This window comes from Centroberyx affinis, unplaced genomic scaffold, assembly GCF_046629955.1.
Source record: "Centroberyx affinis isolate AG114_WGS23_722 - 3 ecotype Tasmania unplaced genomic scaffold, CSIRO-AGI_Caff_v1 ptg000086l_1, whole genome shotgun sequence".
Classification (NCBI taxonomy): Eukaryota; Metazoa; Chordata; class Actinopteri; order Beryciformes; family Berycidae; genus Centroberyx; species Centroberyx affinis.
The window spans coordinates 95-72,183 of NW_027278794.1; the positions used below are offsets into that span (position 1 = coordinate 95).

General features: G+C 43.3%; 2 protein-coding genes and 2 pseudogenes across 2 annotated transcripts; all 4 read left to right on the forward strand.

Annotated features, from left to right (window-relative positions):
• Positions 1 to 6,545: 6,545 nt before the first annotated feature.
• ttbk1a (tau tubulin kinase 1a) lies at positions 6,546 to 54,652 on the forward strand. The gene is made up of 16 exons (XM_071522252.1): positions 6,546 to 6,585; positions 12,456 to 12,614; positions 15,826 to 15,973; positions 19,972 to 20,045; positions 20,593 to 20,733; positions 22,371 to 22,475; positions 28,958 to 29,023; positions 29,281 to 29,373; positions 29,697 to 29,822; positions 30,027 to 30,181; positions 30,652 to 30,862; positions 31,094 to 31,266; positions 33,262 to 33,602; positions 35,619 to 35,800; positions 52,491 to 53,989; positions 54,241 to 54,652. Exons 2-16 carry the CDS (start codon positions 12,507 to 12,509, stop codon positions 54,650 to 54,652), a joined length of 3,834 nt encoding a protein of 1,277 aa, XP_071378353.1. The 5' UTR covers positions 6,546 to 6,585; positions 12,456 to 12,506.
• Positions 54,653 to 60,064: 5,412 nt separating this feature from the next.
• Positions 60,065 to 63,801, forward strand: LOC139646256 (solute carrier family 22 member 7-like; annotated as a pseudogene).
• Positions 63,802 to 64,630: 829 nt separating this feature from the next.
• Positions 64,631 to 66,081, forward strand: LOC139646264 (E3 ubiquitin-protein ligase TRIM39-like). Its single transcript, XM_071522240.1, has 2 exons — positions 64,631 to 64,873; positions 64,916 to 66,081. Exons 1-2 carry the CDS (start codon positions 64,693 to 64,695, stop codon positions 66,070 to 66,072), a joined length of 1,338 nt encoding a protein of 445 aa, XP_071378341.1. The 5' UTR covers positions 64,631 to 64,692; the 3' UTR covers positions 66,073 to 66,081.
• A 4,284-nt stretch (positions 66,082 to 70,365) lies between these two features.
• Positions 70,366 to 72,089, forward strand: part of LOC139646280 (peroxisomal ATPase PEX6-like) — a 13,171-nt pseudogene continuing 11,447 nt past the window's right edge.

The following is a 72,089-nucleotide window of genomic DNA, read 5'->3' on the forward strand; positions in this document are numbered from 1 at the left end:
TTCTACCTGGTCAGAAAAACAAAGCAGAAGTGCCGTTTCCAGGGGATTGTGGGAGAATCCTGTTTCAAACTCAGAGCCAATCAGAGCTGCCTTTGGCTCAGTGAGATCTCATTATTTCACGTTTATGATGAAATTTCTCCAGACCCCCGTCGTCTGAGCCGGACGTGTCGCTACACCAGATAGACTGGACTGAACAGGGACCAGACTAGACTGGACTGAACAGAGACCGGATTAGACTAGACTGGGACTGAACAGAGACCAGACGAGACTAGACTGCACTGAACAGAGACCAGACTAGACTCGACTGGACTAAACAGAGACCAGACTAGACTGGACTGGGACTGAACAGAGACCAGATGAGACTAGACTGCACTGAACAGAGACCAGACTAGACTCGACTGGACTAAACAGAGACCAGACTAGACTGGACTGAACCGAGACCAGACTAGACAGGACTGAACAGATTCCAGACCAGACTAGACAGGACTGAACAGAGACCAGACTAGACTAGACTGGACTGAACAGAGACCAGACTAGACTGGACTGGACTGAACAGAGACCAGACCGGACTGGACTGGACTGAACAGAGACCAGACCGGACTGGACTGAACAGAGACCAGACTAGACTGGACTGAACAGATTCCAGACTAGACAGGACTGAACAGAGACCAGACTGGACTGAACAGAGACCAGACTGGACTGAACAGAGACCAGACTGGACTGAAGAAAGACCAGACTGGACTGAACAGAGACCAGACTGGACTGAACAGAGACCAGACTAGACTGAATAGAGACCAGACTGGACTGAACAGAGATCAGACCAGACTGGACTGAACAGAGACCAGACTGGACTGAACAGAGACCAGACTAGACTGGACTGAACAGCTGAATTTCTGTTTTCCTTAACGCGGCTCCACTGCTCACCACCGGCTTCACAGACGTCACTCACAAGTCTGCCAGGATCTTCTTCGTCCTCTTCCACATCGTGGTCGTCATCATCATCATCAAGTAAGACCAATGGCATCGCATCATCATCATCATCATCATCATCATCATCATCATCATCGTCATCGTCACTCATGGGAAACATCCCTACTGAACAGCCCATCTGGGGCAAATATATTTATGTATTTCCAAAATAATTCTGTTTGTTTTAACCTTCAGGGTGTGCCAGATGGGTGGAGTTTACTACATCAGGACAAATTGGATAATCCCAATCACAGAAAATCAGACTAATCTGGCTTTCAAATCCTGTCTTTGTCTGGACTTTCTCAAACTCATGGTAGTGGTGTGGTAAACTCCACCCATCTGGTACGCCTGGCAGGTTAAAACAAACAGTAGGAATCATTTTACAGATAAATTTTAGATTCTCATCATTTAGCTGAAGCTCCCTAAACTCCAGTGTCCAGACAGACTTCCAGTGAGCTCAACAGTAAAATACGTTTCAGTTCAGCTTCTAACTGTTTATTAGAAAAACTAAAAATATTTCTCAGCTGAAAGAAGAGAGGAGAGTTTTACTGGGAAACATAAAAAATGTCCGGCATCACAAACGGACCATAATGTATCTGTGGGTGGTTCACTGGGTTAACGATCAACACCAATGACTCAGCAATTACTTGGCTTTACGAGACTGAAGTCTGTAGTCTGTGCCCCTCGTCACATCCATCCCATAATGCTCTGCTTCCCCCCCGCCGCGCTGCAGTATCTTCGTGGCGTTCGTCCTGGAAGCGTTCTTCATGGAGTATTCGGTGGAGAAGAGCGACCTGCAGACTTCTCTGGAGAAGAAGATCGAGGAACTGGAGCTGGCTGTGGCTCAGTACGTTACCATGGCAACCAGCAGCTGTCACTCACCCTGGACATGATGACACACACACACACACAGAAATTAACCTACATACACACAGCTGTGTAATTGAAAACAATGGATTTGTTGAATGAATTAATTAAAAAATTTGTTAGGCACAATTTGAAATTTTATTTAACTTTTATCTTAAACTTCAAATTTGGTTTTCCCAATTCTCAGTTTTCTTAATTCAGATTCAGTTTCCTGAGACACACAGACTTTTATTCCCGACCGGAAGACTCCGCCTCCTCTTGGAATAAATGTGGAATTTCAATTTTAAGGATTTCCTTTAGATGTTTTAACATGCTATAATGTTCTTGACTGTGAGATGGAATTATACTGGCATCTGATTGGTCAGTGGGCTCTGAGGTAGCCATTTTGGATGCTACTGAACATATTTATTATTGTATGCGTGTCATCCTGTCAGACTAGATGATTTATTTGCATTCCTGTTGATGTTATTTTGTCAACCAGGGAACAGCTAGAGGAAAACCTGGTGGACGCCATGGAAACCAGCGACAACGACCTGGGAACCGGCCAATCAGCAAAGAAGAAACACACCCTGATGTTTAAAATCGCTTCAAAAAGTAAGAAACAGAACACGATGTTTAGTGTATGTACCGTCTTAGTATGTATAGTGTGCATATATAGTATTAATATATGGTGAAATATTAGCAGACGCGGGCCATAATATTCTACCAAAGTCAGATTTTGCTTAAGCATCTTATTGGTTTAGCTTGGACTCGAGTCCCAGTTTTAATTGCTTGAGACTTGACTTGCTGCATGAAGAGAAGACTTGAGACTTGACTTGACTTGGGTTCTGGTGACTTGGGACTTGACTCTGACTTGTACTCTGATGACTTGAAAAGGTTTCTAAAGTCTTGACTTGAGATCTTGTGTTTGTGTAAATGACTCAGATTGAAAGTGATGAGATTTGTTCCAGCAGACGACTGAATTTAAATTCTGTTTTCTGAATTTGTATGGAATGATTGAATTTATTGAAGTTGAAACTGATTATAGAAATCAAACTCATGATGCTCTTACCAAGTTTTTATCCTATTAAAACCATATTGCATTGAAAAGTCCTAGATATTTAGTTTTCTTTAAGATATTAAATTGATACCGGACTCTTGATTTGTTCTGACTTGACTTGCTGTTCTACATTTAGACTTGAGACTTGACATTAATGACTTGGACTTGACTTGGTAATCTACATTTAGACTTGAGACTTGACATTAATGACTTGGACTTGTGCTTCAAGACTTGAGACTGACTTGGGACTTGGGACTGAGTTTCAGTGATAAAACAGAGAAATAAGAGACAAGATGCTCTGCTGCAGTCAGCTGAGATAACCAGCTGGTAGAAACGGTCCCAGCTGTGATATTGATCTCAGTATTGGTATTAGTATTGATCATATCGGTGTGGTGTTTGGGCAGGATATCGGACGGTGGACGGTTTGTTACAGCGGATGTTCGAGGAGGATCTCAGTCCTGAAGACTTGGGTGAGGAGGAAGATCCAGACGCTTCAAACATGAACTTTTCAAACCCGATCTTCAGCCCGGCATAAAGGGAACAAGACCAATATCATTTTTTTTTTACATTTTTGTATCCAATATTATTTCATACCGCCAGATTAAAATGTCTATATCGCTGAAATTTGATGTTTATCCAGAGCAATGTTTAAACCATATGAACAGGTAATAATCCTAAAGTCATATCTATTATTCTATTTTTATATTTCTTAGCTTACAGCTCTGTATAAAAAGTCGTGAAATCAATATTTTTCAGATAAAGACTATTCTTGCTGAAATTTCATGGGTGGAAATTCTGTTTTAATCCATTTACTATGCAGAGCAGTCCAGACTGAGACAAAGGACCAAACCCTTTTAAGTCACTGTTCAACTAATGTTAGTAAACGCATTAGTTAACATTATTAACAAACATGTATAACTACATCAGTAACACTTTCTATGACGCCCATGTCTATAATGCATTATAAACATACTTATAATGCGTTATAATATGCTTATAGCACTGTATAATTATAGTTATAAGCACTCATAAATATTCATAATGCTTTATAACAATAATCATAACACATTATAAAGCATAAAGCATTTTATAATGACTTATAAGGTCAAGTATCATAATATTTCATAATTGCTGGTCACTCACAGCCTTTTTCTTTTTGCAAGGATCATAGTGTATTATAATTCACTGTTATAATACATTATAATGTGATTATAATGTATTATAAAATGATTGTAATGTATTGCAACTATGAGAATTATAATACACTATGATCCTTGCAAAAAAATGTCCATGAGAATTATGAAGTATTATGGTACTTGACCTTATAAGTCATTATAAAATGCTTTACAATGTGTTATGATTGTTGTTATAAAGCATTATGAATATTTATGAGTGCTTATAACTATACAGTGCTATAAGCATATTATAACGCATTATAAGTATGTCTATAATGCATTATAGACATGGGCATCACAACATCAATTACTGCAGTTTTAACATTAACTAATTAATGTTGTTATTCATGTTTAATTCATGTTAGTAAATGCATTCGTAACATTAGTGAATGAACACTTAATGTGAAATGTCTGAATCAGGTTTGGCTTCAGTTCACTTTGAATTCAGCAACTCAGGAAAAGGATTTTCTTCAAGATTTAAAAACAGAAAATATTTTACCACATACAGTTATTATATTTTTTATTTATAAGTAAGTCATTGAAAACTTTATGATGTTATCTGAGTTGTGCTGGAGCCGGATGCAATTTGGAAAAGGAAAAAAAAATATGAACAAACATATACAAAAATACACAATGCACAGGTGGTATAACAACAAAAACCTTAAGGGCTTTTAGTAAAACCACCCAACATACATACTTTATATAAATTCACATACATGTGTCATACATGTACAAACACATCCACATGTACACTTGCACACACACAAATCCATAACCTATACAAACAGAACAGTAGGAAATTAACAATAAATAATAAAACATCATTAACATTACACCAAATAATACAAAAATAATCAATAGTACTGTCCATAACTAATATAAAGAGGTCTATAATACATATGACACTGTAAGGAGTGAAGCGGATACAGGGAACGAGAGAGAGAGAGAAAGAGAGAGAGAGAGAGAGAGATCGCCCCCTGGTGGAGTGTGTGTGTTACTGCAGCTGCCCCAGGCTCAGGGTGGCTTCACACAGGTCCTCAGCTGTAGACTGAACTGGAGGTTCAGAGCAGAGAGACTGAGACTGAACTGAACTGCAGAAGAAACATCAACCAGAAGTTCAGGTTTCACCTCTGATCAGAATTCCTTCAATGCTATAATAATCATAATCATAATCATAATAAACATATAATTTATATATATAATAATAAACAACACATCCCTGCTAAAACACATCCAACCTATATGTTGGCTGCTCAAAATATATTTGTAATGAGTGTCATCTATGTGTATAAACACATTTTTATCTCATTTTTGACTTGTCTACAAACATATTATAAAGTGGTGGTACTCAACATGGGGTCCGGGGACCACCAGGGGTCCTTGAGGGGGTTCCAGGGGGTCCCCAGCAAACTGATAAATTGGCAAACTTTACAAGAAGTTAACACAATTAGAGAATATAGAAGACTGTTTTGATCATAGTTTCACTTTTATCTCTCCTGTACCTACAATACAGACAGTCACAGAGTTCTGGACAAAATCATATCTGACAATAAAAATAGTCTCAGATTTGGGTCCGAGAGACAAAATCTCATCAAATGGGGTCTGTGGCTCTTATGTCTGCTAAATTGGGGGTCCTTGATATTAAAAAAAGTTGAGAATCACTGTTATATAGGGTATATGAAATGTATTTTTTGTATGTCCAGTCCTGAACCTTCAGTGAGACCGGATGGTAAACAGGTTCAGCTCCTGCAGTGTGAAAGTCTCCCAGCTGTGAGGAAACTGAATGTGAACCGAATGTAAACGACAGGAATCAGAACTGAACTCCAAGAAATTCCATTAAATTTCTAAGAGAGTTTGTCTCGACTCTAAACATTATAGATCAAAACATTATGAATCAGATAAAAGACAAAATCATAATGTATGGATCACCATCACATGTTCTGCATCAAACAGCAGCTGAAAGGTTCCTTTAACATGTTATGATATTCAGTATTGATCATATAAAACACTATGTGGAATCTCAGATATGTGGGAAGAAAAAAGAAAAATACATGGAATTTCAGAATTTCACTGAATTAAATTCAACTTCTTGAAATTCCAATTCAATTCACATTCTGTTTCTTGTTTTGTTTTTTTTCCAATTCCAATTGAATTGATGAGTTCATTCATGAATTGATCCCAGTCTCGCAGTAGCCTACAGCAGCGCTCTGTTGTGAAGCTCCTGTCAGAAATATTAACAGTAAATATCTGAAACGGACCCGAGATGTTCAGAATAAACTCACTTTAGATTTACTGTGATGAAGAAAAGGCTCCGAGTCAGCAGGGGGCGGTGTGGAGTGAACCTCTGATGGAGGCGCAGAGGGTGTGTGTGTGTGTGTGTGTGTGTGTGTGTGTGTGTGTGTGTGTGTGTGTGTGTGTGTGTGTGTGTGTGTGTGTGTGTGTGTGTGTGTGTGTGTGTGGTGCTGATGCTGTAGAGATGGAGGAGAGGGAGTGGATCCTCGGCTCTCTGTCATCCGGACGGAACACAACATTCAGGTAGGAAATCAGAAATCACGTTAATAACGGCGACGATCTTCTTCATTCCGTTAATCTGCGGAGCGATGACGGAATATTCATCCAGACGGTGAATCTGCTGGAAGTAAATCTGTTGTGTGTGTGTGTGTGTGTGTGTGTGTGTGTGTGTGTGTGCGGCGGTCGGAGGCCAGAGGATGGAGATGGAGATTTGTGCAGCGCGAGCGGCGGCAGGCGCTTCATTCGGCCTGGAGAATAATATTTTATTTAATATTAAAAGAAGCCGCGGGCCGGAGCCGCCGGGTGGAAACCGGTTTATTGTGGACTGAAGCGGGTTTTGTTGTGAGCGGAGCGTCGGCCTGCGGCGCCAGCTGCTTCCTGTCGGGGATATTGATCTGTTATTGATGAGGCTGTGCGGGTCACTGGCTCCCTGCCGTCACTGTACCATCATAAAAAAACATTATAATAACGTTATACTAACATTATAATAACGTTATACTAACTGACATTATGATGAAGTGAGTGAGGCGGTCGGCCTGCCGCCGGACAGGCTGGGTGAGGTGGGACCAGCGGCTGAACAGCGCCGCCTGTCGTCCACAAGGAGGGTCAGCGCTCCAGCGTCAAGCTAGACAGAATGTAACTCGGCACGTCCGGTCAACATTGTCAAAATAAAAGCCTTCTCGAGGAACGCAGGCTGCAGTGTTTTCTGAGTGATACAAAGTGCCAAACAGAGAATGAAGAGAATATTTAAGGTGGAATCTGCAGTGATGAAAATGCAGTTGTTGTTATTTTAAATGTCCTAATCACAGGATGTATTCATACCTATAGTCGATATGTTTAGGGCTGCAGACTCAGATCACAGACACAGACACTGCCAGACAGTTTGAAAGGATGTCTGCCATCCTGGAAAAGCCCATTTAACCAGAGGCATGACAGATAAGACAAGATGACACTTTATTGATCTCTGTGGAGAAATTAGATCATTGCAGCAGCAAAAGTAGCCTAATAGAAATCAATAGAGAAAAAGACAAGTAGAGTAGCAGTACTAATAAAGCAGTAAAAATCTGTGAAAGACAATAAAACAATAAAGCACTAAAATGGAATGTAAATAATGTGCATAATGCACAAATGTGCATTAAACTCACATGAAGAGCCTGCAGAGGGCCAGGTGGACGGACAGGAAGTGTTGTGGCTTGCAGACTAACACAGTAAAGAAACTTTATGAAATACAGGCCTATTACAGAATGTGTCTTTCATTTAACCTATCCGTATTACCAGCTGCTTAATGTAACAAAGCTGCAGGATGGAGGGACTATTTACAGGAAAACTGCAGTGTGCAGAATGCATTAGCTTTATCATCTGTTCACTGTGTCACTATACTATAGAACAACAGTCAGGAAGTGTGTCATATGTGCTGTCTGATGTGCAGAGTGCAGATATATGCCGGAAAGTGTCCAGCTGCAGTCCAGAGTCTATCAATAAATTGTTCTGTACGCCCCAGTAATTAATAAGGATATTTTTTATGTTATGCTTTTATTTTGAAGGTAAAATTACCTAACTTCCGTTATTTTCCTGTCTGACTTGACACTGTTGATCTATGGAAGGCCGAACTGTGTCAAGTTACTACAGTTAGACAGAATAAGACTAGAAGTAGGGTGAGTTTGCTTTCAAAATAAAAGCATAAAATTTGCAGCGCACAGAACAGCACAAATGTTACAAATATTCATTGTAATCATTATATTGAATGTGGGGTGAATCCCCAGCTGTAAAAAAGATAGTAAAAATATTATATTGTGTCATGGTGTATCATATTTCCTCATGAGTTCCTTATGGTTGGGTAAATTCATGATCAAAAAATAAAACGATGAAAACAAAAAAACACAGATTCCTATTCAAATTTATTGCTTATTTGCACTTCTGTAGTTTGCGTTACTCCAGTACATAAAAGGTGGCAGCCCATGTGCGTGACAGAGAGATTTATTTTGAAAGTGCTGACAGGATGTTGTGTTAGTGGGTCGTGTTGATGCGCGCTTGACGCTGCTGGAGGCAGAGCTGCAGTGCGGACAAACAGGCTGGAGCTGGAGAACCTGACACCCAAAGGCGCTCACCGACACCCACCGACACCCACTGACAGCCGGTCCGGGTTTACCTGAGCGGGTTTTCGGGTGTCTGCTCGGCTGTCGGTTCTCCGCCCTGCTGTCAGGTTTTTATTCCAGGCGCGCTGCAGCAGATGATCTTCTGCATCGTCGCTCCCTGCAGTGGGATGCCGAGCAGGTGAAGTCAGATCATCTGGAGGACAGCGGCTGCATCTGACGGGATTTTAACGGCGTTGGACCCTGATGAGAAATTAAATAGCTGTCCTTTCCGCGCTCGATGCGTCCTTGTCCTGTAAAGCTGCCGGGCCTGTGCGTTTGAGAGCGGACGGCTGATCCCGGGTCGGTGCGGGACAGTTGAGAGGAGACGGACGGACCGATTTGATCCCGGGGGGTTTGAAGGGGAAATGGTGGCTTAGTCCCGGGAGTTTGAGGCCGCTTGGCCCGTTTCAGAGGAACGGTGGGTTTTCTGGCTCAGGACGTTTTGTGCCAAAATAAAATCCCAGATGAAGATTCCCAAAAGACGGAAAAGGAGCGGACTGTGCGCCAGGTAGGTCCGACCTGGACCACAGCCAGCATTTATTATCTCTAAAGAAATGAAATCCCCGTCAGTCAGAAGGTGGGAGTCCGCCACCGCGAGGCACGAAGGCTCAACTTGTTCAGCCTCGTTACACATGTAATGCGTCACTAAATAAATGTCTTAATGCAAATTTAAACGTAGAATGAATGCATATGTTTGATACATAATTCGGGTCAGTCTGGGCCAGATTTATTGATCAGGAGGATGTGAAACTGCGCATGCGTACAGAAGACCCATGACTGTGCACTGCAGAGTGCAGAGGAGAGATTCAGTAGCGCTGATACAGATGGAAGAGGATTTTATCTGCATCAGTAGATAACAGAACTGTGTAGTAGAACCATGTATTCATTTATTCATTAATTTATTCATTTATTCATTAATTTATTCATTTATTCATTCATTCATCTAGCCTATTCATTAATTTGTTAATCTATTCATTACTTTGTTAATCCATTCATCTATTGATTTATTAATCCATTCATTCATTCATTCATTCATTCATTCATTCATACATTCATACATTCATTCATCTATTCATTCATTCATTCATCTATTCATTCATTCATCTATTAATGACCCATTGACTGTGTTGGTTGCCCCTGTGTTGAGCTGTGTGTTAACAGTGTGTGCCTGTGTTTGGCCTGCAGGCTGACAGAGGAAGGGTTTTGTCCCGCTCAGGATTTGTTGTAAGCCGTCAGGTTTTCCAGCAGCTCAGAACTATGGTGAGCTCTCTCTGCTCCGCTCCGGCTGCAGCTGCTCTAAACTTCCATCAGAGAACAACTGGAATGCAACCCGGCTTCTGGCAGAGCACCCCCCCCCCCCCTCCCCCCCAAACCCCCCTGTCCCCCACTTTCCTGTTAAGAGATTAGTTGATTAACTACTAAACAACAGAGCAGAAGGACAGAAGGACACACTGAGGAGTAGAGGAAGATCTTTGTCAGGATGTCTCACTCTGATCTGCTGCTGAGACGCTTTGATCAGATTCAACTGCTGGAACCACAGCATCTCCCTCCAATATACATTCACTAAAACTATACTATCTATACTATACTATACTACATATTATACTATACTTTATACTACACTACACTACACTACACCATATACTATACTGTAATATTCTATACTATCCTAAACCATACTATACTATGCTGTACTAAACTATACTGTACTATGTACTACACTATACTACACTAAACCATACTATACTATACTATACTATACTATACTATGTACTACACTATACTATACTAAACCATACTATACTATACTATACTGTACTACACTATACTATACTAAACCATACTATACTATACTATACTATACTATACTATACTATACTATGTACTACACTATACTATACTAAACCATACTATACTAAACTATACTATACTATACTATGTACTACACTATACTACACTAAACCATACTATACTATACTATACTAAACCATACTATACTATACTATGATATACTATACTATGATATATACTGCAATATATTATATATTATACTATACTGTAATATACTATACTATACTAAACCATTCTATACCATACCATACCACACTATACTATACTATATTATACTATACTAAACCTTACTATACTATATTAGTCTTTATTATACTATATTATACTATACTATACTATACTACTGTACTATACTATACTAGTCTTTATTATACTATACTGTACTACACTATACTATATAGTACTATACTGTACTACATTATACTATACTGTACTATATTATACAATGCTATATAGTATTATACTATATTATCCTATACGATGAAACAATAAAACTATACTATACTATACTATACTATAATATACTAGGCTATACTATACTATGTACTGGACTATACAACATAATACTACACTATATGATTACTATACTATATTGTTTATGACTATTGTAGACAATATGGGGAAATGCTGTGGTCCCGCCCCTCTGCAGTGATTGGCGGCTCAGCGGCGTATTGACGACTGCACCAGGTTTCACTACATTTACAGTGTTCCAGTCTTCCAGACGCTGATCACACTGAGGCTGGTAGATGGATGCTGCTGTCTGACTGGCACAGTCTGTTTCACTGCAGATGTAGAGAAGCCTCCCCACCTTCCCGGTCTGGTTCGTCCCGTCAGAGCCGGTCTGACTGGAAACACAGCGGACAGACTCCATTACTCCCGGTCCAGCTGAGCTCTGCATGCACAACTGACGGCCCGTGGCATTGCATGCAGAATAGCATGGTTTGGGGACTGACATGCATCACTTTGAACCTAAAGTCTAACCCCACAAATCCACTGAAAACTGATAACCATTCATGGCAGATAGGACTGTATCGCTCTCAAACCACACAACCTGTTTCCTCCAGCTGTGAAACCAGTGAGTTCAGGTCTGACTGGAGCCATGATGGGACCAGTCAGTGCCACATGTAGGCTGCAGTTTAGACACAGTCATCTAGCTCAGTATGATGAATCAACACTGTTACAGCATCCTGCAGCACTATTCTGCTGTAGTGTTTCTATTCTGTCATATTTAGTATTGTACTATGTAATGTAGATGCTGATCTAGTTCAGACTGGTATATTATATTTATATTTATTATATTAAACATTTTGTTATGCCATGCAGATGGTTATCTAGTTCACACTGGTATATTATATTTAGCATTTTATTATATTTAGTATGTTCAGTATGTTATGATGCCAGGTTGGCTGTCTAGCTGACATCCCGACATCGAGCAGCGGTTCCCATCAGGATGAAACCAGAGAGGCGAGTCCAGCCCGCTTCCTGTCAACATGATATTTGCTACAGTTACTGCAAATACCATCAACTCCCCCCCCCCCCCACCCCCACCCCCTCCTGCCCCCCCGCCCCAAACACCGGCCCCACCGGCCCGTAGCCTGATCCAGCTAGCAGCTAGGAGAATGGCTTCTAATGGCGGCCAGCCATTTATAATGCCTGTTATTATTACTGCTACGACTGTCCCAGGGGCCACCGGTACAGACTGGCTGTACTGGGAAGCTCCCAGTGTGAATGTGAAGCAGGGCGGAGTTCAGTGAACCTTCCCTGCAGAAATAAAGCTTGCATAAAATGTCTGTTCGTTAAAACCAACTGCTGTCCTGTTGAACCCCCTTCCTTCCTTCCTTCCTTCCTTCCTTCCCTCCTCCCTTCCTCCCTTCCTCCCCTCCTCTCCTGCCTCCTCCCTCCTCACAGATAAATGGCTCGTTTAAGCTGGGAGCTGCTCGTGTTCTGTCAGGCTGGCAGATGCAGTGCCTAGTGCCGGGCCTCCAGGACAACGCCAACATGAACGGGACGGCCGAGCAGGCCGACATCCTGCCGCCCAACTGCATGGTCAAAGACCGCTGGAAAGTGGTGAGTCAGGACGCCTCCTCCGCCCCCCCACACACTTCACTGTGTTCTCACTGTGGTCGAGTGTTTGCACTTTTTAACAAGCTGCTGTTGGATAAAAGTCACACCTGCATTTTCTCAATGTGTTTTGGAAAAGCTACAGCGAGGTTTTAAAAGGGTTTAAGGTCCGAAAATTCATGAAACTTGGAAATGTCCCTCCTTCCTTCCTTCTTTCCATCCTTTCTTCCTTCCTTCCCTCCTTCCCCCCTTCCCATCTTCCTTCCTTCCCTCTTTTACACTTTCCCTCCCTCCTTTCTTCCATTTTCAGTTTTTAACAAGCATAACACTGCTGTTGGACAAGCGTCACACATCTACATTTTCTCACTGATTTGAAATGTTTCAGGGGCCCAACGGTCATGAAACTCACCCAAGAATCAATTTAGAAATGTGCAATTCCAGTAAGAAGAAGAAAAACATTTCTGCTGTGTGTTTTTCTCCACAGCGGTGATGTCTTGATAGCTTCTGACCTGTTTCTGCCTCTGCTGGCCGTTTGTGTTGCAAACAAACAAAATTACACAGAAAAATGTTTCAGGGTCTGTTGGTCTGTGTGATGGAAATCTGACTTTTGGGTTCGGGTTTCAGAAAGAGATTCAACTCATATGAGCAAATGTTCACACATAAATACAGTATTGCTTTACATGCTATTATTTGATTTTAAAGTCAGATTAGTTGGCATCATTCTTCATATTTTTCTGGTGAAATACCCCTTTAATTGCATCCCATGTGCCGTGGCAAGGCTTTGCTTTCCTGAAATAAGAACTTGCGTAACGCAGTTCCTCGGTCGCTCGGCCGGCCTGTCGCAGCCAATCAGACGGCAGCAGATCCCGGCGCAGCGCTGCATGTGAAACTGCAGGCTGTTTGCACTTGGCTGATCAATTTGTGTTCTCCGCTCGGTTGCCGTGGTTCCAGGCCACCGAGCCACAGAGCCACAGAGCCACAGAGCCACAGAGCCACAGGGCCACAGGGCCACAGGGCTACAGAGCCACAGAGCCACAGAGCCACAGGGCCACAGAGCCACAGGGCCACAGAGCCACAGAGCCACAGGGCCACAGGGCCACAGAGCCACAGGGCCACAGAGCCACAGAGCCACAGAGCCACAGGGCCACAGAGCCACAGAGCCACAGGGCCACAGGGCCACAGGGCCACAGAGCCACAGGGCCACAGAGCCACAGAGCCACAGGGCCACAGGGCCACAGAGCCACAGAGCCACAGAGCCACAGGGCCACAGGGCCACAGGGCCACAGAGCCACAGGGCCACAGGGCCACAGAGCCACAGAGCCACAGAGGGTGACCAAGGGCGGATATTTCATTTCACTGTTGGAGGGAAACAATAAACAGAAAAATTTCTCAAGAGCAATTCGTGAAGGGGACACCAAAGGTGCCGCCAAAAGTACTGTTGTATTAAATGTATATAGAGGAAACCCTTATTACTACTATATACAGTATACTGGATAATTGATAGGTAAATAACTTGAGGGTTGCATCAGCATGTTCAAATGTTTTAAATAATTATATTAATAGTAATTATAGAGTAATAATAGTTATACTGCCCCGTACCAATATGGCGGTCGCGTTAACGCACAAGATTCAGGTAATGGAGCGAACAAAATGTAGTCTGATTACAACTGGAAATGTGTTTTATTCTATTGAGTGGTAGAAGTAAAGAAAAATGTCTGACACATCCTTTGTTTTAAGTTAACCTTTGCAAAGTAGCTACTGACTGGAGGTCAGCCACCACTGACACACTTCCAGAGATCACTCCACAGACACTTATACTGAGGGCTGATGTGTGTGTGTGTGTGTGGGTTCATGTGTGTGTGGGTTCATGTGTGTGTGGGTTAATGTGTGTGTGGGGGTTCGTGTGTGTGGGTTCATGTGTGTGGGGGTTCATGTGTGTGTGGGTTCATGTGTGTGGGGGTTCATGTGTGTGGGGGTTCATGCGTGTGGGGGTTCACACGCATTGTTTTGCGTCTATAATTAGCACAAGTGATTTCAATGCATATTATTATATTATTTAAAATTATATAGTTATATTTACAACGATATATTGAGGGGGACAACTCTCTGTTTTTCCCAGGAAGGGGGGGTCAGGGGGGGTCCGGACACGATTTGGAATAATCAATGCTAATCAATGTTCTCTACTCTTAACTGCCGTAATTCCTCACTCACATGCCTCGCTTAAGCCCCAGTGGTAGGTTACAATTATTTCAAAGTTTCTCACAGAGATCACAGGGTTCACATCACTTAATTCAGGATTAATTTTAACATCCTGTTAATCACCTGTAAGGCCTTGAACAGTCTGGATCAGTGAGGTTTTGCCCCGACACAAAGCAGCAGGTCTCTTAGGTCTTCAGACTGAAGGCTTCTGGTCCAAACTTAAACAATAAACCCTTTTTGGAAAAGCTTCCCACTATGGATGGGACAAAATATTGAAATTCAATACATCACAATACAAAATGTGACGATCTGTATGTTGTGTCAGGAACATGAATGGTGATATCAGCTCCATGTTATTCTGCTGTCAGGAACATGAATGGTGATATCAGCTCCATGTTATTCTGCTGTCAGGAACATGAATGGTGATATCAGCTCCATGTTATTCTGCTGTATTAATCACCAATGAGACTCTTGACCATCACAGTTTCACAAGCTCTCCATCCAGATTATATTATTGTCACTTTGTAATGACATTTTTAAATTGTTGTTTACATTCTAGCAGCCAATGGCATCGCTAGAAAGATTTGAGTCTTAGAAATTCTGCACTGTCAGACTTTGTTGACACTAAACTTTTATTGATCACATCGCATCCTGGCTGTATTGAATCCTGAACCTCAGATCACGTATCGAATCGTATCAGGAGATAAACTGATTGTCCATCACTACTTCCCACTAATCTGAGATCAGCAAACCCAGCTGAATGTTTAAACAGCAAAAAACTAAAAACTAAAAACTTTAAAAACTAAAATCTTTTTATTTTTGTCTGTCATGCTGTTATTTCTTTCATTTCTGTTAAGTGTCTGTTATCTTGTTTTGTTTTATGAAGCACTTTGTGACCCCGGTTTTGAAAGGTGCTACATGAATCAAAATTTATTTACCCACTCAGTTACATCATCAGCTTTATGCTCAGCTAAATAACGCAGACTAACACCGTTTCCGTCATGCTTCCCCCGTCCAGCTGAAGAAGATCGGTGGGGGGGGTTTCGGGGAGATCTACGAGGCCTTGGACCTTCTGACCAGGGAGAACGTGGCGCTGAAGGTGGAGTCGGCCCAGCAGCCCAAACAGGTTCTGAAGATGGAGGTGGCGGTGCTGAAGAAGCTGCAGGGTGAGACTGAACACACACTGCAGAGTCCTGCTGCTAAAGCTGTAAACCTGCAGCGTCTTCTCAGGGTAAACAGGAAGTGATGCGGCAGCAGAGCAGAGCGTCTCACTGACTGTTTGTCCGAATTAAATTAAAAAGAGGGAAATCTAAAAGTGTCTCCTGAACAGCAGCAGAGAAAGACTCCCGAGGCAAAACAGGGTCAAAACTCAGTGCTTGTAACCTGGATGTCACATGAACAGACTTCAACTCTGAGCAACATCACACAGTTTGCTGCTCTGAATCTTTTATCACACATTCACAAAACTGTTTGCTCTGTCTGTGAGGTTTTTTTTGCAACCTCACATTTCACAAAATGTTGTTTACAACTACAAATCTTTTCTACACATTTACACATTATTTGTGTTTGCTTAAATCTTTTTTACACATTCACACATTCAAATACATTCATGCAAAATGTTTTCACATGTTCACAAATGCTGATATACAACTGCAAGTCTCAAATTATTTGCGAAAATCATTTCACAAGCTCAGAATCTTTTTTACAAGCTCAAAATCTTTTTGACTCTTTATTGAGCCCATAAAGAGAGAGGAGAGAAAAAAGATTCGATAAGAGATTGGTCAGACTCAAAGCTTAACGTATTTTACCAACTTGGAGCCGATTCCAAAATGGAACCAGCGAACGGAACTCAACCCTAGTCATGAAGTTTGAATTTTTCTTGCTGCCATTTGGAAAAGTTGTCTAGTCAGTGCAGCTTTAAGTCATTTAAGTCAAGTTTAATAAGAAGAGTTCTACCTGGAACCAGGTTGGAAAGGTTCTGCAGCCTGAAATGGAGAAACACCCAGATCATCATCTCAACGTCTGCTTGACCTTTAACCTCACTGTGCTGTTAAAACTCTGACTGTGTTTGGAGGAAGCAGAGTGAAACTAAACATCTAGTCAGGCATGATATCAAAGAATATGATGTGATTATCTTGCTGAATATTGCAAAAAACTGCAATACAGTTTACAGATACACATTTTTCAACATTTTAGATTTCTCAGACAAGAAACATTTTTAATCAAAAACTAAGATGTTGTTTCTTTAAAATTTGTTCTTTTTGAATACAATGATTTTTTTTAATATGTGTAATTTAATTTATAGGCCAGAAATTGCTCTCAGCAGCAGAATACAATGTTAGGACTCTGAGAAAATAATTGCAGCCTCTTGTGATTTGGAAATTGAAGTAGTTCATTTTGTGATTTTCAGTTTGTTTGTTTTTTTCGATTAATTGTGCAGCTCTAATATCTGTCTAGCTTAAGAGGAAAGAGGAGCAGAGAGGAGGAAAGCACACACACATGCTGACACACACACACACACACACACTGACACTCACACACACACACACACACAGATGTCATTGCGGACTTGTGAAGGTGTTTTCTGTGCAGGTCTTCCAAACTGAATCAGGTGATGATAGATGGTGGGACGTCTCCTCGTGTTTTAGCGTTATATAACCACAGAGCTAAAGCAGGGACGGTGTCACATGTCTGTGTGCCAGAACAACATGTGATTGGTCCGTTCGTTAATTAACAGAGCGGCTCCCATTGGCCGGCTGAGTCACCGCAGCTCTCGACTCCGGCTCTTTACTGACTGCTGACTGAGTAACGGCAGCAGGCAGGCGGAGGTCGGGCCGCAGCAGGCTGACTCATTAGACAGACTGTCAGCGATCAGAGTAACAGTAGATGATGTGTAATACTGAAGTGAACAGCCGTGTGACTCCTTAAAAGGAAATGTGTCCAGTTTAATGTCCTGGCTGATGTGTTCTGAACTTAATTAGTTTGGACTTTGGAATTTTTCTAGACATAAAGGATAAAATCATTGATTTTGTTCCTGTATATAATGAGTCTCTTCCTCCCTGTAGCACTTGGACCCACAGACAGTATTGGCTCCAGACTCAGCTGTCGGTTTAAACAGCGAGCTCCACTGCCTCTTGCTGCTAACACTGGCCCCCATGCAGTATCCTCGATTTATTCTCATTTTGTTAGTACCCATTGATTTCTGGGATTCACCAATGTTTTCTTATTTTTGCTCTTCTCTTAGGTAAGAGAAAATTTTACGAGTGGTCGAGAGCACTCTTACCAAGATAAGAAAAAAACATCTCGTTTTCACAGTCCACAAATTGTTTGTCCAACGCAAGGAAACATAAGTTTTAAATTTGAGGAACATAAAAAAACACATGAATATCATATAATCAAATTTAGATTATTATATGTTTTAGAGTAATTATAATGATTGGATTATTGAATTTGTGGGCTAAAGAAATACTATTGGTCCATTGATCCCAATTAAGACTATAAAAACCCTTGGATGATATTGCGTGCGTTCAGCTTCTGAACGGCTTACATGCTGCTCTGTGATGCTTTGTCCATCCAGGCCTTACAGAGAAAGAGTTTTTACAGATCACACAGATCTATTTGATGAGGCGGATGAACGGCTGCTGAGCCGGTTCAGATTGCCAAGAGCATCTCTCCAATTCTTGGCCATGTGCCACCATATTTGCACACGGCACAACACCCGCCCTTATATGGTGTTTAGGGGGCGTTACCTATGCTAATAATAAACAATCGGCCACGCGCCTCCAATTTATGATCAAGTGGGATTCATCATTCAGCACACCTGGGTAAGAGCAGATCTGGATGGTTAAGGACGTTTGGTGCATCTGGAGTTGACTTCTCTTATTTTTTTGCTTAACAGAAAATTAAGAGAAATTTAAGAGAATGTTGCTGCATGAGGCCCAATGAGTCCAAACAGGGTTTGTCAAAATATCTCCAAAAAAAGGCAGTCTGTGAAAACGATATGGCGACCACTGACTCTGGAGACAATATTGTCCAGGGTCCAAAAATTACAGGTGTGGAAGAGACAATATAGGTCTGAAATCGCTGAAATTATCCCTTAAGACTAGAGGTGAGTCTTTGCTGTTTGGGAAGTCTGAGCTGTGGAACGACTTTTTTATTCTTGCTGTTACCTAGGGCTTTTCAGCCATTTTTTCTTTTATGTTTGGTGTTTTTTATTTTATTGTATTTTATTTTTTATTTTATTGTATAGTTGATTGTTTTACTGTTGAATTGGGTTCTTTTATTGTGAAACACTGTGACTTCATTTTGAAAGGTGCTGTACAAATACAATTTATTAATTTATATTATTATTACTATTATTGTTATTGTTATTATTACTATAGCAATATGTGTTCCAGTGTGCAGAGCTGAGGACAAACGCAACAGAAACTAGGGCTGCACAATTAGAAATATAAAATATTAAAAAAATAAAAATATAAAATTGCAATATCAACTATCACAAGGGGCTGCAGCTATTTTCTCAGAGTGGCATTTCCTAACATGCTGTTCTGCTGCTGAGGTCAGTTTCTACCCTATATATCAAACCCCTATAAATCAAATACTTTCATTGTATTCAAACATAGCAACTATTAAGCAACAACATCTCAGTTTTTTAATAAAAATGTCTTTTTTGCTAAAAAATCTTCAACCTTCACACAAACAACTGTATGAATCTGATAGATGTTATGAAGCGGCAGTTATATACATATGAATCTTTTATACTACAGAATTATTTTTAATTAAGTCATTCATATTATATGAAACAAGAATACCAAGGTATTTAAAGCCATTGTTAGAATTTGGAAAGAGATGTCTGGAATATCAGACTCCCTGTATCTCCCCATCAGGAGGGCAACAGACTTTCCAAAATTAATCTTGTAAACTGAAATTGAGCTAAAGTTGCATGTCAGTTGTGTAAGGATCGGTACAGAAACATCTGGATTAGATAAGAACAACAAAACGTCATCTGCATACAATGCAATCTTATGACTGTAAGCATCCGTTTGAATGCCAATTATTTGGCATTGATCTAACCACACCCATATTAATGCAGAGTGAATGTTACCTGCCTCATACTGCAGGTAGGAACCTCTGCTGATTCTGTCTTCTTCTTCTCCTCTTCCAGGTAAAAACCATGTCTGTAAGTTTATTGGCTGCGGGAGAAACGACAAATTCAACTACGTGGTAATGCAGCTTCAGGTGAGTCTGCTGGTCACTGCTGTTGGATTTACCTTAAATTAGTTTTTAATCCTGTTGTTGTTGTTATTATTATTAGCATTAGCATTAGCATTATTATTAGCCTTATTATTATTGTCCTTTCCAGTGTTGTCGTCATTTCGGGGGTTTCAGATTCTGTCTGGATCCTTTTTTTCTACCGATGGCATAAATGAATGGAATTTTTGGATCCTGTTTGCCAACCATTCTGTTCTTAAAATGGGCGAAATAGTAGAAATTAGTAGAAATTACATATGATGAAGTTATTACATATATTGATAAAAAATATTTTGTTAACAACCATGGCGCGGATGTTGCGTTATCCTCACTTCACAGGTTCAAAACAGAAAGAGTCAATAATAGTGTTGGACGCAGTTAAAGGCTTTAACATCATTTTAAAACTCTATTCATTTTCACATTAGACCAAAAGGGGGCGGGGCCATAATCTCATATTTGGGCTGAAAAATTATGTCACACTTGAGTGGAGAATTAATTACTGTTATGTAATAAAGTGTGACTTGCTGTGTGTCAGGGCCGTAACCTGGCGGACCTGAGGCGGAGTCAGCCCAGAGGAACCTTCACCATGAGCACCACCCTGCGGCTGGGGAAGCAGATCCTGGAGTCCATCGAAGCGATCCACTCTGTGGGCTTCCTGCACCGCGACATCAAACCGGTACGACGCACACAGCAAGCTGAGAGCAGGAGGCTGAATGACCTGATCTAGTTTAGTTTAGTTTAGTTTATTTGTTTATTTGTAAGGGACAAGTATATAGAAACTTTGACAGTTGCAGAAGCAGTGTCCATACACATGTATATAGCCAAAGCTAATTTTCAACACCAGTCCCTTGATGGGCATTGATGGGTCAAGCAATCATTAAAATATCTAAATCTAATGTCTAAAGTCAGACTGGAGCCAGGCCTCCCAAAAAAATCACAACTGAATAAAATAGAATACTAGGAAGATAATAATATGAAAAGAAGAGAATAATAATAATAAGATAATGGAGCACTGTATACTACCTGCATACATTTGCATATTAAGAGGAAAATGTTCTTGAAACTACTACAACTTCTTAACAGAGATGTGACCAAGTCAACTTTGATCGAGTCCCAAGTCAGTCACAAGTCTTGAGGCACAAGTCTCAAGTAAAGTCTCAACTCTAAATGTAGATTACCAAGTCAAGTCCAAGTCATTAATGTCAAGTCTCAAGTCTAAATGTAGAACAGCAAGTCAAGTCAGAACAAATCAAGAGTCCAGTATCAATTTAATATCTTAAAGAAAACTAAATATCTAGGACTTTTCAATGCAATATGGTTTTAATAGGATAAAAACTTGGTAAGAGCATCATGAGTTTGATTTCTAGAATCAGTTTCAACTTCAATAAATTCAATCATTCCATACAAATTCAGAAAACAGAATTTAAATTCAGTCGTCTGCTGGAACAAATCTCATCACTTTCAATCTAAGTCATTCACACAAACACAAGATCTCAAGTCAAGACTTTAGAAACCTTTTCAAGTCATCAAAGTACAAGTCAGAGTCAAGTCCCAAGTCAGCAGAACCCAGGTCAAGTCAAGTGTCAAGTCTTCTCTTCATGCATCAAGTCAAGTCTCAAGCAGTTAAAACTGGGACTCGAGTCCCCACCTCTGCTTCTTAATGTTTTAAGATACAGAGTTCATGTTAATACTGCCAGTGTGTTACCTGAAGTCAAGTATGTAGACATAAACATTTGCAAATTAATGCATTAATTAGCTTAATTAATCACCCTCGTTAGCATAACGGGTTGTGTGTAATATATCATGGTGATTATGGCGGTGCCCCTCAGAGTGAATGATTTTCTCTAGTTTTTATGAAACTTTGTTGAATCAGTTAAGTCAGTCAGTAGAATTAAACTCAGTCTCCAGATCTGTAGAGGATTGTTGTCTTGTGATGTTTATTATTCTGATCTTGTTAAAAAAGCTGCGGATATGAGACTTGATTCAGACTTGATATGGTTTCAGTGCTGAGTTAAAATGGATTAAGTTGGTGAAGTTAAGTCTGTTCTGTTATGAATTCAGTTGATTTTATGTTTTATTTAACGTGTTCATGACAGTAAAATGTAGCAGCCTTTGTTCCTTTTATGGCAAACCAGTCACAAATTATTCATTCAAATGATTCAGCTGCAGTTGTGTTGGCGGTTTATTCCAGTTGATTTTTCCAGCTGTGTTGCAGATGTTGGTTTTGTCATCTCACCTGCAGGCTTCAGGTTTCTCTCTTCATGGTTTCAGTCTTGAAGCGAGCTGAAGTCTTGTTGTGTTTTTTTCCTGCAGTCGAACTTTGCGATGGGCCGGCTTCCCTCCACCTACAGGAAGTGCTACATGCTGGACTTCGGTCTGGCCCGGCAGTACACCAACACCACCGGAGAGGTCCGACCGGTAAGAAACTTTATGGCCAGCGTGCAGGCTGACAGAGCCACAGGGAGAGCCAGGTGTTTCTCAGCTGCCTCACTGTGGGGAAGAGGAACCAGAAGACTGTAAAAACTCAACAGACAGTTAATGAGCTGCATTTGACTGATTTTCTTCTGTGTATTGACTTATTTCCGAATGAAACAGAAAGTTAGGGCGGGAAGTGTCAGTGGGAGGGGCTTATTTGAATATTAATGAGATATGGAGGAAGTGGGCGGACAGCAGTCTGGACTCCGCCTCCGTCACCCATCTGGGAAAAGAGTTTTAGGTGAAGCAGCCAGAAACACTTCCTCGTCCGTGTTGCAGCTGAACTGAGCTGCATGCTGGGAAAAAATAAGAATAATTCCAACAGTTATCAATATTTCACTGGATTACATTATTGTATCTGTCTATCTATCAATCTATTTCTTTATTCTTATCTGTTATGTTTTGTAGTTCAGGTTCCTTCAACCTGCTAAACAAGAATAATAATAATAAACTACGCAGGCAGACAGACAGACAGACAGACAGACAGACAGACAGACAGACAGACAGACAGACAGAGACAGACAGGCAGACAGACAGACAGAGACAGACAGGCAGACAGAGACAGACAGGCAGACAGACAGGCAGACAGAGACAGACAGGCAGACAGACAGACAGAGACAGACAGACAGACAGAGACAGACAGGCAGACAGACAGGCAGACAGACAGGGCGGGTTTGCTGCATTGCAGTACATTAGTTCAATACATTAGTTGTAGATTGTGTCAGTCTGTACTGTACTGTTAGTCTGTTATATAGTATCATAGTGATCAATCAATTGTTACTGATAGGGACGGACTAGATATTATTATTTGGTCAGTGTGATAAAGTATTAGTCCGAGAGGAACGTCGGTCCTGATTTTTCCTTGATGGGATTTTTTAGATTTGGCTTCTAGATAAATTCCTGGTGTCTTCTGATCGTTTCTCTGCAGCAGAAAGATAAAAACTGTGAGATCAATCAGGTTTTGATTCTCCAGACAGAGATAAAGAGAGAGCCGCACCTCACTGCTCACTGCCTGCATTCAGCTTCATCTAATGCAATTATTTAGGCTTTAATTGAAAAGGCTAATGGTGATTTTTGAGTCTTTTATTGTGAAAAGTATTAAAACGCCGCCAGACATAATTATTCATCAGTCAGTAATCCTGGTCTTTGTAGTCCAGTTTCATGCTAATCAAAACCCAACTGGAACTAAGCTGCTGTTAGCATGAGCAACTCTCTCTCTCTCTCCTCTCCTCCTCTCCTCTCCTCTCCTCCTCTCCTCCTCCTCTCCTGCAGTAGTATTGCGTTGGATCTGAGTGCAGCAGTGAGATGAATATTTGATGCTCCTGCATGCGTCAGTGGGCGAGAGACTTCAGGCTCCCTCTCTCTCTCTCTCTCTGTCGCTCTCTCTCATTCCCCTCAACTCCTCCCTCCATCCTTTGTTTCCCTATGTCTCTCTCTCTCTCTCTCTCTCTCTCTCTCTCTGTCTCTCTCTTTCTCTCTCTCTCTGTACAGCTGAGTCAGCTTCAACCCATTGATCTGTGATGAACACCTCACTCTAGCTCTCTCTTTCTCTCTGTATGTCTCTCTCTTTCTCGTTTGCTCTGCGTCTTTTCCTCATTTGCCCCTCCCCCACTTTTCCCTCTGCATCTCTATTCTCTACCTCCTCTGTGCATTATCCTCTCTCCTCTCTCTCTCGCTCTCTCCCTCTCTCTCTCTCCCTCCCTCCCTCCCTCTCTCCTGTTTCGTCATGTTTATCTCTCAGCAGTACTGCAGCCATTAGTGTGTGTTGTTAACCAGTCAGACTGGTTTCTGCTCTGATATTCTCCTGTTATTAAACTGGATCTGGTCTGATATGATGGATATGATGCAGTTTGATTGATTACATATTTATTGTAGAATTGATCAATACTACACTGGTTGTTTATGGTTGTTTACATTTTAATCAGATTCCACACAAGTATGGATCTATGTTTTATTATTAGTATTATTATTAGTAGTAGTAATAGTAGTATTACTAGTAACACCAGCACGCATGATTATGAATTATTATTATTAGTAGCATTAGCATTATTATTTGGTGCTCGGGGATACCTCAATAAGAGCCGGGCTCTGTGTGTGTGTGGCTTGTTTGCATGTTGGCCCTGCTCAGTGTTTAGGTGAGTTAGGGTGTTCAGCCCTGCAGGAGGTAAATCCAGCGTGCGCCTGTACACCAGGCGCTACGGTAGAAGAAGTCAAACAAGCATCAACCAACATCCACAGACCAGGAAGTAGCTGCTGATTTAACTGTAGTGGTTAAGTCAGCATCAACACTGTGCTGCCACAGCACTTTGGTGTTAACAGGTTTAGCTTTAAAAAGGCAACGCAGTTTCACTCACTGCAGTCATGCCCCCCGTCCCCCGTCCCCCGTCCCCCGTCCCCCGTCCCCTCCCCACCTCCATCCGAGCACCTAGAAAGCACTAGCGCACTTATTTTTATAATCATTATCCTCGGTTTAAATGGAGAGTTTTAGTGTCCCTTGATGGTCAGAATGCTGTTTCAGAGGCTTTTCCACCCTGACAAGAATTCAATTCTGGGAGAAACACTGAATATTTGGAATCTTTTGGCAAATTTAAAGATCTACCAGCATCTTTAATCCAGCTATGTTGGTTTCAGCTTTCAGAAACCTGTATGGGTGTAACTCTGTTAGCGTGTTTTTGCTTTGAAGGATTCAGCTGATGAATAAATCATCAGGGTGGAATAAATAGCTTTGCTTCTATCCTGTCTTTGAGGGATGAATGGAAACATGGAGTCCACTGACATGAAGCCAGCGTGTTGATTTGAACACGCTAATGGTCCATTCTATGTTGTATACGTCCTATACTGTCACATACTATGAATACTATATACTGTGTATACTCCTGTGTCCTTTTAGTTTTATTTTCAAATCAGGATATGAATAGTATTCCTAGATACCAGAAATGTGAAAAATAATAATGTTCTCCTTAATGATATCACCACATATAATCAGTGTTTGATAATTGTTTCAAATTATGATAATTATGGAATTATGAAATTTTCCAGCTAAACTGACATTTACTGACATTTATCTGTGTATTTTATACCAGGGATTAATGCAGCACTTTGGTTTTATATCTGTTACCAACTCAATGAGAGTTTGCATGTATAGTATTTGAAATAATCACCAGTCATCAGTTATGTGCTTTTTTTAAATGTTGATTTTTGTCCTGTGATGTCTGTTTGATTTGGAGTTTAGCTGTTGACTTTGTTTTTTCATCCTTTTATGTTTCAGTGTTTTTTGTTTTTCTTACAGTTCCTTTGGACTTATGATTTTGACGTGCATGCCTCCCGTTTCTCCATCATCTCCATGGTTACCGAGGGATGTGAGTGGTCTTTATAGCAACAGAGGGGTCACAGCCGTGTCACCAGCCAACCTCAAACCTAAAGACTGGAGTTAACCTGAGACAACAAACTTACCCAAGATTAAAAAACAGTCGAATCATCAAACAGCAAATCATCCAAACATTGTGGCTCATTCTATACCATTATGTTGTTAACATTTATAACATTTTATGGCTTTGATAGAGAAAGTGAGTTCTATTATCCCTACAGCCATTTTCTAGCCACTTATACAGGTCAGGGTTGCAGCAGCAACAGAGCAGCAGAGTAGCCCAGATGCAGCCCAGATATCTGTTTCCCCAGCAAGCGCCTCCTGGGGGATCCTCAGGTGCTCCCAGGCATGCTGGGAGATCTTCCCTAGGGTCTCTTCCCAGTCAGTCGTGCCCAGTGCACCTCCAAAGGCAGGTGCCCATGGGGCATCCTTACAAGGTGCCCAAAACTGGCTCCATTCACTGTTGAGCAACAGTGGCTCAACTTCAAGGTCCTACCGGATTGCTGAAATCCACACCCCATCACAGAGAGTAAGGCCATCCTACAGAGAAACCTCATTTCAACTACTTGTATCCTTGATCTCATTCTTTCGGTCACCACCCAAAACTGTGATCATAGAGAGGGTCGTAAAGAAGACTGACTGGTAAATCGAGAGCTTTGCTTTGTGGCTTGGCTTTCTCTTCACCACCACGGCCCAAAACATTGCCCGCATCACTGCAGCAGCTGCACCTAACCGGCGGTCAATCTCACAATCTTTTTTTACCTTCACTGATGAATAAGACCTTGATATACCTGAATTCCTCCACTTGGGCCAGCTGAATGGGACAGGCCTCCTTTTTCCAGGAGAAAACCATGGTCTCAGATTTGGAAGTGCTGACCCTCATCCCAAACCACTCCAGTGGACATCAGAGATCATGGTCCAATGAAGCCAGAAGGACGACATCATCTGCAAACAGCAGACATGCCACCCTAACATAATTGAATTGGATGCTCTCCAGACCTCGGCTGTACCTTGATATCCTGTCCATTAATATTATCAACAGCAGAGGGGACAAGGAGCATCCTTGTCAGAGTCCAATGCTCACTTTGAACCAGCTTGACTTAATGCCAAGAATGCACAGCTCTTAGTCTGAGTGTCCAGGGACTGAATGGCTCACAGCAGTACCTCAAACAGGATACTTCGAGGAGTACAATCATAGGCCTTTTCCAGGATTAGCAAACTGACTCCCATACCCCTAAATTATCTGTGAGAGGGTAAAAAGGAGGTACACTGTTCTGTGACCGGGACAGAATCTGCATTGTTGCTCCTGAAACTGAGGTTCAACAATCGTCTAGAGTCTCCTTTTCAACACCTGGGTATAGGCTTTCCCAGGGGGGCTGAGCAGTGTGATTCTTTTGGAACAAACCCTGCGGTCCCCTGTTTTAAAGATGGGGAGGACCATCCTGTCTGCCAATCCAAAAGCACTGTTCCTAAAATCGGTACATTGACAGTGAATAGCTGTGTCAACCACGACACCCCAACAATATCCAGAGACTTCCGAATTTCAGGACTGATTTCGTCTAACCCTGATGCCTTGCCACAGAAGAGCTTTCTATCTACCCAGTGACCTCTGCCAAGGAGATTGTCTCTGACCCTACAGCATCTTTCAGCACTGCTTCCTGAACAGTCTGTCGGGTCCAGGATCCTCAAAGTGCTCCTTCCACCTTCCGACGATGTCCCCAGTCTAGGTCAGCATTTCCCCGCCTCTGCTGAGAACAGTCCATGCAATGTCTTGCCTTCCCTTCCTGAGTCGCCAAATGGATTTTCAGAATCTCGTATAGTCTGCCCAAAAGACATTCTCCATAGCCTCTCCAAACTCCTCCCATACCTGAAGTTATACTTCTGCAACTACCACAGCTGCAGCCTTTCTGACCTGCCGGTGCCTCTCTGCTGGGTCAGGGGTCCTTCATACCAGCCAGGCTTGGAAGCTTTTTCAGCTTGACAGCCCCCTTCACTGCTGGTGTTCATCAGCAGGTTCTTGGGTTGCTGCCACAACAGGCACCGACAATCTTCTGAGCACAGCTTCTAACAGCTGCCTCCATGATAGAGGCTTTGAACAGGGTCATTCCAACTCCACAGCCCCAACCTCCGCCAGGAAACAGGAAAAGCTCATTGCGATGTGAGAGTTAAAATAATCTTTCACCAGCAAACCCTCACTATACATTTGGGTTTACCAGGCCTGTTGACAGTTGACATCTTAACCCCTATTTCTAATCCAAGTATCCAGAACATTTGGCCTCGGGTCTGATAAAACAACCACAAAGTCAATCAGCAACCTATGGCCCAAGATGCACTAGTACCATGTACACTTATATACCTCGATCATGGTGGTTGGTATAGTCAAAAAAGAAGATAACGCATATCGCATTAAACTTTGGTGATTTTTAGGTGCTGGAGTGTAGTTGAACTAAAGTATAAGTATCAGGTGATAATATTATAGACAATCCATGTCTATATCCATCCACAGAAGTCCACTAACACACTTCCCAGGTTCAGATCAGTGGAGGCTGTTTAGATCCGATGTGACCCTCTGCTGATGTTTCTGTTTGTGTCATTATTTGATTATTTTGGGTGGTTTGGTCATAATTTGCTCTGTTTACATCAAAAGCATTAATCCCTCAGATTATCAAGACATCACGTTAAAAGGATTTAGTGTCTAAATGTTCTGTTACTGCACCTTCTACAATACACAACACAGGATTTATATAGATTTACTTTGGCAATAAGGCAAATAATTGGCTGAAATTTATCTGTGATGAATTATGTTTTTATATTATGAGTTTTTTGGAAAGGATTTTAGTTGAAAACCCTGTTACATGAGGAAAATATGGTGCCTAAGAGTTCGAAATGCTTTTTTGTAAACAGAGTGTAAATTATACAGAGTTTTATAATTTTGTTCTACTTTTTGTTGCACCAACACTGTGTAATGTAGAAATATAACCTGTAATAATGAGTTATTTATATTTGGGCACATTGTTGAATCAGCTGCTGACTAACCTTGGTCTTTTCTTCTGTTCAGCCGAGAACTGTGGCTGGTTTCAGAGGGACGGTCCGCTACGCCTCGGTCAATGCTCATAAAAACAAGGTCAGTCTCTCTGTTGTCTGATGAAACCAACATTAATGTCATCAGGCAAACAACGGCCTTTAAGTTAGGTGAAGCCTGTTTTCAGTCACAGAGGTTTTCTGGTTCAGTGCTGAGGACACAGAGTTGGTCAGCCAGATGGAAAACACTGATAGGCTTTACACGTCAGTTAATCAGTACAATAACCAGTAATCACTGTAATAATATTAATAATTATCCTAATAATCTGTATTTGTTCCGTTTGTGATCTGTTTTTCCAGGAAATGGGTCGCCATGATGACCTGTGGTCGTTGTTTTACATGTTGGTGGAGTTCGCCGTTGGACAGTTGCCATGGCGAAAGATCAAGGATAAGGTAGATAAGGTTTCCTATCAACAGGAAATAACCAGTAACTCTCTGTTATTATAATTTTGGAGGAAATCTTTTCAGTTGCAGTGATGCAAAGGTAGAAGGTAGTGGTTTGGTTTTGGTTTTTGCATTGTTTTGTCCACATTTTTTTTTTTTTTTTTTTTTACAGTAGTTGAAATCAAAATCACCAAGAGATTGTTTTAGTTGACGGAGTCATTAATGCCCAAAGACATTAACAGAACTGCAACTGTCAATATAATATCTGTATTAATCAGTATTAATTAAGATGAAGAATGCTGAGAGTGACTTTGCTGTTGGTTGTTGTCCAGGAACAAGTTGGTCAGATTAAAGAGCGTTATGACCATCGTATGCTGCTCAAACACATGCCTTCAGAGTTTCACGTCTTCCTGGACCATGTCCTGGCTCTGGACTACTACACCAAACCAGACTACCAGGTACTACCTCTACACTCTGGCTTCTACAGCTGTTAGTACAAGAATTGTTATATTGTTTTTCTTTGTTTTTTATTTTTGTATTATTGTGTGTCAGTATGTACTGTACTACTATGGTAGTTTTCAATGTGTCTCTGCTTCAGTGTTACCAGACTAATTCCTGACATTAGTTGGACTTGATGATTCTGTATTTTTTCTTCATCCCAGCTGCTGATGTCGGTGTTTGAGAACAGCATGAAGGAGCGAATCATCACGGAAAATGAACCATTTGATTGGGAGAAGGGTGGAAGTGATGTCACGTTGTCGACAAGTGCCTCCACCCAACCACAGCACAACACCCGACCCACTGCCGCCATGGTGGGGTAAGAAAACACCACAGACTAGAAGACCTGCTTACATCTCTAAAATCAAAATTCACCCTAAAACAGAATTCACATCTGCTGCACCTTTGGCTTCCAGGCTTCACTCTCTCTTAAATCTCAAACCAGAACATGTACACAAGATGGAAGAGGGCTAAGTTTGGTTAAGTTTTTCAACTTAACTTCAACGTTTTATCTTGGTGAACGACAGGTTTCTTCCCATCAGTAACACTGTAACATCCAAGGCTGCTGAATAATATACACTCCAATGCATATGCAATGCTTATTTTTCCTGAAACTCTACTGGGTGAAGAGTTTTTGTTCCAAAACAGAGTACGGGCCCCTTTAAAGTGTTTAAATTCAGTACATTGGTATCTGTTATATGAAGACTACCTCATGCAATTAACTGAAAATTGTTTAAAAAATATTGGTATCGGTATCAGCACTCCTGAAGCCCTGTTGTCTGTTCCCAGAGCCATCGTGACGCCGGTTCCTGGAGATCTTCAGAGGGAGAACACAGACGACGTTCTGCAGGACGAACATCTCAGCGACCAGGAGAACGCCCCCCCAGCCCCACCCAGCCGCCCCCCCGCGGAGCAGAGCACCCAGCACCCTGGGGAGCCAGGCGAAGCCTGGGAGGATACCGACGTCAACCGCAACAGACTCAGGATCAGCCTGAGCAAGGTCTGCACTGACAGACACAATACAGCATGGATGGATGGATGGATGAGAAGATATGAAGCATTTTATCTATTTATCTGTTGGCCTGTATGCTGACATAGTACCTAAGTAGATAGTAGTAACCATGGAAACACTTTCCTTCCACCACTCGTTTGGTTATGAATCTTCAACTTCCAGCTCCATGCTGGAGCAGTAAACATTACTTCCTGTCTTAAACCTCACTTCCTCCCTCAGGGGGCTCAGGACGAAGAGGCGGGTCGGGGGGCGTGTCCGGTGTCGCCGGGTCGAGGCGGACCCCCGGAGTCGCCTAGCGGTCCGGTCCGGTCGCTACGATACCGCCGGGTCAACAGCCCCGAGTCCGACCGCCTGTCTGCCGCGGAGGGCCGGGCCGACGGCTACGGACAGAGGTGAATCAAAACACCAGAAAACAGAAAACGTTTCAGAGTAACAAACCATGGTGACACAAAACACCAGAAAACAGAGAACCTTTCAGAGTAACAAACCATGGTGACACAAAACACCAGAAAACAGAGAACGTTTCAGAATAACAAACCATGGTGACACAAAACAACAGAAATCACTAGAAATTTTCAGGGGTACAAACCAAACACTAGAAAATCATTCGAAAGTTTCAGAGTGACAAACCACAGTGAGACCAAACACCAGAAAGAGTTACAAACAAGCGGCAATAACACTGTAGTTTGTTTTACTGTGGACTACAGTAGTGTTTATGTTCCTTTTTAACTGATATTGCTGGTTTGTGGTTTGACACCACAAAATTTCAAAGAAGCACATAATTGACAAGACAATAAGTGTGTAGCACTATTACATGAATCAGTCTTGTGTTGTTGTATGCTTTTGTGGATGTCTTGGTAATCTCAGACATAACTGGTCAGTTTCAGTTTGATGCTGCGTTCAGGCTCTCCTCAGGTTGGATTTGATGTTGAGATGTAAGAAGGTAGAACCAAACATCATCAGCAAAGCCACACTGACGCTTTGGATTGTGTTACAGCTGGATGGACGTTCATTCCAAGTTTTCAGCATGAGATTCACCTTGAAGTTTTCTCGACCCACCTCTTTTCCTTTGCTGACTGTGCCTGCTGACAAACAAGGCTTTCTAGTTTGGCATCCAAAATGCCAAATTTTGACACTTACTTATCTGATGCTTTGAATTCTGCAACTTCAAGCTCCAAATCTCCAATGAAAATGCCAGGGATAAGACTCGGTTGATGTTCATCAAAGGACATTCTTGAGGATGGGTGATGAATTTGAACAAACTGCCATACCTGTGGAAGTCTGCCAAAACAAGCTTTCAAGGACACCAAAAGCTCCAGTGTGAAGGTGATAAACTGGCTCAAGTGATGAGTGGGAGCCCTAACCTCTGTGAATGCTCACAGTGTTTCGAAGAGCAACTGACAGCAACTTTCAAGCTCCAACTTTGATTGAAATGAAAACATTTCCTTCTGCAGTGACAAGATTGTGTTTCCAGTGCCTTGAATTTTTCAGAATGAGCTGGTTCCAATGATTGGAAATGTCCAGGTAGGGAAACTTCCCAAGCCATTCAGTGTCACTGAGTTTTCATTTTCTTTCATTTCCAGAAATGTTCTTGCCTCATTCAAGCAGGCAGCAAAAGCAGCAAGCATTTTTCCTCGATAGTCAGTACTTCCCAGGACCTTAAACTGACGCTCTTTCGAAGCTCATGATGTTCACAGTGTGGACTACCAATGCAAAATGCTTCTTGCAAAACACAGAAGTTTAAGACTGGTTGGTTTACTTGCTCACACAGAAGGGCAACGAAGCCTTTGTGTTTCTCTGTCTTACTGGATGGGCTGTTGCTACACAAAGATACAAGTTTCTCCGGTGTTACTTTTTTCTCTGGGAAAGTCAATTGGCTTGTTTGAAACATCATCTCCCTGGTTGTATCTTTCATCTTGAAAACAACCAGACTTTCTTCATGCTCTGTATCACCTGTCTCATATCGCCAGAAAATCCTGGACCTGCATTGATGTGATCAGTCTGTGTTGAGTCTGTGTCTTTGGGAATTTGGGTTATTACTTTATTATTATATTATTACTTAGGACAATGAAGATTCCATAGTTATCTCATTGGAGTACAGTGTTTTCAGTGTAACTAACCTTTTTTTTTTGATTAGCAAAACTAAAATATTTTGTATCTTACAACACTCTGTCAATTTCTCTCTCACTTTCCTGTAGAGTTTCTGGAGAATCAACCAAAAGTACAAACCCATTTTTCTCAACTCCTCAGATTAATCTCTTCTCTCAACTCCTCAGATTAATCTCTTCATATCATTGTAACCATTGCAAACCCTGTCTGTGTGTGTGTGTGTTTCTGTGCTTCTGTGACTGTTTCTGTGTGTGTGTGTGTGTGTGTGTATGTGTCAGGTCTAGGATGGACATCCTCGGTTCTCCGTCTCGTCATGTCTACTCCTCCCAGCCAGCTCAGATGCTGTCTGTTGATCCTGGTTGCCGCGGCGACCGTCAGGTGAGTGGTCGCCAGGAGGCGTCAGTGGCGTCCGTCGACCAGGAGGCGCACAGCAACGCCTTCATCCGCTCTGTCCCATTGGCCGAGGAGGAGGACTTTGACAGCAAGGAGTGGGTGATCATCGACAAAGAGACGGAGCTCCGTGACTTCCAGCCAACCACATCGGGAACCACGGACGAGGAGCCCGAGGAGCTCCGCCCCCTGGAGGAGCAGGAGGAGAGGAGGAGGCTCCGGGCGGGAGGTACGAGCTGCTGTCTACACTCTCAACGAAAAGGGTTCTATAGAGCACCAGAAAATGGTTCTTCAGGCCTAATGCCACAACAGAACTCTTTATGATGCTCTAAAGAACCATTTTAGAAAGGTTCTCTGTGGTACCATGCTCAAACAGTTCTACATAGAACCCTTACGGTGCTGTAAAGAACCCTACAAGAAATGCCTATTATAGCAACATGCTGAAAGGGTTCTACATAGAACCTTTTATGGTGCTGTAAAGAATTATTTTCTATCCATCTATCTATCTATTTATCTAACTACCGTCCTGTAATCAGAAGGTCTCAGGTTTGATCCCAACCACAACCTTGTGTCCTCTGCACGACCCTGAAGATCCCAGACAGCCAATGGTTCAACAGTTTCCATGGGATCCTAGTTGGTTGCCTGTTGTTGCTATAATAATCAGTAAATATGAGATGAGACAACAGTACGGCAATTAGGGTTTGACATTTTTGGATTGAAACTTTCCATAGCCAATATTTTGTGCTGGTACACAGTATGCCTTGGGGAAATGGATTTGAATAACTGTTATTTTCCCCTGATGTCAAAGTTGAGTCTCTTTGTACCCATTCACCAAGGTTTGAAAGACCAGAAAGGCCATTTACTGGATAAAACCACTGTTTTTGAAGAGGTATCTGAAATGCCCTCTTAATATGTAATAACTGTTAATATGTGTTACAGGAGGAAAATTTGATTGGCATTCTGGACTCTATTACAGGAGATGGTGTCGGAGTTATCCGAAAACCTGAAATGAGTTTAAGGGAGAAAAACATCAAATTACATCACAAGGATTTTCTCCATGTCAACACAGCTCTAGAGAAAACACTTCTGTGGCTTTAAATTTTCCCATTTCTTTCATCCCCAAAAACTCCAAACAAAACTAGAAGTGCCTGGTAGCTGGGTCTTTCAGGTTCTAAAGAATTCAAAATATACAAATTCTCCTTGAATGATGAGTGAAGCTGGAGGCCGAAGGTCCAAATGAAAGGCTACAGCAACTGGAATGAGGAATTTGGGAACATCCATCCAAACCTGCTCAAGTGGTTCATCCATAATGTTAGTTAATGTTAGCAGTTACCAACTTCATATTGGTAGTTACATTCATATTAGTAGTTATATTTATATTATTAATTGACAGCATTTACAGTCTTTATAGTATTAGTAATCCCAATGTTATGCTATCCTTAGTGGTGTTTCTTTGACTGCCAAATTGTTCATGCTAGCTGTGTCTGCTAGCTAACAGTAGGTGATTAAAGCTGATACTGTTAAAAGCAGTTGTAGGCTACAACTTACACCGTGAAACTGGTTGGTTTGGGGATAAATATAACATGAACAACATCATGCAGCCAGCTGCTAACACTATTGATAGGTGAACCACTGGTGTTCGATATCATGTCCCCCTGATTGAGGACAATTTTGGTGTCCAAAGAGTGAGTCAGCCATTGGTTAAATCTGCCTCGTTGTCTTCCACATTGTGTGTCCCACCCTGAGTATGGTGTAAATCAAATATGGCTACCCCGAAAGTAGAATAAATACTTCAGCTCTTCCTCCAATTTTTCAATCCTAGCTAATGTTTTAAGCCCCACAAAGAATTTGAGAAAATAATGCTAACCAATATGGACAAGACCATATTACTAATAGTTAAATGAATATTATTGACAAACTATGTTAATGTGAGCATTATTTCCAATATCGATGTAGCAGTCAAAACTATACAAACAGAACAAACGACTAAAATGACTAAACTAACTAAGCTAAGCTAACGTAGCCTGAACCCTTCCTGTTTGAGGCAGCAGCAGCTCAGGCCTCTGCTGGACGAGCCACGCCTGCCAACATCATGTTGGTGTTACAGTTTGCTTAACTTTTGTTAACTTCGTTGAACTTGTCAAACTCTGCCAACCGACCTCCTGGCAGCTTCGGTCCAAAAATATCAGCTTCAGTATTGGCTTTCAGTCAGTTGAACTCTGGTTAAAAGCTTGTTTGTCTGCAGGCGGGGAGCTGGTGGTTCGGCCAAAGACCCACACCAGGGACAGCAGTCGAGGGATGCTGACACTGACGGAGGAAGAGGCGTCTAGGAAGAGCAGCGGTAGCCCCGCCCAGTCGCCCTGTCACTCACTGCCGCCAGGACGCCCACGCCGGAGAGAGTCGGACCCCATTGGACCTCAAAGACCGGTAAGAGACCCAGCCAGCCAATCACAGGAGAGCCCAGCTCTCTCCTGGCATATTGGTGGACAGATGACTGGGGTGGACGGCTGCTGTACAGCTTCACCGCTGTGATACAACTATCTGCACTTTGGCTACAGTCATCTCACCAATCCATGTGTTGTAAAGAGGAGCTGTACAGCGGCTGCCGTGCTTGGCTGTCCATTAACATGCACCTTAAAGATGTCAAAGTAATGAAAGGCAGGTAGACTCCTGGAGGAATTTACCTGCAGCTTTACAGTGGCACCGTCCTGCAGCTCGGCCTCCCTGAGCCGGCGATCACACCGAGAAGCGTCACTACAGCGCGGGCAGACCGTGCCGATCGAACAGCTCAGAGCGCCGGGGAGCTGCGTACGCAACCGGCCGATCTAATGTGATAAATTAAAAAAGAAATGGATTGAAGCAGACGTCGAGCTCTCACGGTTGCAAGAAGGAAGTAATTCCTACCAAAACCCTTCCACAAATTGACATCAAAACAGGAAGGAAGTGGTAAAGGAAAGCCCACCTTTTGCTTGATTGGGTTTGGCCCAAGTGTGATATTGACGAGCAGTGCGACTCCACGGCTTGAACCAAAAAGTTTCGAATATTTTAACTTTTTTAGACAGATGCTAGTGCAGAGAGACAGGAAAGGTTGGGAGGGGGGGGGGGATGACATGCAACAAAGGTTCTGGTCTGGATTCAACCCTGGACGTTACATGGTATGTGCCTTAGACCAGCGAGCCACCGGTGCCATGCCATTGTTCCGACGGCCCATTATTCCGAAACCCCAATAGTCCGAAAACTCCATGCCTGGCTCCATCCACAACCGTGGCTTCTGACAGCCTTGACCGTGAGCTTGCTCTAACCCTAACCTCAGTGACCCCATGCCTCAACCGAACCACCTCCGGGATAACGGGCTGTCGGACAAATGGACTTTCGGTCCAATGGGTAGACATTTTTCGGGACTATTGGGGTTTCGGAATAATGGGCCCGTCGGAAACAATGGGCAGTCCCCGAGCCACCAGCACGCCTCCGAGTATTTTAACTCTTATGCTCGCTTAAAAACCGCCAGAAAAACATGAAGTGCGTCTCAAGAGTGGAGTGCGTGGTACCGTTGGAAAACAAAGGTTTTGCGAGCGTTGCGTACGTAGCAAAGCTTCTCTCTGTGATCGCCCCCTAAGTGATGAAACCCAACCGCCGTCATACGCAGTCATGCTGTTTAATTACCTCACTGCCAGATTCAAGCTGCTATAATAGATTAGACTGAATATTTACTTCATGCTGAAGCTGTTCTCTACTTCTGACAGTCAGTAAGGGCGTTAAATGTTAAGTCATGCAGACAATATGAAGTAGCTCTCATTTACTAGTATGTTCACTCTTATATTACCTTCTGCTTCAAACATCCCAATGTTGAGTTTGATTCTTCCATGACTGCCTGTGACATGTAAACCAAGAGAGTTTTTAACGCTATGAGAATGGTGCCGCCGTCTTTTCCATGTCAGTTGACCAGAGTTGATCTCTTTTCCATCCGTTTGGTTTTGCCCCATGACTTTTGGTTTGGATCATTGTTTTAACTCTAAGGTATGAATGGGAAACAGCATTATTACTGCAGCAGATGTAGAACATGTACTGTATTAATTACACGCAGTGATGATGTTTTAATGTAAGGACGTTGGTGATGTTTTCATCTGTTTGCCTCATGTTATATTGTATTGCTGTATTTTTCTCATGTTCTGTGAGACGTTAGACTTTATCAAAATGACCAACTATGACATAAATTTCACTACGTGGTATAATGCTGATCGCACACACACACACACACACACACACACACACACACACACACACACACACACAGGCACATTACTACCACAGTGAAATCCTTAGTGGTGACCTTGGCAGGTAGCTGGGATCCAGGTCTCTGTCCATAATTCAACACAGTTTTGGTGTTTGTGCTTTTACACACCAAGCCTGTGTTCAAGTCTGTTTGGGATGATGGACCAGTGGCCATTTACAGTAAAAGAGTGCCGTTAAAGAAGTGGGATAAAGAGCATCTTTTTCTGTCTTTCCCTCATGGTGATATTTACCAAAGAGCTGTGAATGGGAGCCAACATGGCATGGCTCATACCGAGAAATATGTGACTTCTCCTGTCCATCATTACAGCCCCTTTGCCCCAGCGTATTCTGAAGAACTGGCCCTTAGTATGAAATAAGTAAAAATATAAAAATCAATACAGCTGCCATCATGAAAGGCTAAGAAATAAACAGCCCATTAAGGCCCAAGCGTACTGGATGCTTCATTTGACGCTTCTATGTTTCACTGCAGGTGGAGTTTGAAGCATCAGCACCAAAGCTCTGGTATTTGCACTTTGCCGCTGCGGTGTGGGTAACAGCCTGTGTGTTAACGTGACATAAACTCTATAACTTGGTACACTGTCAGAAAACAAGGTACAGACTTGTTCCTTTTGTCACTGCGGCTGTTCCACTTTGAGTGGCAAAAGTTGCGACTCTGTACCTTTTTTTCTCAGTGTATATATATACAGTAGTCTCTCTGTTCTATAAAACTTTACAAACTAGCAGACAGCACGAGCTGCCAAATGGTGCTAATTAACAAAATCCAGCAACGTCTTGTTAATATTTGACTGCACAATACAAATTAATCAATTAATCGCCTCCTGGAAAATCATTATTTAGCATTTTTTCCTGTATATAGCCTAGTTCCTGTGCTGCCTCGAATGTCGCGCTGCCACCATCGCGCTCGTTTGCATTTCATTGGTTCGAGCTCAACTTTTTCCCCGCCTCACAAGCTCGGTTTGCATCTCAAGTTCTCCCGATAACGGACGTGAATCGGCCGCTTGGCGACTCGCTTGCAGATGTGGCTTTGCCGTAACTCCATTGGACGCCTCGAGTGGCGTTTGGCTGTTTAAAACGTGTTGCATTGAGAACATGCGTGTCTTCAAATGCGTCTCTGGCTTAAGATTTGGTTGACCAGTGACCTGAAAATATATGGTTTGGATAGGAATATATAATGTATATAATGGCGTTACTGACCATTTGCTAAGCTAAAAATTGCTAAACACTGGTTTGAATTTATGCACATTTCACTTTAGTTCTTTGCAGTGAATCTCCATGGCCTTTGAGTTGTGGCCTGATCCTGCTTCACAGGACTGAAGCAGGGTGTGTAGAGTTTAATGACAGGATGAAAATGTCCTGAGCAAGCATAACAGATTAAAAAATATATATTATCCTCCAGCTGCTTGTGCTTTTTGTTATTGATGCCCTTCATGTTCTGTTGAATAAGAAAACTAGCTTGGAGGTGAATTGGTAAATTAGATCATCATCACTGTGAATTATGTTGGTAGTTGGGGGGCATTTATCATTTTTAGCTGAAAATATTTTTGTCACATCTAACCTGTGACGCAGATTTCAGCCAAAGCTGAAGATCCATTAAGATCCAGCAGAGAGATCTGACAGGAGCTGGAACATGTTTAAAGTATTGCTGGTACAAATTTTACTTGTTACTGAACTAGAGGCTCAAATACCTTTTCTGCAACTGCTACTAAATGTTTCATTATATTTATTACAGTGGAAATTTATTTTTTTAAGATGTTACATCTTCTGTCTATACTGAAGCATTGTGGGATTATCAGATATCCTTGTGATTCAGAAAGACAAATCCAGCCTGTCAGGTTCTGTCTCACACAGCAGGATCAGTGGGTTAGCGAGCTGACTCTCGGCTTCATCTGGCATTTCGGGCTCACTTTATAGCAGGTTCGGTCACCATGGTAACTGAGGCTGCACAGAGCAGGTTAAGTTCAGGCTACCGGACCCAAACGTATAAAAAGCCAATGAACTGTCTGGAGAAATGGCATCACCACTCCTAGAGGATCCATAGCCTTTATTAAAATAACCTTTATTGCAAAAATTCCATTTACAAAACCCAGATATGAGCAAAAACACTGGATTCAAATGAATGAGACAAGTAATAAAAACAGCTGTAGTCTGCAGGTGGATTCTGCTGAATGAACAGAGAGTAAGAAGGCCGACTGTGTTTAGAGCTGAACCACTTTGCTTTCCACGATGATTTATTACATCAGAGATATAATAAATGTTTGTAGTGTTTCCAGACAGTTTACCCACTCTGACTCTATAAAAGAGAGCAAATAGCATGTAAAATACATTAGCTTACTGTAGTTATCAAAAATGCCTGAAATTTACTGTTGCATATTAAGTGCTGACATCAGGATTCCCAGAGTGTTTGGTCTGGTAGATCGCACCTGTATTTCATCACTGCAGCCCTGCATGGGGAACACGAGGTGACTTTGTGAATAGAAATCTTTTCACAGCCTCAGTGTGACACAATATTATATCAATGGAAAATATTTCCACTGTGTCTTAATGACAGGCAGTGATAAGCCTATTCATTTATGCATTTACACTATCTGCAATCCTCTCTATCCTTGGCAGCAGAGTTACTTTTTTGCTTTCACAGTGTTATAGTATTGCTCAGGTGTTTTCATTATAATAGTGTAATATAACACTATATATTTATTACTAACATGATAAATGTTAGTAATCAATTTCTTTCTTCTCTACTTAACATGTTTAAATTGTTGGCAGTATGTGTTTACATAACCCCACAATTATTTATAGTCTACTGATTTTATTGTTTATTTTATTATTTTCTAAAATTTCTATTGCTTTGTTTTATATTCTAGTTGTTTGCTTATATTCTATTTCCTTTGCCCCGCTGAATCATATTACTTTTGCTGCAGCAATGACCTGATTTCCTACAGGGATCAATACAGTTTAATCTTAAAGAAGAACTAAACCCCAAACCCAAATCTGTGTAAAGCCATCTAATGGTAAAAAGCATGCTGCTGAAATGTCCATCTGCTATTGGCTGGTCTTTGGTGCCGGGTGATGTCAACATCTGTTGTATATTTGTGTATTCTATAGAAGGTGACATTAGGCTTATCGTTATATAATACAAAAAAAAAGAAAGCTGAAAAAAACCCAGGAACCCCCCCCCCCCCCCCCCCCCCCCATCCAAAATGTAACATTGCGATGCTGTCCTGTCAAAATATTATAATACAATATATAATATAAATGTAATACAATATTATTGGCGTTTGCGATAATATCGTATATTGAAATATTTTGACGGGACAGCATCGCAATATTACAATATTACATTTTGGCTATGGCCCAAGCCTAGGTGACATCACCTGGCACCAAAGATCAGCCAATAGCAGATGGCCATTTCAGTAGCATGCTTTCTACCATTAGATGTCAGGCTTTACACAGATTTGGGTTTGGGGTTTAGTTAGTTTAGCTCTTTAAATACGCGCCTCTGGATCTGATCATGTTGCATGTGATCGGCTATTTGTAACAAACTCCGCCTCTTTTATGTGAACACGCTCATAGCTGGATTGGAAAGTCCTGCGTTGACAGAGCGAGTCGGTAACCAGCTACATGAGACCGGTTTGTCGACATAGACGCCTTTAGGTTTGTGAAGCCAGCTGACTGTTGCACTGGCTTCAGGAGACAGAACCCGGTTCACTGTGCTGTGTGCGGGTCGGATGATGTCACTGGACGGCAGCATCATTCTGTTGAAAATGATGCTGCCATAGAAAACAGATAAACTCCGGTCCAATGTCTTATTAAAGAAGAACTAAACCCCAAACCCAAATCTGTGTAAAGCCTGACATCTAACGTGCATGCTGCTGAAATGCCCCTCTGCTATTGGCTGGTCTTTGGTACCATGATGTCACCACCTGTTGTACTCCATAGAACAGTGGGTAACACTTTACAATAAGGGTCACTAAGTTAAGGGTTAGTTAATAACCCTTAATTAACAGTTAACCAATGTGTCTGGTAATCATTTACTAATGGTGTTCATGTTAACTAAGGTATTAATTTATACATTATTTAATAGTCATCTTTATAAACTATTAAATAATGTATAAATTAATACCTTAGTTAACATGAACACCATTAGTAAATTACACATTAAATAACTATTAATTAAGGGTTAGGTAATGTTTATTAAGCATTAACTAACCCTTAACTTAGTGACCCTTATTGTAGTGTTACCGAACAGTGGTTCTCAACGTGGGGTCTGGGGACCACTAGGGGTCCTTGAGGGGGTCCCCCAGCAAATTGATGAATTGTTAAACTTCAGCATTATTTCATTTACAAGAAGTTAACACAATTAGAGAATGTAGAAGAATGACTGTTCTGATCATAGTTTCTCTGTTATCTCTCTACCTACAATACAGACATGGAGTTCTGGACAAAATCATATGTGACAATAAAAATATTTTCAGATCTCATCAAATGGACTTAATTAGGGGTCCTTGATATGAAAAAGGTTGAGAATCACTGCTATAGAAGATGACATCACCTGGCACCAAAGATCAGCCAATAGCAGATGGCGATTTCAGTAGCAAGCTTTTTACCTTTAGATGTCAGACTTTACACAGAGTTGGGTTCGAGGTTTAGCTCCTCTTTAAATCCATTTAGAGATGTGCAACTCTGTTCATCTCTCTGACAACAAAGCGTGACTCACTCAAAGGGATTCAGCACCAACACATCTCACTGCTTAACCAAATGATTTCGGTGTAAAAGTACCAAAATGACGAGTATCATGCTGTAGGAAGGTGATGTTAGCGGGTCTGTAGTCTGACAGATCAACCAGGTGTCGCTGGCTGCAGTTACACTTCTTTCATGAATGTATGACTCTTCTCATATGACCTTTAACTGCTGCTGCATATATACATCTATATGTATGACAGCCTAGCTATCATTAAGAAATAAATACCTTTGACGACACTAGAAGGGCTGACAGCTTCTACACATCATTTGTTTCCATAGCACTCATTATAAACATGCTACTCAACATCTGTGCTGTTTATAGGAGAGCTGGATCCTCACTCACATTATTACTGATATTTTAATTCATCTGCAATGTAATATCTATCAATCACTGTCTATCCAGCTGCTCTTAAGGCCTTATCACTGTTTGAGGACCTGCTGTAAAAATGGATGGAAACTGAACCTCAGTTACAGTCTAGAAACCCGTTTTTAGCTGCAGTGATATTTTAGCGAGCTGTCGGTTTCCCCCGCTCCGCTCCGCTCTTCTTGATTTGTGCCCGACGAGAGCCGCAGAAAGTCCTGCGATCACACCAGCCACCGAGGACTGCCATTCTCTTTCCTCTCCGATTCTTTTCCCCTTGACATAACTGCTGCCTTTGCCCAACCTATCGCTCTTAAAAGTACAGTATGTCAAGTTTCACTCACCTGAGGAGACAGAGAAAGAGCGAGGGTGCCATTGGAACAACACAAGAAGAAATAAAGTGGTGTTTTGGGGTAAGCACAGTTTAGGATAGTCCTTTACCTCTGTTTTCTCAATGAGTTTCTGTTCCAAACTCCTCCTTTGTTCTGTTCAGCCATATTTCCCCCTTTTCCTTCGTCGTGTGTCTGTGTTTTGTGTGCTTGATGACTCCATCTCTTTTGTGTTCCCTGTTTTTGCATTTCCAATGGTAATTTCTTACAAACATCTTTAAAAACTCAAACTGTCAGTTCTCCAGGGTCAAGGTGTTGTAGACTAGTGAGATATGTGCAGTGCTTGTGCTGGTGACTTGTGTCCTTTAAGTGCATTGTGGGGGAAATATTTTCAGCGCCCTTTTCCAGCTAGAGGGATGCTAGTCTGACCAATCTGGCAACCCACACAGCTAACAGTCTATTGGGCGTACTGTCTCGTAAAATATTCTCGTTCAGTATTTAATAGCTTCTGCTATTAAGGCGAGCCCAATGTACAGTAGCTGTAACAGTAGACAGTGTGCCTCTCCCTGTTTGACTGAGAGGTCATAGGTCAGATTTACACCAGCACTCCTTCAGCTTCTCTTCCTCAGCTCCTTCCCTCAATGTCTTTTAGCCAATCAGCCGAAGGCTCTAGACACGTGAGAGACCAATCAGCTCTTTCCTGTCTAATCCTTCTGAGTCGTTTGGGAGGGAAGGAGACGAGGGCGGGAAGCCACGTCAGAGTGTTGGACGTAGCCGTAGGAAAACGACTTTCATTTTTATTAATAGCTGGAGTTGGTTTTCCCGCCTTCGCTGTTAACATCCCCGCCCTCCCTTTCTCTGATTGGTCTGTTTGCAGTTGGAGGAAGACAGGCACCACCCGCGGCCCAATCAGCTGAGGAGGCTGGCCTCCTACGTCTTCTCCTCCTCCACTCTGGAGACGGAGCAGTATCCCCACGGAGGCGGAGGCTTCATCCAGAGGAGCCGCTCGGCAGAGAGCAGCCCCGCCCACGCCACCGCCTCGGCCCGCCGCCGCCACGGCGCCCTGCCGGCGCCCGGCAGCCCGCGCAGCAGACACTCGGTCCTCAACGTCTCCCGCACACAGCTGCAGCAGATGCTGGCCAAGCTCATGAACAAGAACAGCAGCTGAGAGGCTCGCTGCATGAGAGAGCTGCCAGACAAACACACATGAAACATACAGCAAACAAATACAGAAACATACAGGAAACATGCAGCAAACATACAGAAACATATAGGAAACATTCAGCAAACATACAGAAACATATAGGAAACATTCAGCAAACATACAGAAACATGCAGAAACATGCAGAGACATATAGGAACTTACATGAAACATACAGAAATATACATACATGAAACACAAAAACAAATATACATGAATACACACATCATCACACACATATACATGAAACATACATGAACATGAAGACATACATGAACATGCATACATGATCACATATGAAACACACAACACACACATTCATACAGCAACACACACGTATGCGCACATCACACATGAATATACCTACGTAAACACACACACATGAACACTTACATGACCACACACACTGTACCTGAAACACACACACATGAACACACACATAGCACATTGATAGTCAATTAATATCCACACACACACACCAGTTACATGACAAGCCATACTGCTGGCACACAGCAGCACTGCTGTGCTGGTAAAGAAACACACACACACACACACACACACACACACACACACACACACGTAGCTCTACCAACTACTTTCCGTGCCGAGGAAGAGAAGAGGAGCAAAGTGCTGACAACAGGAAATATCTTCCATGCAATAAACTCTTGAAGCTTGATCTCTGCAAACCTGATGCTGCACACGGCAGGAGGGAGGAGGCAAGGAGGCAGGAGGCGAGGAGGCAGGAGGCAAGGAGGCAGGAGGCGAGGAGGCAGGAGACGAGGAGGCAGGAGGCGAGAAGCTCCATGTTTCCTTCTGGTTTCTGCGGAGAGGAAGATTCACCAGAGTGGGACTGCTAGCAGACTGTTAGGCTTCACAGTGTTTGTGCTGTTTGTTTGTTTTTTGTTCTTTTCCTGCTAAATGACGGAGCGATCGTCGAGGAATGCAGGTCGTCCCGGCGGTCAGTTTTTGCACCAAGACTTTAGTCAGCGTCTCCCCCCGATCAATCGTCCCGACACCTGACCCACGACCCCCCAAACACCTGACCCCGACCCCCCAAACACCTGACCCACAAGCCCCCAAACACCTGACCCACGAGCCCCAAACACCTGACCCACGACCCCCCAAACACCTGACCCACAAGCCCCCAAACACCTGACCCACGAGCCCCAAACACCTGACCCACGACCCCCCAAACACCTGACCCACAAGCCCCAAACACCTGACCCACGACTCCCCAAACACCTGACCCACGAGCCCCAAACACCTGACCCACAAGCCCCAAACATCTGACCCACGACCCCCAAACACCTGACCCACAAGCCCCCAAACACCTGACCCACAAGCCCCCAAACACCTGACCCACGACCCCCAAACACCTGACCCACGACCCCCAAACACCTGACCCACGAGCCCCAAACACCTGACCCACGAGCCCCCAAACACCTGACCCACGACCCCCCAAACACCTGACCCACGACCCCCCAAACACCTGATCCATGACCCCCCAAACATCTGACCCACAAGCCCCAAACACCTGACCCACGACCCCCCAAACACCTGACCCACGACCCCCAAACACCTGACCCACGAGCCCCAAACACCTGACCCACGAGCCCCCAAACACCTGACCCACAAGCCCCCAAACACCTGACCCACGACCCCCAAACACCTGACCCACAAGCCCCCAAACACCTTACCCACAACCCCCCAAACACCTGACCCACGACCCCCCAAACACCTGACCCACGACCCCCAAACACCTGACCCACAAGCCCCAAACACCTGACCCACGACCCCCAAACACCTGACCCACAAGCCCCCAAACACCTGACCCACAACCCCCAAACACCGGACCCACAAGCCCCCAAACACCTGACCCACGAGCCCCCAAACACCTGACCCACGACCCCCAAACACCTGACCCACGACCCCCCAAACACCTGACCCTCTGGAGCGGTTTTTGTGGAGTCTTTAGCGAGGTTTGATAAGCGTTGTGCGGCTCTCTTCTTCTGCGGTCGCTGCAGACAGATCAGCCGTTGTTATGGAGTTTTGACAGAAGCCTGTTGGCATGGCAACAACAAAGCTGTTAGACTTTTGTTTTCGACAGTCATGATGTAAGAAGACTGTAGGCTACTGTTTTACACACACACTGTATTCCTGCTTAGCACAACAACATGTTTCATTTGTGCCTGCACATCCTCTTTTCTCTCTCTCTCTCTCTCTCTCTCTCTCTCTCGGTGCCTGAGTTTCGATACCTTGCTTTGCACTGACTGACAGTTTGAGGAGCCCTGTGATTGGCTGACCGGTCTGCTGCATCACCAAGTAAATGATAATGAGAAGGTGATGGGAGGCCGGGCGCTGCTCACGCTGAGATTCTGTCTTCGTTCAACTGTGTGTTCCGCAATTTTGTTAAACTGATTTTAACCGCATGGTTGGGGGCGGGGCCTAAAGGGGGGGGGGGGGGCGGGGCTCTAGGCGCAGCGACTGATCTGCCAATAGGGCGGCTCGGCTGTGACCACTGGAAGTGATGGGCATGACATAGGGGATTATGGGAGGGGTGATCTCACACAGTATGTAGTAGTCAGCACATGGTAACACGAATATTCAAACTTTTTCTCAGCCCTCATGTCAGCTGTGCTTATTGTGCTCCGTGTGTGTGTGTGTGTGTGTGTGTGTGTGTGTGTGTGTGTGATAAGTGAAGGGTGTTTTGGGGCCATCAGAGCTGCTTCTTCCCACGTTTGGCTGTTTGTGTGTTTAGAGAAGAGGAGCATCAAGGTCTTCCAGAGAGTTTCGTTCATAATGACTGTCGACTAAGAATACAATCAACAAGTGTTCGTGTTTGGTGTTTTTTTTTCTTTTGATAGACGACCTCAGAAGATTTTAGGAATAATACTGAATCAGATTGGAGGTTGAGGCTGTGGTGTCAGGGTTCAGGTCGTCGGGTTTCTCCAGCCAGGAGAAGCAGCAGGCCGGTGATTAGGTTTGATTGTTTTGTTCTCTCCGGACACAGGAGGAGAAGTTGTAAACGGCTGTGAGTGTGACCGGGTGTCTGGGAAAACACCGACACTCTTCACCGCGTATTAAAATCTCTCCTCCACCGGACTCTTGTGAGGTTTTCTCGATCTGGACTGTGATGTGTTTGGATGTTCGGTCTTTTCTCCATCGTGCTTCTTTCCTTCGTCGTGAACTGAACTTTACTGTTGCACTTTATCACTGACTAGCTAGGAGAGGAGGGTCAGGCCGGGCCTAGGGTCTTATAGAATATGGATGCAAAACACAGATGCAATAAGCAAAATGTGAGATGTTAAAAAAAATAATAATAATAATTTAAAGGAGCCAGTAGAGAAGGAAGAGCGAGAGCTTTCCCGTTCCCCTGCACAGCGCGACACTTTCTCCACATCCCAAGCAATGAGGAACAGAACTGCAGAGGGGACAGATGTAATGTGAGGGCCGGTGTCTGTTTTAATGGAAGTGTGAAGAGTTCAGTTTAATTTGACGCAATCTCTGAACCCATCGTCTATCGGTCTGACGACGATTAGACTCTGGGGGCGACGGCCAATATTTTGTGGTTTCCGGTGTAGTCAGCGGACATCCGGGCCAAGACTTCCTCTTCCGTGCTCCGGTCATCGTTTACAGTCCGATTAGCATCTTGAGACGCGAGAATGGAGTCGGAGTTTAGAGACGACGTCTACGACCGGATTGTTTCAAGTGTTTTAGGTCCAGACGATATTTCGGCTAATCTCTATAAACAGATTTCTGCATATGAGACGTCGTCTCTCAACTCCGACTCCGTTCTCTTATCTCAAGTTGCTAATCGGGCTGTAAACAATGACCGGAGCACGGAAGAGGAAGTCTTGGCCCGGATGTCCGCTGGCTACACCGGAAACCCCCAAATATTGGCCAAGGGTTACAAGATTGAATTTGACGTCACTTAAGAATTACTCGACTAGTGGAAAACAAGCTGGACGTTGTGTGTTGTCGGTCTCTGCTGTCAGGAAACGTATCGCTGCAAAAATAAATGATGAGCTGTCCAGTGATTTCATGATATTTTTGGTTAAATTGTATCACTGCACTGACAGATAATCAAAACATTTCACTTGATTCACGCCAATATGACTTCTTTCAAGAAATCGTCATAATACAATGAAGAAACACTGAAGAAACAAGAAACTTTCTCCAAGACAATTTTTAGCAAGTAAATGTACAATTTGTTGAAACCAGTAGAATTATCTGCCAGTGCAGTAAGATGATTTCACTAAAATAAAATCCTAAAATAAGCTTGATAAGTCTGGAGACAAGATAAAATAACTTAAGTTTGTCAGTTTTTGCAGTGTATCTTACCACGTCTCAACATCTAACCCTGATACTAACAGAAACCAGTCCATTAACTTAACTTGTCTTTTTCAAAGGAGTTTTTGGGTTGTGACGGCTGGTTTTCTGGGAAATATCTTGAAACTTTGCTAGGCAATATTTTTGGTGGTTTATTTGCGTCCAACATCCAAGAACCCAGTTGTGAAAATCTGCTTTGATCGCACGGTTTCTGATGTTTTGTCAAAGGATCAGAGAGGGACTAAGTGGTAAAATGATTGTTTAGAATCAGAAGCGTTTCTGATATTTCGAGGGAAATGCTGATTTTGCCAAAAATCCCAGAGAAGCTGCTTGGAGACGAACCGTCTTCCCCTGCTGGTTCCGTTCAGCCTTCCTCTGTGGTGTCGTGATTCAAGTGATTCAACCCTGCAAAAAAAATGTCGTGTCATCTTAACGAGACATTTAGCATCATATTCAGTCTGAAAATGTTATTTTTCATAGAACAGCTGAAGAATTCTGGCAGTGGGTGAGAAACCTCCACTTGTTCCCGGTGCAGTTTCTCTTCTCTTTATCTTAACACACGATCGCTCCATTAGTGTCAAGAAAATAGCTCTTGATTCATGAAATTCTTTTGAACCAAGTTGATTTGCATTGGAAGCAAGTGGAATCGTCTCACCGCACTGGCAGGTTTTTCTCACCTGTTTTTAAAAAAAAATAAGATTTTAAGACTAAAATATAGAAAAACAGCTGAAATAGCTTGCTAAGATGGACATTTTGTGCAATGAAAGCTTAATGGTCGCTTTCTCAATGTGTTAAAGGGCTACATTAACTAAATATGCACCACTTGCTCTTTCATTAAACTCGCATTAGAGGCGTTGGACATCAGCTCGGCCTGAGCGGCGTCGGCACCTCAGCGCCGCGGCTCTTCACGGCTCTAATCTGAGGAGGACAACCATAGTTTGATTGTTTTCTGCTGCTTGCTTACAGGAGTTTGGGACGTCCTGCCAGTTTTGTATTTAGCACAGCATTACAGCCACTTGTCAGAGAATGTATGAAGTGGACTAGCTGCTAACTCTGAACTTTATTTTGCACGCCTGCAAAATGATTCATCTACTGTACAAGATTGTCAGTGATACACGTCGATGTTTTTTTGTCTTGTGTCGATATGAAAGCAGTGCCACACTCGTTAACAAGCGGCGGTAGGAAGCTGTCAGTGCGCTCACTCTAAGAACACTTTGACTTTTGAAACTGATTTGCAGCATAAATTACAGTATATTGTACCAAAAGACTGTTTACCGACCGTCAACACTCTTTGCATGAGATCTACTGTTTGTACGACACACACCTCTGACTGTAACATGGTGAATACAGTACTGTACTGCAATTAACACAACAACAACACAATGAACACACACCTCTGACTGTAAAACGTCTGTGATTTTTGTATATAATTCTTCACATCGCTAGAAGGGATACTCACGGATCAAATTGTCAAGCGGCACAGAAGTAGAGCCGAGAGTCGAGTTGTTTCTGGTCGTTTCTCTGTTCGTCGGGACGAGTTTGTCGCCGAGGCTGAACGATAGAAGCGGCGATCGCCTTTCGGTCCTGATGCTGACAGAATCCTCGACATCCAGATCTTACTGGTCTGCTATCACATCTCTCGTTCTGCAGTGTCGTGTACATTTACATCCCAGTGTTTTATGTGTTTCGTGGTCATGAGACACGATGCTAATTAAGGACTATTCAGTTTTTTATGAGAGTCAGATGGCTGTTTGACCTGATGGTAGTGTTGGATCAGGTGATAATAGCCATATGTACAGCAGCAGAACTAACTCACCGCTAACGTTAAAGACAAGCATGTGTTGGGCGACCAGAAGATAATTCTCATCTCAAGAAAACTCCTTCCTTTCATGTAAAATTAAATTAAATGTCCTTGGTTTGGTTGAAGCTGATTTGACCAAGAGAATTTAAAAACAAACTCCTTTTCAGTATTAGCGGCTACATTTTCAGCAGCTGTTTGTGTAGTGATTTCCAAAAAAATGTATTCCGGTTCTCTTCTTCCAAAAGACTACCATCTAGCTGAAGAATTATTTGAATATCAAATGAAAAACTAAAATGAAGATATCCTGTTCCTTATAGAGGAACTGTTACTGTTGGGGAAAAATTTCTATGATGTGTAGATGCCTCTAAAGTATTCAGGTGTGACGGTTAATAGATATGTAGTTTATATCGCTGTTGTCATGTGAAAACCCTGTATTTCCAGTTTTGGTAATTGTCATGTTTTCATTTCTTCTATGGGTTGAGACAATTCTACTATCCATGGGCTTATAAAACCCTTTCAAACCCCTTTGGAAAAACGTAAAAATGCCTGGTTGGTAGTCAAGTTGACATTTTGGAGGTTTTCACTCGACAGCGGCGATATGTTCTGACCGTCACACCCACAGTACTGTTCACTCAAAAGCCCTTATACCCCCAAATCCTTCCTTAGAATTAGATGAGTGAGGAGTTAGCAGAAACTGTTGGCATGATGTTGTTGTGTGCACCATTAGTCCTATGAGAAAATCCATGTATTTCTCTTAAAATTGTCTAGAAATAATGAAAGTCTGCCAGAAAATGACATTAATACCTCATGAACCGTACACTAGAATTCTAACTGTATAAAATAATATACTGCACCCCCGCAAATGCTTTTTATTATTTATTTATTGGATACAGTTTGATAATTTGATATGTCAGTGCTGATCTTTATGGAACAACAGGGTGATATTGTATAAATAATTTGTCTGTAGAGAGAAGAAACGTTCTGCGTCATGTTGTCATGGTGACCGTCTCACCTGTGCGTCTCCATGTTAGGTTTTGTTTCACTTCCAATTCTTGTGAGCGACGCATCACATTCAGCCGTCCATCCTCAGATTCACCTGGACCTTCTTGGTCAAACTATCACATGTTTTCACTCTCATCTGTCACAAGTAGTTGATTCTTATAATTATTGCAATAAAAGCAGAGAGTTTCTGTAGTGGAAGTAAAGAGACAGAGCAGGATCCGGTCCAGTACTGAGTCAAGGAGCTTGCAGTGTTTGTCCAGTGTGATCCGTGAGTGTCTTTCACATGTACAATATATGTAAGCTTTTTTCTATCACTATGTAATTGTACAGTACTGCTTGTATAATTTACAGGTAAAGCATGTATTTTAAACTTTTTGTAAATCAACGATAACCATGTACATATATACAGAAATGTAGAGAATAATTAGGTTTGCAGTTCATCTCTAATAGCATGCTAGTTAGTGGGTTTTAGTATGTACAGGCTGTATGTTAAATCTTTATGAAGGGAAACACTTGAAAATCACCTGATATCAGACTGCGTGCTGTCAAAGGATAAACTCTGCAATGCATTTTTGTGCCTTTTATATCAATGTATGTAATCTAGACAATCTTGAAAAGCTTGTGTACAACCAAAATGACATTAAATGGTTTTGGGGGCAAATACTTCAGTCCCTGTTGTCTTTCTTACTGAGAGTGGGAATGTTATTGAAAGCACTGTAAGTTGTTTACACACACACACACACACACACACAAACCGTGTTGTATGAAATGTCTCTGCTGTCTCAGTCACCCTTTTCCTCTCCTAAAAAGATAAACACAGTTTGTTTCTTTTGGAATAAAGCAATAAAAACCATCATGGTGTCATTTGTCATTCCTGTTGATAAGGCTCTGAGCTGTAATGTCTCCTAGCTGCTGTGTGACTGCGTTGTGAAATGTGTTTATGGAGCTTTATCGGTAAACTCCTTCCATAATGTTTTATTACTCAGAGTTTCATTATATCTTGTTTTGCGATGGTTCAGTTGCAGCAGTGGAAATAAAGGGTGTTGTTGCGTCATTTCCAGGTGTTGTCGCCCACGGAGCAGAGCGCCCCGTCGCCGCCCTCCCCGGACTATCGGACCAAGGGCCAGAGCGACGAGAAGGAGCATTTCCACATCCTTCCTCAGCTCCAGGCCAAGAGGGCCGACTTCCTCACCGTCATGCTGACCGGCACCCTGCCTCAGCGCCGAAGCTTTGGCGCTCTGCCGCCGGACGACGACGTCCCAGAACTCCCTGGGCCGAGGGATGATGATGTCACGAAGAGCGAGTCCAACAGCGAGGCCAGTCAGAAGAGCACCGAACGCAGCCAGGACGCCGCGCCTTCCACGCTCATGGCCGAGGACCAGAGGGGCCAGAGGGAGCCTGCCTCGGCTGGCGATGCAGACCCTGACCTGGAGGACGCCTCCAAAACCCTGGTTCTCTTCTCACCAGGAGACACCCGCAAGTCCCCGTCTGGCGGCGACCATGTTCTAGAGGGCGAGTTAGCCACGCCATGTGCACTGACTCCCCGCAACGACCGCCTCCTGGTGGGGGAGGCGAGCCAGCCCGAGCCCTCTGAGACTGGCCGGTTGTCCCCGGCTCTCAGGTCGGATCTGAGACCGTCCACTCCTATCGCTCCGGCCTCACCGCCGTTCACCAAAGTTGAGCGCACTTTCATCCATATCGCAGAGACATCACACCTTAATGTCATGTCTTCCAACGGTCATTCTATCAAGGAGACCGAGCGGGAAGTCTTGGCTGTCACTAAGCAGGCCTGTGTGGAGGATGACACCCATGAGAAGGCAGGAGTATCCAGACAACACGATGCGTTTCAGACTCCAACAGCAGCAACTCTAGAGGAGTCTGTGCCGGACCAGCCTCCAGCAGATGACAAAAGCCCAAAAACTGAAAACGGTCCGTCGACTGTCCCGGCCCAGTCTTTGGAACCTCTCCCAGAAGCCATCTCTCCGGTTCAAGAACACAAAGATCCATCAGAGGAACCCAAAAAGGAGCCATTATCCAGTGAAGAAGAAGCTGCCAAGCCACAGAGAACCAGAGCAGAACCACAGATGGCCATCAAGCCCAGGATCAGAAGCCGGATCCCTGTGTTGATCTCTGAAGAAGACTCCGGCTCGGAGCAGTCCTCCTCGCTCTCGGCCCGGGCTCGGCTCCAGCAGCGGGCCAGGCAGCTGGACTTGGCCCGCCTGCTGGTCCAGAAGCAGCAGGGCCGCTGGATGAGAAGGAGGCTGCTGTCTGGGACGTCGTCCTCATTGTCCTCCGGAGACGAGGAGCGACGGAGGGCTTCGGAAACTCTGTCCACCACCGGCTCAGAGGAGGACACCCATACCTCAGACGAGTCGCTGGCCAGGAGAACCTCCCGTCTCAAACCAACTGAAGAGCAGGGCTCCAAGGAGTGGAGGAGCAAGATCCCCAGGCCCGTCACCCCCATAAAGAGGCCTTCAGGGGGGCTTGCTGCTGCCGCTCCTTCCCCTCTCTCTCTGCCAGGCCCGAGCACTAACAAAGGAGCATCATCCTTCAGTAATGGGTATGTTTCTTTGCATTGAAGAAGCACAAGAAGTTATTAAAAAATTAGTCGCTATTTACTTGATTAACAGCATGATGTGTCAGTTACAACCGCCACAGTCTCCAGTGAAATATAACAGCAAGCAATATCCATTTCTGAGTATATAGGTAGCCGCAAGGAAACTTTTTTTTCACTTTGAAGCAGTTTGATGTAATATTGTACATGTATTTGATTAACAAAATAACCTCTTCAATTTATTCTTCTGTTCTCAGGCTTCAGAAAATCGGACTGAGCACTCTCAGCACCCAACGAAAACCCAAGCCTCTGTCACCCAGGTCCTCCTCCTCTTGTCCCCGCCCCTCTACTGGCCCCGCCCAGGCCGGCAGCCCTCGAATGCCCCTGCGAGTCATATTTGGAACCCGACGCAGCCTTAGCTCCTCCCACTGCAGGACTGATAGCCCCTCCCCTCAGAGAGTATGTCCAACCAGGCAGCCCCTCTCGGTCCGAGCCCCCACTGTCCCCATGCTACCACCCAGGACTACAACTCCCATGCAGCGCAGCGCCTCGCAGGACGCCGCCATCCAATCGTCTTCTGGTACCACGCCCGCCAGAACCAGGCCCAAACCAGCCGGTCCTGCAAAGGGGAAACCGAGCACCAGGGAGAAGGCAGCAACCGCTAGATAATACAAAGAGACTCATCACTGAGACATGTTTGTGTATATATCTAATCAGTATCCAGACAAGCTATGCCTCAAAAGGTTCTCACCTGACTCCATGTTAAACTGTGATGTTACGATGACCTCCTTGGATTGAAATCATTTAATGTATATAGACCTCTCTTTTCCAAGGACAGCATACAGAACTATCTTCATGGGCTTCCAATAATCTGAGTGACCGTCGTAAAGAGCGTTGCTGCCATGGTGCTATGGATATTGTCTGCTGTCAGTCTCTGTTTTGGGTTTGGGAGCTGATTTTCCGTTATATTAAGGAGATAATCATCACCTCTAAGAAGTCAAGTTCCAGAGATTCTCACCACACACTCTCAACCTGTCCACAGCTATACTGCTATTCCATTGACAGTATCCTGCTTCGTTCACATTGCATGGTGAAGTATAACACAAACACTTTGGATCAGTGGGGGAAAACAACATGTACAAAAATCTTTCAGCAGTTTGATATGCTTCTCCCCTTCCCATTGGGGCACATAGGCCAAAAAAGATCTAAATTGAGTGGTTTTAATGAACTTCCCAACTATGTTAACATGGTAAGAGATTCCTAACTATATCCTCTACTTATTATGGTATTTGGTAAAGAGGAGGGTTGGATGTGAACACAAATAATATCGCCAGCCTCCTTCTTATGGTGTGACAATGGGCATGCTTTAATCATTCTATTTTCTGGGTGTTTCATTTTGTTTATGCTCTGAATTGTATATAATAGAATCATTTCTCATAAAGACATCTTTATTTTTATCTTGCAAAGCAAAGTGTAAATTTCAAGCCCTTAACCTTCTGTTCTGATGTGTTGGCACTACGCCTGTTTTTTACGCATGAGAAAAACAGGGTTAACCATGAGAGGAAGTTATACCTGCCTTGATTCTTCTGACAGTGCATTGGTTTGCTGGTTTTTGGGGCCCATGTTGTGTTTGTATGGGGTAGATGGGCACTAAGCTATGAAGTAAAGTCTTGGTCATGTGGAAGACTGTCTTTTCATTTTTTTTCTCTCCTGCTTTTCAGTGGAGCCTCATAATGGACTCAAAGTGTACCAAATATTATCCAGGTGGCTTTTGCCTCAGAAAAATCAACTGTAGAGCAACAAATTCAGATTAAACCATGTTGATGAAGCAAATCCTTTTCTCTTGTCTAATGAGAATCCAGTCCGAGGTCCAACAGAAGAAGAACAGAAGTCCATGCTGTGAAGATCAGCCCATCCTTCATAGTGATGCTAAGGTCTGGAGCGGCACAATCACACATCAGTACTGAGTTCAGTTCATAAGATCACAGAGTGAAGAAGAAACAGCTTAAATTTTAGGGTGTTGGGAGCGTGGCTGTCCTTTTCGCTACTGTTACAGGTCAAAACAAGGAGACACATTGGTTCCTGATTGGCAGAGACAGAGACAGAGACGGAAACAGGGACAGAAACAGAAACAGAAACAGAAACAGAAACAGAAACAGAAACAGAAACAGAAACAGGGACAGAGACAGAAACAGAAACATGGACAGAGACAGAGACAGAGACAGGGACAGGGACAGAGACAGAGACAGAGACAGGGACAGAGACAGAGACAGGGACATGGACAGAGACAGAGACAGAGACAGGGACAGGGACAGGGACAGAGACAGGGACAGAGACAGGGACAGGGACAGGGACAGAGACACGGACAGGGACAGAGACAGAGACAGAGACAGAGACAGAAACAGGGACAGAGACAGGGACAGAGACAGGGACAGAGACAGAGACACGGACAGAGACAGGGACAGGGACAGAGACAGGGACAGGGACAGGAACAGGGACAGAGACAGGGACAGAGACAGAGACAATAAACAGGGACAGAGACAGGAACAGAGACAGAAACAGGGACAGAGACAGAGACAGAGACAGGGACAGAGACAGGGACAGAGACAGAGACAATAAACAGGGACAGAGACAGGAACAGAGACAGAAACAGGGACAGAGACAGAGACAGGGACAGAGACAGGAACAGGGACAGAGACAGGGACAGAGACAGGGACAGAGACAGGGACAGGAACAGGGACAGAGACAGAAACAGGGACAGAGACAGGGACAGAGACAGAGACAGGGACAGAGACAGGGACAGGAACAGGGACAGAGACAGAGACAGGGACAGAGACAGGGACAGGGACAGGGACAGAGACAGGGACAGAGACAGAGACAGAGACAGAAACAGGGACAGAGACAGGGACAGAGACAGAGACACGGACAGAGACAGGGACAGAGACAGGGACAGGGACAGGAACAGGGACAGAGACAGGGACAATAAACAGGGACAGAGACAGGAACAGAGACAGAAACAGGGACAGAGACAGAGACAGGGACAGAGACAGGGACAGAGACAGAGACAATAAACAGGGACAGAGACAGGAACAGAGACAGAAACAGGGACAGAGACAGAGACAGGGACAGAGACAGGAACAGGGACAGAGACACGGACAGAGACAGAGACAATAAACAGGGACAGAGACAGGGACAGAGACAGGAACAGGGACAGAGACAGGAACAGAGACAGGGACAGAGATAGAGACAGGGACAGAGACAGGGAAGGGACAGACCACGGAGCTACAGCCACATGATGTGGACCAAGAAATGGCCAAGTTCTTTCCTCATCTAATTTTGCAGATTTTGGAGCATTTTTGATGCATGAGATCTGTGACATGACCCGATCATCAGCCTGGGGAACAGGAGCCAGTCCATGAGTGAAGACCTGACACACTCCGAGGTGATCTCTCTCTCACACACTACACACACACACACACTCTCTCTGTTCAGAGAACCACACAAATCCAGCTAAACTAAACCAAACTAAATGGTTAGGTAGTATTGTTGTTTGCTGTGTCCTGTCAGTTAAGGACAGGGGTTTTTCTAGTGGTTGGTGGTTTTGGATCAGAGATGCTCTAACTGTAAGCTTGCTATTATTTCTATCTATTGATCACATCACAAGCCTCCACATAATTAACCATTGAGGGCTGGAGGTTGCGGCGTCCACATGAGATTTTAATACAACACAAGCAATGATCTAGTCAGGAGAGAACAACGAGAGTAAGAGCCATAAATCTAAGTTCTGGTCCAAAAGGCAGTGCATAGAGGCAGATAAAGACATTTTTTTTATAGATTACATAGTCCATCAGGTGAGAAGGTGTTCACTAAAGAGCTGGGTCTTTAGCCTTTTCTTAAAGATTGAGAGGGACTCTGCGGATCGAATGGAGTTTGGTAACTCGTTCCACCACGAGGAACCACAGAAGAAGAGTCTGGCTAGAGGTAGGTGAGGTTTTTGACCAAGAGGAGAATCTATGATTCTCGTCTGCCTTCGGCAGTGTGATCTGTAAATTAAAGAAAAACATATGGGTTCACTCACAATGTGCATCTAAAAGTGTGAGTATTTTTGTGTTTGTTGTGTTCTTTTATCTTTCTATTTTACTTGATTTGATTCTTTTAATGCAATATATGAATTTTATCTTTTTCACTCTGTCTCGATGCTTTTAATGTTTTATGTAAAGCACTTTGAATTGCCTTGTTGCTGAAATGTGCTATATAAATAAACTTGCCTTGCCTTGCCTAGAGACTTAGGGCCTTGTTGTGGTGGCAGCACCAGGCGCCGCTCCATGGCAGAGGGTAGTGAGCGGGAGGGAGCGTAGACCTGAATGAGGGAGTTCAGGTAGGTCGGAGCCGTTTTGGTCGCCGCTTTGTAGGCGAGCATCAAGGACTTGAACTTGATGCGGGCAGCGACTGGGAGCCAGTGGAGGGAGATGAACGGCGGAGTGACATGTGCTCTTTTGGGCCGGGTGAAGACCAGACGCACCGCCGCGTTCTGGATCATCTGCAGAGGTTTGAGCGTACATGCCGGGAGCCCTGCCAGTAAGGAGCTGCAGGAGTCAAGATGTGATATCACCAGAGCCTGTACTAGGAGTTGTGCGGCATGTTCAGACAGGTAGGGTCAGATCTTCCTGATGTTGTACAGGGCAAATCCACATGACAGAGCAACAGAAGCCACAAGCTCCTTAAAGGTTAGTTGGTCATCAATCATGACACCCAAGTTTCTGGCAGACTTTGCGGGAATGAGCTGAGCTGATTGGAGCTGGATACTGATCTGTTGTTGTACAGAGGGACCAATCTCTGAACCCATCGTCTATCGGTCTGACGACGATTAGACTCTGGGGGCGACGGCCAATATTTTGCGGTTTCCAGTGTAGCCAGCGGACATCCGGGCCAAGACTTCCTCTTCCGTGCGTCGGTCATTGTTTACAGTCCGATTAGCAACTTGAGACGCGAGAATGGAGTTGGAGTTGAGAGACGACGTCTCATATGCAGATATCTTTTTATAGGGATTAGCCGAAATGTCATCTGGACCTAAAAAACTTGTGAAACAATCCGGTCGTAGACGTCGTCTCTCAACTCCAACTCCATTCTCGCGTCTCAAGTTGCTAATCGGACTGTAAACAATGACCGACGCACGGAAGAGGAAGTCTTGGCCCGGATGTCCGCTGGCTACACCGGAAACCCCCAAATATTGGCCGTCGCCCCCAGAGTCTAATCGTCGTCAGACCGATAGACGATGGGTTCCCAGATTGCAGAGGGACTGGCTGGGATGACAAGGAGCTCAGTCTTTGACAGGTTAAGCTGAAGGTGGCGTTCCTTCATCCATGCCGAGATATTGGCGAGGCATGCCGATATCCGCGCCGACACTGTGGGGTCGTCTGGGTGGGAACGATAAGAAGAGCTGGGTGTCGTCAGCATATGAATGGTATGAGAAGGTGGTGTATATTAATCTGTTCCACAGTGAAGTCTATGAAGCCTCACCGACCTTCAGGTTCTGGTTCTGGGTTTTATCTCAGAAACAACAAGAACAACACAACGGAGAGAGAAAACAGCTCCGTTTACATGCCAGAACTGCTTTTACATTTGTTGAGGGAAGGAAGCAAGGAACGAAGCAAGGAAGCAAGGAAGCAAGGAAGGTCAGGTGAGAGGAGATGAGTGCTGATGTGACTCCGTTTCACAGAATGTAAAATTGCAGACAAAGAGCTGTTTGTTTCTCACGGTTTCCTGATAAAGTGGAAGCTTGACTTTAAAATCTATTGATGCATCGTATAACTATTCACACACACACACACACACACACACACACACACACACACACACACACACACACACAGATACTCAAAGCACCTCCCCTCCTATCCCAAACTGACTGTAGATATTTGAGGGCAGGAGACAGAAGGACAGAAAGACTGAAGCTGTTGAGCAGAGGAAGTCAGAGAAGAAGAAGAGACTGATACAAGACACAGTGATAAAGTCCATCCATCCTCTGGTAGAGCGACAGATACACAGAGGAGAGAGAGAGAGGGAGAGCGTCCCATCAGGATGAGGTTCGAGGAAGTCCTGGATGATGTCGGCGGTTTCTCTAAGTTCCAGTTCCTGGTCCTCTAAGTTCCAGTTCCTGGTCCTCCTCATCCGCTTCCTCCCCCTCCACTTCCTCCTCCACAACTTCATCTCCGCCACCCCTGCTCACCGCTGCGCCCTCGGGACCCGGGACGGCGGGGAATCGCTGACCTCCGACCCCGAGGCTCTGGCCCTCAGGATCCCCCGCCTGGAGGACGGCTCCCTCAGCTCCTGCAGGGTCTTCGTCTCCCAGCCGACCTTTGACCTCGGTCGGGCCGACCGGACCAACGCATCGGCGACGGCGCCCTGTCCGCACGGCTGGGTTTACGACCAATCACAGTTCAGCTCCACGACCGCCACCGAGGTAAGGGAAGGACACAGTATGACTGTTTGGTTTCAAAATCTGCAAAAATACAAAAACTAGAAAAGGAAAAAATTTACAATAAGGGTAAGCATGAGCTAACCCTTAATTAACAGTTAACTAATGTGTCTGGTAATCATTTACTAATGGTGTTCATGTTAATTTATACATTATTTAAAAGTCATCTTTATAAACTATTAAATAATGTATAAATGAATACCTTAGTTAACATGAACACCATTAGTAAATCATTACCAGACACATTAGTTAACTGTTAATTAAGGGTTAGTTAACGCCTAACCCTTATTAAGCATTAACTAACCCTTACTTAATGTGTCCTTATTGTAAAGTGTTACCGATTCCGCTGCTCTTGGAGGCAGATGGAGACTCTTCAAAAAACCTTCAATTGATGCAGTAAAAAACGGTTTTATTGCATAAATGGAAGTTTTTTTGAAGAGCCTTTTGAAGAACAGATTAATTTTTTCATTTTCCGAAATTGGCAAAAGGTCAGAGGAGGATAGACGCCAGTGCAGGTAGGAAAATTAAACAATCTCTGGGAAATGAACGCTGAGAGTTACGTTCAGAAAACAGAAACTACTTATTTATTATGTGGAGTTAAACGCACAGTATGTAATTTCTGCCACTAGGGCTCTCTCAATCAAAACAATAACAAAAGACGTCATGAAGTAGCGTGGGATCATGGGAGTTTTTTTTTACGGGGACAGCTTCAGCGACAGACGGGAATGAATAATCGTGATCCGTCACTCTCTGACGGATCATCTGGTGTTTCCCACGTTTCCCCGGAAGTTAGGGGGTGAAGGGGATATGACGCCATGACAGGAAGTTAGGGGGTAAAGGGGATATGACGCCATGACAGGAAGTTAGGGGGGGAAAGGTGATATGACGCCATGACAGGAAGTTAGGGGGGAAAGGGGATATGACGCCATGACAGGAGACCAAATGAAACGCACCGTTACCTTGAATAAAATTACGGATTTCTCTGGGTTTGAACATTGTTGGAAACATTTGGGATAATGTAAGTGCACAACTCAAAAAAATATATAACATAGGTCTAGTCGTTTTTAGATATTTTAATGTGGAAATGTTACATATTATACCTTTAAAATTCACCAGGCAGGTGGGGAGCAGACTACGGCATCATTATCAAAGCCAGTGCAGATTCCCATTAATTTTTGTTTTTTTTACCGGAGGAAGAGAAATGTAGAATTTTAAAATTAAAGTCCAATTTTGAGAAGAAAATCACAACTAATGTGTGGAGAAATATAAAGTGTATAGGGGCTCCTTCACAGGTTTGAAATGTTTCCATTAACACAGCAACAGCTACTCATCATGTGCTCTAAAGTGCTCGTCATGTGCTTTAAGGTCATGTAACGGGATGTTTGTGTGTGTGTGTGTGTGTGTGTGTGTGGGGGGGGGGTTATATAAATGTATGCCTTTGGGGTGTGTGTGGGGTAAGATCTGGTGATGAATCCACAGCTGATGGATTGACCTGGGTGTCGTTCTCTCCACAGTGGGATTTAGTGTGTGAAAACAAAAAGCTGAACCAGGCGCTCGCCACCTTTCATGAGTCACGCTTGGTGCCGTTATATCCGGCCAGCTCTCTGACAAGTAAGTAAGTCACTATTACTGAAAGGTTTGGTTCCAAAATCAAATCTGATCATCACTCTGAATGATTGACAGCACAATATTAAATATTAAACGTTTTTTTCTTTTAAGAATGTACAGGTATTTATTGCATTTTTTCATATACAACACAGAACAAAACAGCTCAGACATGTCATGACAAATACAATGAGTAGGTAAGAATAAGAAACAAAAATAAAAATAGTGGACATTATATCCATCCCCAACCCTCACCACCCCCTACAACACAGAAAGGCATCATCAGATAAATAAATATATAAACAAATAGCAAGGTTACAGGAAAACTGGTTTGCAGTGAAGAAGGTACAGAGACAGGCTAGGCCGACTGAGGAAACCCTTGTAATATGGAAGATGACAGCGTAGGTCCAATATATTCTAAGTAAGAGTCCCAAACTTTATAGAAAGCGTCCACTGAGGAATGAAGCATACATGAGATGTATTCATTGGGAATACACTCCATTATAAGATTGTGCCACGACTTATTTTTTTGGAGCAGCATCCTTGATCCAAATTATTCTTCCTAGCAGCAAAAGTCAATAAATTGAATAACCTCTTGTGTCTGATATTTATAATATGACCAATATTAAATTTTTAAAGGATTTGAAGGCCTTGCTTGGATAAATAAGACAATTTTTCAGACTTTTACAGATTTTACAGATGAAGATTTTGATGATTTTGTTCCAAATTGGATACGTAGCAGTTTGGCAGTTTTTACAACACTTTATTTACACAAAGCACAATCTGCTGTGTGATGACAGTCCCTGGTGAGGCCGGCAGGCAGCTACATGGACAGACGGATAACGGATGGTCACAAGATGACACGCATACCAAGAACTGAGTCAGCATTGACAGTGCCCCACGTGCCAAACGTAAGATGATTGGTTGATTCAGCTTTCTACATCAGACTGTGCTCTGATTGGGCCCTTGCAGAAGAGCTATTTTTTCTAAATACACCTTTGGCAAAACAACAAATAATACTTTTTTTTTTTTACTGTGAACAAGGAACATCCAATAGTGTAAACCCATGAGAAACATTAGATTATCCATTTCAAAGGACCCCTCCCCGTTATTGGCTGTTTAAGAGTGTTCACCACCTGAAATAAGTGTCCCACAGCATGCATTAATTTGTCTGTCTTGCTGTTTTTTGTTGCAGGTTTGGACGGAGGCCCATGATCCTGGTCTCCTTCGTGTCCAGTGCTGTGTTTGGAACCATCTCCGCCTTCTCCACCTCCTGCACCTTGTTCGCCATCACCAGGACGCTCTGTGGCGCGGCCCTGACCGGCATGACCATCACCACCCTGGCACTCAGTGAGAACCACAGCTCTTTCATAAAGGATATGTTCGATGATTTTGTTCCTATATATAATGAATCCGGCCCGTGGTCCTTTGCTGCATGTCCTCCCCTCTCTCTCTCCCATACCTTCCTGTCTCTCTCTCACACTGTCTCTATCAAATAAAGCATAAAAATGCCAAAAATAAATCTTTAAAAAAAAGTAAACGGAGCAGAAGTGCAATCAAATTACGGTGGATGGCCTGTGCCTAACCTGGATAGCTCTGATAAAAAAAAACCTGTCTGTTCTTTGAAACAGTTGTGGTCAGGGCTCTGGGTAAAAATCTACAAGCAACCAACCTAACCCTAGAACTGGGGAACATAGGACCCTGGGAACATAGGAATGACTCAGCTCTCAGTTGAAGCAGCGAGCTCCGCTGCCTCTCAACCACAGAAATGATTTTCCTCATTTTTCAACCAACACTAGGGGTGCGTTCCAATACCCATACTTCCATACTATTTAGTATGCCAGAAAAAGATTTAGCATGTCCCAATTCATGCATGTCAATGCAGTATGCCAGAAAATACCCGGATACCCTACTACATCCGGTCGAATTTTGCAGTATGCAGGCCAGCATGCTTTTTTGGCTATTCTGACCCACAATCCTCTGCGCAGCGGAAGACACGTCACTTCGACTGAGCCGCATGCTGAGCCGCCAGAGAGAGAAAAAAACAAAACAAACAAACTGCAACCGTATTACTGCGACGGATATATAAGCAAGAGGGTCAAAGTTCAAGACGCAATGTGATGACAAAATAGTATGTCCCAATTGTCTGCCTACTACATGCACAGTACATACTTTCTAAGGGCAGATGTAGTACGTAGTGTAGTAAAAAGAAAAAGTATGCGATTTGGAATGCAGGGTAGGACTCACTGGAGTTTATCTTACTCGAGTTTATCTTACTCGAGTTTATCCTACTCAAGTTTATCCTGTCACATTAAGTTGGACAAAGCTCCGCCCCTTAATGGGCGGCACCGAGACAAACCAGGAAGTGGTTGTTTACTCACTCAAAAGATACACACACACCGAGAGACAGACGATAAGATTCACCTCCAGACCAAACCCACGACTTCCACTTTAGGGACGACAGCTACAGGAGGGAATACTGGGAATACTGGAAAACTGCCACTTCAACCTGCTGCTGACTGCACAAACTTAACGGGAGTTTTAGGAGTGGTGCCAAAACTGACTGACTATCTTCTGGTTTGAGCCAGACCGCCTGGTGAGATTTCAGCTTCAGTCAGAGATAAAAATGTCTTCCAGATCAGAGGAGGATCTCTCCTGTCCTATCTGCTGTGACATCTTCAAAGACCCTGTCATCCTGTCATGCAGCCACAGCTTCTGTAAAGCCTGTCTGCAGAGCTGGTGGACAGAGAAACACATACTTGAGTGTCCACTTTGTAAGGAAATATCTTTACAGAGTGAACCACCTCGTAACTTGGTGTTAAAAAACCTGTGTGAGAAAGCTTCAGCAGGATCTGAGCTCCTCTGCAGTCTGCACTCTGAGAAACTCAAGCTCTTCTGTCTGGACCATCAGCAGCCAGTGTGTCTTGTCTGTCGAGATTCAAAAACACACACCAACCACAGATTCAGACCCATCGATGAAGCTGCCCTGGATCTCAAGGAGGAACTTCAGGAATCACTGAAGCCCTTAAAGAAGAAACTGGAGCTTTTTAATGAAGTTAAAGGAAACTGTGATCAAACAGCAGAACACATTAAGGTCCAGGCCAGACGCACAGAGAGACAGATAAAGGAGCAGTTTAAGAAGCTTCACCAGTTTCTACAAGAGGAAGAGGAGGCCAGGATCGCTGCACTGAGGGAGGAAGAGGAGCAGAAGAGTCAGATGACGAAGAAGGAGATTGAGGGTCTGAGCAGAGAGATAGCAGCTCTTTCAGACACAGTCAGAGCCATAGAGAAGGAGCTGAGAGCTGAAGACGTCTCGTTCCTGCAGAACTACAAGGCTACAGTGGAAAGAGTCCAGCGCCCCCTGCTGGAGGATCCACAGCTGGTCTCAGGAGCTCTAATAGACGAGGCCAAACACCTGGGCAACCTGAGCTTCACAGTCTGGGACAAGATGAAGGAGATGGTCTCCTACACTCCTGTGATTCTGGACCCAAACACTGCCCATCCAGGACTAATCCTGTCTGAAGATCTGACCAGTGTGAGATGTGGAGAGAGACAGAAGCTTCCTGAAAACCCAGAGAGGATTAATTGGTACAACTGCTCTGTTCTGGGATCAGAGGGCTTTAACTCAGGAACTCACAGCTGGGATGTTGAGGTTGGAGACAATACAGACTGGAATCTGGGTGTGAGAGCAGAGTCTGTCCAGAGGAAAGAAGACATAGAGTCTGGATTATGGAGAATATGGTTTGATAATGGTAAATACACAGCACGCTCCCCATCGGATCCACTCACTGATCTCCCAGTGAGGAAGAAGCTCCAGAGGATCAGACTGCATCTGGACTGGAACAGAGGAAAGCTGTCATTCTCTGATCCTGACACTAACACACACATACACACCTTCACACACACTTTCACTGACAGGCTGTTTCCATTCTTTGACACTTGGGATGAACTCCCTCTGAAGATTTTACCAGTGAAGGTCTCTGTATCAGTGGAACAGCACAGTTAGAGATGAAGATGATGGTGATGATGATCTGGGATTAATAAAGTCCTTATTTATCTATCTATCTATCTATCTATCTATCTATCTATCTATCTATCTATCTATCTCTCTATTTATGTAAAAAGAATTTATTATAGCGGCTCCATTATAAAAACAGCTACTAACACAGTGAATTTTAAACTTTATCAAATAACAAAAAACTACAATACCTATTAAAGCTGCAGAAATTTCTGTTATATCAGAATGAATGTGAATCTCTGTGTGTTTTATGTTGCATAATCAGGTTGATCTGCATTCATTTACAGTTTGTTCTAATCATTTTGTTTGCTTATGATTTTTGTCTCCATTATTTATGTAAGCTTTGGCAACATACAGTCAGCAGCCTATTACTTGTCATGCTAATGAAGCTGATTGAAATGGAAACTGAATAAAGATATGTGATCTGACCATCCGTCTTATAGAACCTACTGGACATATATTCATACATTTTATTACGCCGTTTTTCCATGATAACGAGCTAATTTAACTTTGTTTTCTCCAGATATGGATTTATTTATGTCATTATCTCCAGATAACACATGTTGTTTTCCAGAGATAACGACAAAATCATCTGGAGATCTCTGGAAAACAAAGTAACGGCCACAGATTAATTATCTCCTTATCTGGAGAAAACCAAAGTTTGTTTTCCAGAGATTATGAATGAATTTACTATTGTTTTTTGAATAGTTTTAATGCTGTCTCCTCATGACAGCTAATGTGTGAATTAAGTGTTCTGTGTGTGTGTGTGTGGCCAGCGGCGAAACTACCATATATGCAGGTAATGCAGCTGCATAGGGGCCCACAGGCACGGGCCCCTCTTAATCTCGCCAGTATCGTATCCTAAGATCTCTAACACTGAGTCTACAGTTCACACATAGCCACTACACTTCAATGGTAAGTGGTAAGTATTTATAGTAGGGGAGAGCGGGGCACAACCTAACACATTTTGGTTTTGGCTAAATAATTTAAAAAAATATTTGAGTTAGATTAATCATATTTTTATACAAGCAACATATACATCTCTGCTACAAATGAACACCTGAAGTTTGTTTCTAGGACCTACCGTTCTTGTACAATTTCACCAAAAGTGGCGGAAGTGAAATGTTATAACTTACCCCATGGGCAGGGTTAATTGTAACAGACAGAGGGTTAGTTGTAACACTTGCTAGAAAAGTATGTTTGAACGCAATTAATTCAATACAATTCTACCTACTATAGGTGGATACTGATTGTGGATTTATCTATGATAGATAGATATCCACACATCTATCCATCCCTCATCTAACCATCCATCTATCATGGATGGAAAGATCGATACATAGATGAATAGATACTGTATGTGTTAATATTTTCTATCTATCCATCTCTTTCCATCCATGATAGATGGATGGATAGATAGGTATGTGTGGATATCTATCTGTCTGTCTATCAAAATGGAGGATGATATAATCACATACAAATTCTACATGCAGGGTACGGTGACCAGACGTCCCGGTTTGTCCGGGATTGTCCCGGTTTCAAGATGGTGTCCTGAGTCCCGACAAATATCTGTAAAACACTAAAATGTCCTGGTTTTCAACATTCACTACCAAATTGTCCCGGTTTTCACCACAATTAAAATAATAATAATAATAATAGTATTATACTTGTTTTCAGTGCTTACATAGACATTTATTATGTTCTGTCCCGCTCATTATTACCTAACCCAGTCAAACACAAACACTCAAAACCACTCATAACCAAATATAGTGGACATGCACACGTACATGCACTGATTACCTCACCATGGTATGTAGAGAAAAAAAGACACTCTACTCTAAGAACAAAGAACAAAAGAACAGAGTGAATGAATGAATGAATCCTGAATGAATGAATGAATGAATGAATCCTGAATGAATGAATGAATCCTGCAGGTCTGAGGAAGCCTGAACACAGTGCTGTCAGCGGTGGGATTCACTGAGGGAACATGGCAGAATTTTTTGGGGTGGAAATGCTTCAGTTTAATGCATTTTTTGACAGAATTTTCATTTGATTTTGAGGTCAATCAAACCCCCCTAGAGGTCTAAAACAGTGATTCTCAACCTTTTTCATATTAAGGACCCCTAATGTAGCACACATTAGGCCCAGGGACCCCCATTTGGCCCAAATCTATGAATATTTATATTGTTAGATACGGTTTTGTCCAAAATTCCATATCTGTCTGTGTTGTAGGTAGAGAGATAACAGAAACTACGACCAGAATTGTCTACATTTATTCTTCATTCTCTAGTTGTGTTAACTTCTTGTAAAAGAAGGTGAAGTTTAACAGTTCCCTGGACCCCCTGGAATCCCCTCAAGTACCCCTGGTGGTCCCCGGACCCCACGTTGAGAACCGCCCTTCTTCCCCCAAAGTACAGCTGTTTAAAGACACACTGCATGTATCACTGTACTCCTAAGTTGAATTATAAACTGATGAAATTAAAGGTCTTATAACATACTGTACCTGTGTGTCGTATTTGAATGGAATTCTTTAATATAATTATTATAATGTGATGGAAGGTTTCCACACTGCAAAACATATTAAGGCAGTTCAACTTAAAAACAGAAGTTTCCTTGCTGCCTTGACTGAAGTAGTGCTGAAGAGTTAGGTCAAAGATCATTAGTTAGTTGTTCTAATGTAGAAAAGCTGAGTGAACTTAAGACAATAAGTTCAATCAACAAATGTCTAGTCATGCTGATTCATGTTTCCAAGTTGAATGCATTAATTGATGAACTGAAATCCAGTGTTATTTATTTTTTCACAAGGTTTGCTAGGTTTAAGTTCCTCTTGTATCACATGATTAATACACAGTTCAGCATATAGTCTGCAGCTGCAATACACTTACCTGTAGTGGATTGTACTTGCCATGTGCATCAGAGAGAGACTTAGTTGACTAACAAAAACAAAACTACTATCGATCGTATCTGTCTATCTGGGAATTCACCCCAGATAGACAGATACGATCGATAGTAGTTTTGTTTTTGTTTTGTTTTTAATCAGAAATTGACCTATGATCCACCAAACATACACACATAACAAGTCTCTATCCTGTAACTTCAACCAGAAGAAGGAAGAGTTTCTGGAGAGTTAAACCGAATGCAGTGCATGCTGGGAACACTGCTAATAAACTAACTAGTGAATTCTTTATAAAGCGTTCTTTCAACTCATAATTTTAAGTCACAAGATGCAAACTCATGATTTTAAGTCATGAAGCTCATAACTAGCAATATTATGTTGAAACTGACAAACACATCTATATACATTGTGTTAATGGATAAAGATGAGATGATTTCACTCGATTGCACTATGAGTTTTTACAGTGCACCACGCTGAGCACGGACAGATGCATTCAGATTCAGAAGATTCAGATTCAGAAGATTCAGATTCAGAAGATTCAGATTCAGAAAGCTTTATTGTCCATCACAAGCTGACAGAACACTGTCTTTGATGTGTCTCATAATAAAGACATTCCACATTATGGGTCAAAAACATGCATAAGATAAGAAGTAAATGAGCAAAAGTGCATGTGGCAGTGTGAATGTCTTTCATTGTTTACATGAGAGGTGGGGACTCGAGTCACATGACTTGGGCTCGAGTCCCAGTTTTAATAGCTTGAGACTTGACTTGCTGCATGAAGAGAAGACTTGAGACTTGACTTGACTTGGGTTCTGGTGACTTGGGACTTGACTCTGACTTGTACTCTGATGACTTGAAAAGGTTTCTAAAGTCTTGACTTGAGATCTTGTGTTTGTGTAAATGACTTAGATTGAAAGTGATGAGATTTGTTCCGGCAGACGACTGAATTTAAATTCTGTTTTCTGAATTTGTATGGAATGATTGAATTTATTGAAGTTGAAACTGATTATAGAAATCAAACTCATGATACTCTTACCATGTTTTTATCCTATTAAAACCATATTGCATTGAAAAGTTTTCTTAAAGATATTAAATTGATACTGGACTCTTGATTTGTTCTGACTTGACTTGCTGTTCTACATTTAGACTTGAGACTTGACATTAATGATTTGGACTTGACTTGGTAATCTACATTTAGACTTGGGACATGGAATGATGTGAGATGGGGATTAAGAGTGTAAATATTACATTACATTTAGGGTTGAACGGTTGTTTTTATATCCATTCGTCTTTGTAATGAAGGAGCTCTGGTCGTCCAGTAGGGGGCGGTGATGAAAAGCCAGAAAAAACAGACGAAGAAGAACAGGCGATGACGCATTTTCAAGATGGCAGCGCAGGTGGAGTTGTGTTGTTTGGAGAGTTTCCCAGCACACCTGAACCCCCTGGATGTTCTTATATTGAAATCACACTTGAGTTCCGTGTTCCCGAATAAAACAGACACCCCGACCGTCATGTTCAGCCCGCAGAGGCCGCAGGCTCCAGGAAAACTTAGAAAATTAGGAATTTTACTGTGCGTTCACCCGACGACAGAGGAGGAGAGCCCGGGCTGCGGAGGGGAACATTCAGCCAAACCCGAATCAGACTCCAAACATCTGATTAAACTTTTCACCAGCCGGCTGTTCCTGCGGCAGCACGGCCTGCAGCGGCTCGGCAGGGGGACTGTCCGGCCTCTGACACCGGTCAGCCTGGACAGAGTGGTGCTGGGAGCCCGGACCAGGCAGAGCTTTAGGTGGGCCGGGTCCGACCGCTTCTCCAGCGGGCTGCTGGCTCTGTCCTGCCCGGGACAGTGGCTCCTGGCCCGGCAGGGCGACCCGCTGCTGCTGCCTCGCCATCCTCTGCTGGGAGAAGACCCGGCACAGGTACAACCAGCCCCGATAGGAGCCGGTCTGTTGTGTGGAGAGAACGGCTCGCCAAACTCCCATTTAAAAATCTTGCAATTTAATGCTTCCTTGCTTATCGGCTAACTTACACAGCTGGTAGAACAAGACTTAACACATTTTACTATTTTTTAGGATCCACTCTTCAATTCGGCATACATCCAAAACACCAAGCAGCGCTAATTTCAATAAAATCCCCACTTTTAGCTTCGGTTTGCCTGTTAACTCCCAACACATTCCACTAAAATACACCATGGGGCGATAGTGAGCAGTGTTTACTACTGTTATGTTTCACACCCTGCATAGTTGTTGCAATTCATATATTTCATATTTTTCATATATATCTTTGTAATACGTTACAGTGTTGTAATTGTGGGTTGTTATGTTTAACCCCCATTTGCTCTGTTCTTAATTCTTTCCTATTTTTCTTTTCTGTGTCCTGTTACTGTTTGCTGCTACAACAACTCATTTTATACTTACATTATAGTTATCTAATCTTATCTTATCTAATGCACTTATTCAGAGTGATTTACAATAAGTGTGTGTGTACACTGCCCCCCCATCTGTCTGTCTATTATGATGTGGTCTAATCTAATCTAGTCTAATCTAATGTAATCTGGTCTGTTCTGTCAGGTCCAGCAGAACCTGTTGGATCTGGTTGTGTTGGAGTGCAGCCCGGTGGCGCAGGGCCGGATCACCGCCGACACCTCAGTGGTTCTGACGGACTGCTGGGAGTCGTGGGACACGCCGGGCCACGCCCCCCCAGGTCCGGGTCAGGTCCCCCCGGGTCCGGGTCAGGCCCCGCTCTCCAGACCGCTCACCGCAGTCTTCGTCTCAGATTTCGCGCACTACGCCGACGGCCTCGGCGGCGGAAGCTCGCTCCTGGACAACAGGAAGCTGCTGGGCGCGGGGCTGTCGGGCGTCCTGCGGGCGCTGGAGGGCCGGCTGGACGTGCGGGTGGCGGACACCCGGCGGTGGCTCGGGGTCAAAGGTCAGGGGGGCGCCGCCGTAGATGGGGACGGCTGCGTCTTCGTAAGCAAACAGCTGCTTCTCAAACTGGGGCTCTTCAACCAGGAGTGGGTCCTGCTGTCCAGACCGGCCGGCGGCTCCAGACCTCCGGTGCCCGCGGGCGTCAGAGGGAGCGGCAGAGTCCGCCCCGCCTCGGTGGTGGT

Coding starts and splice junctions, on each gene's coding strand:
- ttbk1a (XM_071522252.1), top strand. CDS start 12,507: ATGCAGTGCCTAGTGCCGGGCCTCCAGGACAACGCCAACATGAACGGG. Junction 20,046..20,592: donor ACGTGGTAATGCAGCTTCAG/GTGAGTCTGCTG, acceptor GCTGTGTGTCAG/GGCCGTAACCTGGCGGACCT. Junction 20,734..22,370: donor TGCACCGCGACATCAAACCG/GTACGACGCACA, acceptor TTTTTCCTGCAG/TCGAACTTTGCGATGGGCCG.
- LOC139646264 (XM_071522240.1), top strand. CDS start 64,693: ATGTCTTCCAGATCAGAGGAGGATCTCTCCTGTCCTATCTGCTGTGAC. Junction 64,874..64,915: donor TTTACAGAGTGAACCACCTC/GTAACTTGGTGT, acceptor AAGCTTCAGCAG/GATCTGAGCTCCTCTGCAGT.